The sequence below is a fragment of the Eucyclogobius newberryi genome, unplaced genomic scaffold (assembly GCF_026437365.1).
Source record: "Eucyclogobius newberryi isolate DKJ021-1_F unplaced genomic scaffold, fEucNew1.0.hap1 SCAF_88, whole genome shotgun sequence".
NCBI lineage: Eukaryota > Metazoa > Chordata > Actinopteri > Gobiiformes > Gobiidae > Eucyclogobius > Eucyclogobius newberryi.
Window position 1 is genome coordinate 229,986 of NW_027316530.1, and position 72,089 is coordinate 302,074.

A 72,089-nucleotide genomic window follows, 5' to 3' on the forward strand; every position below is an offset into this window, starting at 1 on the left:
TGGAGCCCTCACCGGGCCCCGAACTCGGCTGCCGGAGGCAGTGCAGTGCCTCATGGATAAAAGGCACCCAGCCGTCCAACTCGCGTGAGGCTGAGCAGGGATCATTCATGAATCAAACATGAAAATGGTACAAATCATGGTTCTATGTATACCAGACAAGGAGCTTGGTCTATTGGCACTCAAGACCCGCCATCGTAGGGCCCCGTTCTGGTTTTATCCAGCTTCGAAGGCTCCTGCGCACTGCGGGTTTGTTTACATTTTGCGGCTGTGGTTTGCTCCGGCTAACCTCACGCCGGACACGTTGGAAGCGAGGCCGAGACAGAGGTCCCACCAGGCGCGGGGCTTCAGTCTGACTGGCTTCCCCCGCGCCTGGCCCCTTGTCTCCGGAGATGGGACCGTCACTCACCCCCGCACTGAAGGACGCGCGGCTTGAAGGATGATGGCTGCGCTTAGCCCCTGTGCCAGGGGCTCTGAGCCAGTCCCCTTCAGCCTCAACGCGTCCGGTGGGAACACAGTCCGGGTCCATTGTCACTCACCCCTGCGCAGAAGGACGCGCGGCTTGGAGGATGATGGCTGCGCTTAGCCCCTGGCACAGGGGCTCTGCACCAGTCCCCTTCAGCCTCAACGCGTCCGGTGGAACAACAGTCCAGGCCCTCTGTCACTCACCCCCGCACTGAAGGACGCGCGGCTTGAAGGATGATGGCTGTGCTTAGCCCCTGTGCCAGGGGCTCTGAGCCAGTCCCCTTCAGCCTCAACGCGTCCGGTGGGAACACAGTCCGGGTCCACTGTCACTCACCCCTGCGCAGAAGGACGCGCGGCTTGGAGGATGATGGCTGCGCTTAGCCCCTGGCACAGGGGCTCTGCACCAGTCCCCTTCAGCCTCAACGCGTCCGGTGGAACAACAGTCCAGGCCCACTGTCACTCACCCCCGCACTGAAGGACGCGCGGCTTGGAGGATGATGGCTGCGCTTAGCCCCTGTGCCAGGGGCTCTGAGCCAGTCCCCTTCAGCCTCAACGCGTCCGGTGGGAACACAGTCCGGGTCCATTGTCACTCACCCCTGCGCAGAAGGACGCGCGGCTTGGAGGATGATGGCTGCGCTTAGCCCCTGGCACAGGGGCTCTGCACCAGTCCCCTTCAGCCTCAACGCGTCCGGTGGAACAACAGTCCAGGCCCTCTGTCACTCACCCCCGCACTGAAGGACGCGCGGCTTGAAGGATGATGGCTGTGCTTAGCCCCTGTGCCAGGGGCTCTGAGCCAGTCCCCTTCAGCCTCAACGCGTCCGGTGGGAACACAGTCCGGGTCCACTGTCACTCAACCCTGCGCAGAAGGACGCGCGGCTTGGAGGATGATGGCTGCGCTTAGCCCCTGGCACAGGGGCTCTGCACCAGTCCCCTTCAGCCTCAACGCGTCCGGTGGAACAACAGTCCAGGCCCACTGTCACTCACCCCCGCACTGAAGGACGCGCGGCTTGAAGGATGATGGCTGTGCTTAGCCCCTGTGCCAGGGGCTCTGCACCAGTCCCCTTCAGCCTCAACGCGTCCGGTGGAACAACAGTCCAGGCCCACTGTCACTCACCCCCGCACTGAAGGACGCGCGGCTTGGAGGATGATGGCTGCGCTTAGCCCCTGTTACAGGGGCTCTGCGCCAGTCTCCTTCAGCCTCAACGCGTCCGACGGAACCACAGTCCGAGCCTATTGTCACTCACCCCCGCGCAGCAGGAGGCGCGGCTTGAAGGATGATGGCTGCGCTTAGCCCCTGGGCCCAAGGGCTCTGCGCCAGTCCCCTTCAGCCTCAACGTGTCCGATGGCTCTGCGCGGGGCGGGGGGCAGGGCCGGCGCATATTTTTGGTCCGACTCCGGTCCCTTCCTCGTCTCTGAGTTTGTCAAATGCAGCGCCTGTCCAGGGCTCACTTTGCTATCAACTGGCTGGTCACCGCCATCGTAGGGCCCCTTTCTGGTTTCATCCAGCTTCGAAGGCTCCTGCGCACTGCGGGGTTGTTGGCATTTGTGGTCCTGATTTGCGCTGGCTCACCCTTACGCTGGACACAGCGCCAGATGATATATTTGGTCCGACTCCGGTCCCTTCCTCGTCTCTGAGTTTGTCAAATGCAGCGCCTGTCCAGGGCTCACTTTGCTATCAACTGGCTGGTCACCGCCATCGTAGGGCCCCGTTCTGGTTTCATCCAGCTTCGAAGGCTCCTGCGCACTGCGGGGTTGTTGGCATTTGTGGTCCAGAGCCCCGGCTCTAAATTAAACCTGTTACCCTAGTAGGCCGGCCTCCGGGTCCCCCTCTCTTCTTCGGTTATGGAGTACATTGGGCGCGGGGGCAGCCAGTGGAGGGCAAGGGCCCTGCCTCCAAGTGTGGTGTAGGGGACAGGGGAGCCAGGGCCTTGGGGTCCTGGTGCTTTTTATCTTTTAAAGTGGCTCAGAGTACCAAGGGCACGGACTTCCAGGGGGCTGCACCAAGGGTGTGTAGCTCGTGTTGGGGTGCTTAAGTGTGGGTACCCGGGGACGAAAGGTGGGCCGGGGCCGGCGCGAGCCTCTGTGGTGAGTCCCTTGGTACTCCAGTCGGAGTACCAAGGGCACGGACTTCCATGGTATAGTACCAAGGGCACGGACCTCCAGGGGGCTGAAACAAGGGTGTGTAGCCCGTGTGGGGGTGCTTAAGTGTGGGTCCCCGGGTTCGAAGGGAGGGCCTGGTCCCCGGTGGTCATCCCCGGAGTCCCAGAGCCTGCAACCCGGGGAAGAGTGGCCCGTCCCCAGACTGAGTTTGGGGGAATGCGGGGTGGCTCTGGAGGGGCTCCAGGGGTTCCAGGGGGTGCTCGGCGGAGGCCATGCCCAGCCAGAGTGGCCCTTCCCCGGGCAGAATCTGGGGAGAGTGGGGGGTGGCTCTGGAGGTGCTCCGGGGGCTCCAGGGGTTCCAGGGGGTGCTCAGTGGAGGCCATGCCCAGCCAGAGTGGCCCTTCCCCGGGCAGAATCTGGGGAGAGTGGGGGGTGGCTCTGGGGGTGCTCCGGGGGCTCCAGGGGTTCCAGGGGGTGCTCAGTGGGGGCCATGCCCAGCCAGAGTGTCCCTTCCCCGGGGTGAGTCTGGAGGAGTGGGGGGTGGCTCTGGAGGGGCTCCAGGGGTTCCAGGGGGTGCTCGGCGGAGGCCATGCCCAGCCAGAGTGGCCCTTCCCCGGGGTGAGTCTGGAGGAGTGGGGGGTGGCTCTGGAGGGGCTCCAGGGGTTCCAGGGGGTGCTCGGCGGAGGCCATGCCCAGCCAGAGTGGCCCTTTCCCGGGCATAGTCTGGGGAGAGTGGGGGGTGGCTCTGGAGGTGCTCCGGGGGCTCCAGGGGGTGCTCAGTGGAGGCCATGCCCAGCCAGAGTGTCCCTTCCCCGGGCAGAGTCTGGAGGAGTGGGGGGTGGCTCTGGAGGTGCTCCGGGGGCTCCAGGGGGTGCTCAGTGGAGGCCATGCCCAGCCAGAGTGGCCCTTCCCCGGGCAGAATCTGGGGAGAGTGGGGGGTGGCTCTGGAGGTGCTCCGGGGGCTCCAGGGGTTCCAGGGGGTGCTCAGTGGGGGCCATGCCCAGCCAGAGTTGCCCTTCCCCGGGGTGAGTCTGGAGGAGTGGGGGGTGGCTCTGGAGGGGCTCCAGGGGTTCCAGGGGGGTGCTCGGCGGAGGCCATGCCCAGCCAGAGTGGCCCTTCCCCGAGCATAGTCTGGGGAGAGTGGGGGGTGGCTCTGGAGGTGCTCCAGGGGTTCCAGGGGGTGCTCAGTGGGGGCCATGCCCAGCCAGAGTGGCCCTTCCCCGGGGTGAGTCTGGAGGAGTGGGGGGTGGCTCTGGAGGTGCTCCGGGGGCTCCAGGGGGTGCTCAGTGGAGGCCATGCCCAGCCAGAGTGGCCCTTCCCCGGGCAGAGTCTGGAGGAGTGGGGGGTGGCTCTGGAGGTGCTCCGGGGGCTCCAGGGGTTCCAGGGGGTGCTCAGTGGGGGCCATGCCCAGCCAGAGTGGCCCTTCCCCGGGCAAAGTCTGGAGGAGTGGGGGGTGGCTCTGGAGGGGTTCCAGGGGGTGCTCGGCGGAGGCCATGCCCAGCCAGAGTGGCCCTTCCCCGGGCATAGTCTGGGGAGAGTGGGGGGTGGCTCTGGAGGTGCTCCGGGGGCTCCAGGGGGTGCTCAGTGGAGGCCATGCCCAGCCAGAGTGGCCCTTCCCCGGGGTGAGTCTGGAGGAGTGGGGGCTGGCTCTGGAGGAGCTCCAGGGGTTCCAGGGGGTGCTCGGCGGAGGCCATGCCCAGCCAGAGTGGCCCTTCCCCGGGCATAGTCTGGGGAGAGTGGGGGGTGGCTCTGGAGGTGCTCCGGGGGCTCCAGGGGTTCCAGGGGGTGCTCAGTGGGGGCCATGCCCAGCCAGAGTGGCCCTTCCCCGGGCAAAGTCTGGCCGTGTGCGGGGTGGATGATCCCTGCTCCGCCTCACGCGAGTTCGAGACCGGCTGGGTGCCCTTTTATCCATGAGGCACTGCACTGCCTCCGGCAGCCGAGTTCGGGGCCCGGTGAGGGCTCCAGGCTCCAGGGGCTCCGACCCGGAGCCTCCGACCCGCAGAAGGTGCTCCCTGGCCGGGCAAAGTCTGGCCGTGTGCGGGGTGGATGATCCCTGCTCCGCCTCACGCGAGTTCGAGACCGGCTGGGTGCCCTTTTATCCATGAGGCACTGCACTGCCTCCGGCAGCCGAGTTCGGGGCCCGGTGAGGGCTCCAGGCTCCAGGGGCTCCGACCCGGAGCCTCCGACCCGCAGAAGGTGCTCCCTGGCCGGGCAAAGTCTGGCCGTGTGCGGGGTGGATGATCCCTGCTCCGCCTCACGCGAGTTCGAGACCGGCTGGGTGCCCTTTTATCCATGAGGCACTGCACTGCCTCCGGCAGCCGAGTTCGGGGCCCGGTGAGGGCTCCAGGCTCCAGGGGCTCCGACCCGGAGCCTCCGACCCGCAGAAGGTGCTCCCTGGCCGGGCAAAGTCTGGCCGTGTGCGGGGTGGATGATCCCTGCTCCGCCTCACGCGAGTTCGAGACCGGCTGGGTGCCCTTTTATCCATGAGGCACTGCACTGCCTCCGGCAGCCGAGTTCGGGGCCCGGTGAGGGCTCCAGGCTCCAGGGGCTCCGACCTGGAGCCTCCGACCCGCAGAAGGTGCTCCCTGGCCGGGCAAAGTCTGGCCGTGTGCGGGGTGGATGATCCCTGCTCCGCCTCACGCGAGTTCGAGACCGGCTGGGTGCCCTTTTATCCAAGAATCAACTGGAGTGTGTAGCTTCTACGGGCCTCCAGGGGCACTGCCGACCCAGAGCTGTGCCCCGGCTTCAGTTCTCTGTATCTCAGGAAGTTTTTTATTTATACATTTATTTCATCCATAATCTCTGGCGCCTAAAGGGTTATAATCCTGCTCCTGCAGTCATGGTGTTATAGCCGCAAGAAAGTGCAACACGCGTGGGTTGGAATCCCATCCTCGTCGTAGCACTAGGTTTTGCTTCCCACTTTGCACATATGCATAGCCTGGTGTGGGTACCTATCTCACTTCCCTCAATCTTGTGAGCCCAACCCTGCAGTCACAGCGTCATCCAGTTGCCAAACTTTACTCCGAGCGCTTCATCTGGTTGGAGACAAAAATATTTTGTGCAACGTTACCCAATCTGTCTTTCCTTAATTTGGTTTAATGTACAAGATTATATGCCGTATATTGCAAATTATACGTTATAGACGAGCTCTCTGCATCAAGAAAAAATAATCCGGGGCTGTATATCCATTCCATTTCAGTTCATTTCATTTCATCTCTTATCTTTTCTTATCTTTTCTTTTCAGCTCCTGTTATAGCCATGTCCGAGGGCATTCATTACTTTACAGTAGTATTTACAATAAATATACAGATATATACAGTCCAGGGAAGTATGTGTGGATGTGTGACTGTAAGGGCCTGCTTCAGCTCCAGTTTGCAGAACCTGCACGTTCTCCCTGGGGCAGGTGACTCCTCTCTCTTCCTCTTCTGTTGCTTCCTTTCCTCCACTCTCTGTCTTGTGGCCTCCAGCTCCCTCTGGAAGAACTCTGTGTCCACAAAGTGCTTAAAGGTGGTGTTTCTTCAGGGCTGCTGCTGCTGCTGCTGCTCAGGGCGTCCTGAGAAAGAGACGGTGATGGTCAGAGCTGTAGGAGGCGTGGCAGTTGTCATGGTGACGACAGGCAGAGTTGTGGTGCTGCCAGAGTGTCTGTGTTTGCTCCAGCTTTTTCGGCTGATGTTGAGTGAAGATGATGCATTTAATAATTTGATGTGATGATGATGTAATGATAAATATGTAGTTTTGTGGTCGGGTGTAGCGCGCTGTTGGCTGATTGGCTCAGGGGCAGTGGAGGGGGAGGCGGCCTGTTGTGACGACTGCGGCTGAAGCTTCACTGGAGGAGGAACTACAGAACAAAACAGATGAATGTTTTAGTGATAAGCAACACGTGAAATACAAGACATGACACACATTTAGAACCACTGCACTGGCTGTCAAACTACAGTCAGCATGAAGCATTCATCTGTTCACTCTGTGATGGTTTGACTGAGACAGACACACATGGAGCATGAAGCGTTCATCTGTTCACTCTGTGATGGTTTGACTGAGACAGACACACATGGAGCATGAAGCATTCATCTGTTCACTCTGTGATGGTTTGACTGAGACAGACACACATGGAGCATGAAGCATTCATCTGTTCACTCTGTGATGGTTTGACTGAGACAGACACACATGGAGCATGAAGCATTCATCTGTTCACTCTGTGATGGTTTGACTGAGACAGACACACATGGAGCATGAAGCATTCATCTGTTCACTCTGTGATGGTTTGACTGAGACAGACACACATGGAGCATGAAGCATTCATCTGTTCACTCTGTGATGGTTTGACTGAGACAGACACAGACACACATGGAGCTCACTCACTTTGGGTTGTCTCTTCTCCAGGAGCATCAGATGCAGAATGTGTGGGACGAGCTGCATCTGAAACAACTAAAACACCACAATATAGGTTTATGTTTGTTTAGATTATTCTATTAAAATGTCAGACCTGGAGCTGAAGTACTTCCAGACTCGGCCAGAACAAACCTCAGCTCCTGTGGAAGTGGCACTGGAGGCTTAAGGGGCAGCACATCTGCAGCAGCTGAAGAGAGGAAAGAAATGTATGATACGTTTGATCAACTTTGATCTTACAGTGAATAAGCAACAAGTAAAAGCTCTTACCGTCCTGTGGTTCCTCCAGAACAGTCTGTTTGGACTGTGCAGCTGCTGTAAGAGAAGAAGACGAATAATGAGTCATATTTAGCCGTTAGTAACAACGCACACTTACATTTGACCTGTTGTTTATATCATAAGTAAGTTTATATGGCTGTTTTATTTAGCAATGTTAGTGTGAATGAGCAGAAGAAGCTCTCACTCATTCATATTGAACACCAGATAATATGACTTACTCTCATCACAGATGCATGAATTCAGAGCAGGACCTGAACAGGGTCAGGAACAACTGAACTCATGCACAGGACAGAACGTGTCCCAAAGTGTCTTTCATGGCAGGACATCTGTGTGTGAACTTCTGTAAACCTGAGGATGATGGAGCTCAGCAGCGACTGGTGCAGACACGGCTGGAATAAAAGACAAACCTTTTTAACACATGGTACATCCAAAATGGAGCTAAAGCGTTACAGACACATTACACACATCCACGTGTTTGGACGGAGATGCTGAACATTGTCCTCTCCAGCGCGTCCTCTTCAGCCACTACTAAAGGAAAAGACATGAAATGAAACAGAAGTGACTGCTCCTCTACACGGTGTGACTCTGTGTGACTCCACACAAACCAAGAACACATGATTTATGTAGTTATACTCACCCAAGGGCTCACGAGGAGAGCTGGTGGGGACACGAGTGGGTGGGACAGAGGACGGGACAGAGGAGGACGGGACAGAGGAGGACAGGAGAGAGGAGGACAGGACAGAGGAGGACAGGATAGTGGAGGACAGGACAGAGGAAGACAGGACAGAGGATTACGGGGCAGAGGAGGACAGGGGAGAGGAGGACAGGACAGAGGAGGACAGGACAGAGGAAGACAGGACAGAGGAGGACAGGACAGAGGAGGACGGGACAGAGGAGGACAGGACAGAGGAGTACGGGGCAGAGGAGTACGGGGGAGAGGAGGACAGGAGAGAGGAGGACAGGACAGAGGAAAGGACAGAGGACAGGACAGGAGAGAGGAACAACATAATCAACATAATTGTTGAGTCATTCATATGCATTTTGGCTCTTGTTTACAGTCTGTTGCTAGGTAACAGTTGTGGAATGTCCTCCACATTAACATTAAGTGAAGGCATTTCCCCCATTGTGGGACAAACAAAGTCTCTCTTACTTGTGATGAATTGTTGATGCTACAACTACTTTTATGCACAATAAGAGACAACACAACACACAGATCACGTAATATTACACCTTAAATAAAACTGCACAACTGCAAACCTTTAAATGTAATAAAGTTTAACTTCACAGGGCTGAATATCACACAAAACTGACAGAAAAGTCGCGTTAGTTGTTCAACAGAGACATGGAAGTAGCAGTGATTTTACGTGACTAAAAACACAGTTTCAAAAGTGCAAAACACAAGACGAACTTTACCTGAAAACGTCCTCAAATGCCCGTTATAAATGCCACAAAATACGAGTGTTCTGGGGCAGTAAAATGTCCATAAGAAGGTGAAAACAGGAGCAGATCTAGTGCTGGGAGACCTGGGTTCGATTCCCAGACGGGGAGAGAAAGTGCGTTTTACCCAGCACGAAAGCGTTGCACTGACGCTGAGGACTTGTCCCACCAACGTACCTGCGCTACACTATCGCTTCTGTAGTGTAGCGGTTATCACGTTTGCCTCACACGCAAAAGGTCCCCGGCTCGAAACCGGGCAGAAGCACGCCCTCATGCGAAGACTTTACTTGTCGAGGATGGGTTTGAAAGTCGGTGTTGCGTTTGACCCCCCCCCAAAAAAAACAAAACAACTAGTCACATGTACTGTACTTCACAAAGGGGCCACTCAAATTCCAAAGGTGGCCTATTTTGCACAAGGGTTTACGTGGAATGGGCTACCTCCCAAGGGGGTTGGGTTTAGCTGAGCGTCCAGAGCAGAGCTGACCGTCCAGAGCAGAGCTGACCGTCCAGAGCAGAGCTGAGCGTCCAGAGCAGAGCTGAGCGTCCACTCTTCTTCTTCATTAACTCTTTTTGTTATTTGACTTCTCATTACAAAGCAAACATGCAGTCAATCCTTCTGCATTGGCAATGCTCCGCCCACGTGCCCCGCCCACGTGCCCCGCCCACGTGCCCCGCCCACGTGCCCCGCCCACGTGCCCCGCCCACATGTGTTGCAGGCTATGACGCAAATCTTCGTTGACAGAAATGCTGAAATTGAATATTTATTATAAAAATGTTTACATTGGAAAATGTTCAGAATGTTTGCGTCATGTTTGTCCTCCGACAGAAACCATATTAAAACAACAAATATATCCCCCCATCTGTTTCTGTTTTCAGAGAGGCACTAGAAGACTAACCCTAACCTCAAAGAGATGCATGCGGCTCCGGAGCCGCGGCTCGCCGATCCCGGCCCTAGGAGTATGATATTTGTAAAAACTCATGAGTCATGTTTAGCGGATTTCATCCTATTTTTTACTGGTGTTGTCACCATCTCCCTCTGCGCCAAATGTCATCATTCTATGATCAGATTTTTTTGGGCAATTTCCTATCGCTCAATGCATTTTTTGTACATTTGGGGCGACCGGGCCTTTCCTGTAGTCGGCCCCAAACTTTAGAACGCTCTTCCTCCACATAAAGACCCTTCAGCTGATGAAGACCCTTCAGCTGATGAAGAGCCTTCAGCTGATAAAGACCCTTCAGCTGATGAAGAGCCTTCAGCTGATAAAGACCCTTCAGCTGATGAAGAGCCTTCAGCTGATAAAGACCCTTCAGCTGATGAAGAGCCTTCAGCTGATAAAGACCCTTCAGCTGATAAAGAGCCTTCAGCTGATAAAGAGCCTTCAGCTGATAAAGAGCCTTCAGCTGATAAAGACCCTTCAGCTGATGAAGAGCCTTCAGCTGATAAAGACCCTTCAGCTGATAAAGAGCATTCAGCTGATAAAGACCCTTCAGCTGATAAAGAGCCTTCAGCTGATGAAGACCCTTCAGCTGATAAAGACCCTTCAGCTGATAAAGAGCCTTCAGCTGATAAAGACCCTTCAGCTGATAAAGACCCTTCAGCTGATAAAGAGCCTTCAGCTGATAAAGACCCTTCAGCTGATAAAGACCCTTCAGCTGATGAAGAGCCTTCAGCTGATAAAGACCCTTCAGCTGATAAAGACCCTTCAGCTGATAAAGAGCCTTCAGCTGATAAAGAGCCTTCAGCTGATAAAGACCCTTCAGCTGATAAAGACCCTTCAGCTGATAAAGAGCCTTCAGCTGATAAAGACCCTTCAGCTGATAAAGAGCCTTCAGCTGATAAAGACCCTTCAGCTGATAAAGACCCTTCAGCTCATAAAGACCCTTCAGCTCATAAAGAGCCTTCAGCTCATAAAGAGCCTTCAGCTGATAAAGACCCTTCAGCTGATAAAGAGCCTTCAGCTGATAAAGACCCTTCAGCTGATAAAGACCCTTCAGCTGATAAAGAGCCTTCAGCTGATGCTCTCAAGTCTGGTTTAAACATACACTTTTATTCACCAACATTTAACCCGGCATGAGAATTGTGTGGTCCTCTGACAGTCTTTTATTATTTATATATTTCATGTTGTTTTTAATTATTTTTTATTTGTTAGTTCATATTTATTGATTTATTATGTATGTATTTATTTGTTTTTTCACATATTTTGCCTGTGCTTGTTTTGTACTCTGTGCAGCACTTTGGAGACTTTGTGTTGGTAAAATGTGCTATACAAATTGGATTATATAGGAATGCAAATTTCCGTGTCTTTTCTTCAATATTTACTGGATGAAAAATAGGGCAGGTGCTCCTGAAGGGACCGGCTGCACCTGCAGGTCCAAGACCCTGCAAGGTGTGTCACAAGAAGACCGCTGCTGGCTGCAAGTCTTGTAACATTCCTTTGTGCTTTGTGCCGGCCCAAACTCTTACGGCCAGTGGCACAAAGACATGAGACTGGACTAAACCTTTTTCTATATATCATTTTTGTGAATAGTTTTACATTTTGCACAAGTTTTTGCCTGTTTTTTTTTCATGGTGACACTGATGTTTACATCATCGAGGAGCTAAAAATGTAATCAAACAGTTTGGCACAGTTGGCACATATTTGGATCACTTGTTCCGAATATACTTTTTGATACAAAAAGCACCAAAATGCCTGTTCCTACAGATCTGAAACTTGACACAGTTGTTGTCATGACAACAGCATGTGCAGTGAACAGCATAAACACACAATGAAGTATGTCCTGCTCAGGACCATTACACATGGACAATATTCAGGCGAGACTGAAAAAGGATGTTTTGTTCATGTTTGTGCTTCTGTAGTGTAAGTTCTGAAGTCCTGACAGTTTGACATCAAATCAAATCAAATCAATTTATTTTTGTAAGGCCCAAAATCACAACAACAGTTGCCTCTGAGGGCCACAGGGAGAAATGAATCAACAATGTCTGTGGTGGCGATGGAGTCAGACAATGTCTGTGGTGGCGAGGGACGATGTCCCAGGGTCCTCTGTCCTTAGACTCTCCTTCTCGGCCAGGAAAAACTACAAAAAAACCTCTTTGGGAAAAAAGCGTAGAAACCTGGAGGAGTTCCAGTGAAGGAGAGATCCGACTCTCACAGACGGACAGACGGACACAAGGAGACTGGAGCTGGAGCCACTCTTCAGGCAGAAGAGGGACCGACTGAGGCGAGCTGGACCCACTCTTCAGGCAGAAGAGGGACCGTCTGAGTCGAGCTGGACCCACTCTTCAGGCAGAAGAGGGACCGTCTGAGGCGAGCTGGACCCACTCTTCAGGCAGAAGAGGGACCGTCTGAGTCGAGCTGGACCCACTCTTCAGGCAGATGAGGGACCGACTGAGGCGAACTGGAGCCACTCTTCAGGCAGATGAGGGACCGTCTGAGTCGAGCTGGACCCACTCTTCAGGCAGATGAGGGACCGTCGGAGGCGAGCTGGACCCACTCTTCAGGCAGATGAGGGACCGTCCACACAGGGCAGGGACCACTTCACCAGGGGAGGGACATCTGGGTCCACAGGTCCTCAGGAGTGAGAGAAAGAAAAGAAGGCGGTGAACAGTTTGCAAGTGGAATCAAAAAATAAATATTGTTTGATAGCATAAGTAGTCAGAAGAAGAGGATAGTGCTCAAGCTGTCATACTTCCCCCAGCATAGTTACTCCTAGGGCAGCGTAGCTGAAGCTGTGGGTTTATGTTTCTGTTCCTAACTAGTCTGACCATAAGCGATTTCGAAGAGGAACGTTTTAAGCCTGGACTTAAATGAAGAGACTGTGTCAGCAGATTTAACATGGGTCGGGAGCTGATTCCATAACACAGGAGCTTGGTAGCTAAACGCTCTACCTCCTACAGTACTTTTAGAGACTCTTAGCACCACCAGAAGGCTCTACCTCCTACAGTACTTTTAGAGACTCTTGGCACCACCAGAAGGCCGGCATTCTGAGAGCGAAGAGCTCTGTTTGGATGATATGGTTCTATAGCATCTTTGAGGTAGGATGGGGCCATGTCATTTATGGCTTTGTAGGTCAAGAGTAGAATTTTGAATTTGATTCTGGACTCGACGGGGAGCCAGTGAAGAGACTTCAGCACTGGCGTAATGTGATCTCTTCTTTTTGTTCCTGTTAGTAATCTTGCTGCTGCATTTTGAACCAGTTGAAAGCTTTTTATGGAGCTTTTAGGACACGCTGCAAGCAGGAGTTACAGTAGTCTAATCTAGTCGTTACAAATGCATGGATAAGTTTTTCAGCATCACTTTTAGGCAGGATTCTTCTGATTTTGGCTCTTGTTGCGCAAATGGAAATAGGCTGTTTTACAAGCTTGATTTATATGAGCTTTAAATGAGAGCTCCTGGTCAAATAAGACTCCAAGGTTTCTTACAGTAGAACTGGAGGCTTCACTGACATTGTCCAGTGTGACTATCTGCTCAGATAGAGAGTCTCGTAGATGCTTAGGGCCAAGCACAATGACCTCGGTTTTTTCAGGGTTAAGAAGCAGGTAGTTTAGTGTCATCCAGGTTTTTATCTCCTTCACACAAGTACTAAGTCTGTCTACTTGATCGCTCTGATCAGGTTTCATTGATAAATACAGCTGAGTGTCGTCTGCATAGCAGTGGAAGTTAATGTCATGTGACCTGATAATGTTGCCTAATGGTAGCATATAAAGAGTAAACAGAATTGGACCGAGTACCGAACCCTGTGGCACACCGTAAATTACTTTAGAGCTTGGTGAGGAGCTCTGGTTTACATGAACAAATTGGAACCTATCAGATAGATAGGATTTAAACCAGCTGAGGGCTGTTCCTCCAACACCTACATCACATTCTAACCTCTGCAGTAGAATGTTGTGGTCAATGGTGTCAAACGCTGCGCTGAGGTCCAACAGAACCAGGATTGAGACCAGTCCATCGTCAGCGGCTAATAACAAATCATTTGTGACTTTAACTAGTGCAGTTTCAGTGCTGTGGTGGGCTCTGAACCCTGACTGGAAAACTTCAAATAAGTTATTGTCCTGCAGGTGGCGACAAAGCTGTTTTACTACAACTTTTTCAAGGATTTTAGAGACGAAGGGAAGATTTGAAATAGGTCTGTAGTTTACCAATAGGTCGGGATCTAGATTAGGCTTTTTCAGAAGAGGTTTAATGACTGCATGTTTGAAGGACTGTGGAACATAGCCACTTTCGAGTGAAGTATTTATTATATTAAGAATAGAGTCTATAATTAGGGGGAGAATGTCTTTGAGGAGCTTGGAATGGGGTCTAGGACACAAGTGGAGCTTTTAGAGGACATAATGGCTGAAGTTATCTCTGCTTGATCAACAGCTGTGAACCTTTCTAGGTTTACAGGTGGATTTATATGAGACGTTAGATTTACAGCTTGGGCTAGTTCAGGGCTAATAGCGGGGGTAATTTCATCTAATTTATCTCTGATTGTTTTTATTTTATTATTAAAAAATAGGAGGAAATCATCAGAGCTAAGTGTAGCTGGGATTGAGGGCTCTACTGCACTGTGACAGTTTGTTAGCCTAGCTACAGTGCTGAAAAGGAATTTAGTGTTACTTTTGTTGACTTCTATTAGATTTGAATAATATCTGGTTTGGGCCTTACGCAGAGCCTGCTTATAGGACAGCAGGCAACTTTTCCATGCTTTTAGGGATTCTTCGGTGTGAGAGCGACGAAATAATCCCTCTAACTTTCTAACTCTTTGTTTATGTGAACGCAGTTCTTGGTTGTACCAGGAGGAGGCGCTCTGGCCTAATGACCTTCTGTTTTAACGGCGCGACAACGTCAAGAGCAGACTTCAGAGAATTCATGGTCAAGTCGACACATAGATCACTTAAACTGGGACTAAAGCTGTTCTCAGCAGGATCACATGACATGATCACATGACATGATCACATGACATGATCACATGACATGATCACATGACGTGATCACATGACGTGATCACATGACGTGATCACATGACATGATCATATGACGTGATCACATGACGTGATCACATGACGTGATCACATGACATGTCACTGAATATTGGCTCTATTATTTCTTTGAATTTGGAGATAGATTTTTCAGATATTGTCCTTTTCATTATAACTTTATTTTGTGGGACTGGATGATCTTTAAGAATAAAAAATCTGCAGAAACTAGAAGCTTTCCCATGATGCATCACACTCACATGTGGGCTGTAAGATCTTCTTTTAATAAGCAATGACATTTGGGTCTGATCATTGTGCACAGGGCCAAAGAGGCAGATGGAAACAGGTTAAAGACACTAGAAAAAATATACACATCAAGCTTAAAAAACAGTCAATGAAAAAATATAGAGATAATGTAGAGTGTTTGCAGCCTTTTGACCCTCTACTTTTGTATTTAAGGTTATTGGAATATAAAGTAAAGTACAGACATAAAATAAAGGCGGCAAATAAACAGAAATACAAAACCAATTCAATCAATAAATATAAACTATAAAGCTATTTTTTATCACAAACAAAATGTCAAAGCAGCCAGTAAACAAGAGTACAAAGCCAATCCCCTTCATACATAAGAAGGTTAAAGCAATTTTTAAACAAAAATACCACAATTATGAACCATTCAAAATGAAACTCTTAACTCTTAAACAGCTTACAGGAAAATCATGAACAATTTAAACTTCACTTTTGTCATGTAACAGCTTTTAAAGAAAGCTGAAGATGGTCCACAATATGTTTGTTGTGTGTGTTTAAGAACCAGGACTTACCTTTTAAAAGGAAGACTTTATGACTAAAGCTAAATGTGCTGCTGTAGCTGATGCCTGTATCTCAGAGGCGTATTTACACGTGTGCAACAATAACTGCTCAACTGCTGAGCTAGTTTATGGATCTGCTCCACATGTAACTCCAAACGCCAGCTGAAAGTTCAGTCAATCATTTGCAATTGGACGACATTCCAGCCGAACTTGTATGTTTGAAACCATTGAACAGCATTTAGTGGCACTTAATATACATTTGATTCAAGTTGTAACCTTTCCAAAGGGGGGTCAGTGGAGGGGGCCCTCGACCTGTGTCCCCTCCCCAATTACACGGACCGTAAAGCTCTTGCCATGTAGCAATGTGGACGGTTGTTTGTTGTCAGTAAAACGTTCATATAAAGGACATTAGGAGTCTCAGTATGTGGAGACAGGGCGGCTAAGGGTACGGGAGCGGACGTTAACGTAGCGGCTAAGGGTACGGGAGCGGACGTTAATGTAGCGGCTAAGGGTACGGGAGCGGACGTTAATGTAGCGGCTAAGGGTACGGGAGCAGACGTTAACGTAGCGGCTAAAGGTACGGGAGCGGACGTTAACGTAGCGGCTAAGGGTACGGGAGCGGACGTTAATGTAGCGGCTAAGGGTACGGGAGCAGACGTTAACGTAGCGGCTAAAGGTACGGGAGCGGACGTTAACGTAGCGGCTAAGGGTACGGGAGCAGACGTTAACGTAGCGGCTAAGGGTACGGGAGCGGATGTTAACGTCGCGGCTAAGGGTACGGGAGCAGACGTTAACGTAGCAGCTAAGGGTACGGGAGCAGACGTTAACGTAGCGGCTAAGGGTACGGGAGCAGACGTTAACGTATCGGCTAAGGGTACGGGAGCAGACGTTAACGTAGCGGCTAAGGGTACGGGAGCAGACGTTAACGTAGCGGCTAAGGGTACGGGAGCAGACGTTAACGTAGCGGCTAAGGGTACGGGAGCGGACGTTAACGTAGCGGCTAAGGGTACGGGAGCAGACGTTAACGTAGCGGCTAAGGGTACGGGAGCAGACGTTAACGTAGCGGCTAAGGGTACGGGAGCGGACGTTATTCTAGCGGCTAAGGGTACGGGAGCGGACGTTAACGTAGCGGCTAAGGGTACGGGAGCGGACGTTAATGTAGCGGTTAAGGGTACGGGAGCGGACGTTAACGTAGCGGCTAAGGGTACGGGAGCAGACGTTAACGTAGCGGCTAAGGGTACGGGAGCGGACGTTAACGTAGCGGCTAAGGGTACGGGAGCAGACGTTAACGTAGCGGCTAAGGGTACGGGAGCAGACGTTAACGTAGCGGCTAAGGGTACGGGAGCGGACGTTAACGTAGCGGCTAAGGGTACGGGAGCGGACGTTAACGTAGCAGCTAAGGGTACGGGAGCAGACGTTAACGTATCGGCTAAGGGTACGGGAGCAGACGTTAACGTAGCGGCTAAGGGTACGGGAGCGGACGTTAACGTAGCGGCTAAGGGTACGGGAGCGGACGTTAACGTAGCGGCTAAGGGTACGGGAGCGGACGTTAACGTAGTGGCTAAGGGTACGGGAGCAGACGTTAACGTAGCGGCTAAGGGTACAGGATCGGACGTTAACGTAGCGGCTAAGGGTACAGGAGCGGACGGCGGACGTTAACGTAGCGGCTAAGGGTACGGGAGCGGACGTTAACGTAGCGGCTAAGGGTACGGGAGCGGACGTTAACGTAGCGGCTAAGGGTACGGGAGCAGACGTTCACGTAGCGGCTAAGGATACGGGAGCGGACGTTAACGTAGCGGCTAAGGGTACGGGAGCTGACGTTAACGCAGCGGCTAAGGGTACGGGAGCGGACGTTAACGCAGCGGCTAAGGGTACGGGAGCGGACGTTAACGTAGCGGCTAAGGGTACGGGAGCAGACGTTCACGTAGCGGCTAAGGGTACGGGAGCGGACGTTAACGTAGCGGCTAAGGGTACGGGAGCAGACGTTAACGTAGCGGCTAAGGGTACGGGAGCGGACGTTAACGTAGCGGCTAAGGGTACGGGAGCGGACGTTAACGTAGCGGCTAAGGGTACGGGAGCGGACGTTAACGTAGCGGCTAAGGGTACGGGAGCGGACGTTAACGTAGCGGCTAAGGGTACGGGAGCAGACGTTCACGTAGCGGCTAAGGATACGGGAGCGGACGTTAACGTAGCGGCTAAGGGTACGGGAGCAGACGTTAACGTAGCGGCTAAGGTTACTGGAGCAGACGTTACCGTAGCGGCTAAGGGTACGGGAGCAGACGTTAACGTAGCGGCTAAGGGTACGGGAGCAGACGTTAACGTAGCGGCTAAGGGTACGGGAGCAGACGTTAACGTAGCGGACATTATTGAAGTAATGGTAAATTGGGTGGAGCAGGATCCTGCAGAAGAATTAGATGATGAGCTTGTCCATGATCGACAGCGGCACTGCATGTACCAGGACACATTCTTCATGCCTGTTGATATAACTCAGGAGGCTCTTGATAACTTTTTTGAGGGTGTTTTAGATTTAGCTCCGGCTGAGGGTAACAGCCCGGTAAGTTTGTTAAAGGATAAAGAAGATGAAGCTAAATGCTTTTCAAAAGAGTTTCCCTTTGAAGGCGATACATTTCATACCCCTCGGAAAACACGTTTAACCTTGTGCCGATATTTCGTTAACAGACTATTGCATGTGGATGGCAGGTTTGCAGAAAATGTTAAGTTTTTCTTTGTGGCATTATACATGTTGGAAGTTGAGCAGGTTGTGTGCCCATAGCTTTGCGAAAAGCGACATTCCGGTCATGGTATTGCTGCTTTACAGGAATTACTACAGTTTGATAACGGTTATCGCTTTATGACACCTATAAGAGGAACGCCGCCCTTCTTGCAATCGGCACACTTTTTTTTTGTTGTATTCATTCGTCAGCTCGGTATTCCGTGGTGGTTTTGCTCCTTTAGTTCTGCAGATCTCCGGTGGCCAAGCCTCTTGAAAACACTCTTAAAGCAGGAAGGTTGGACCCGGAGGGTGCAGATTTGGACTGGGCTGAGAGATGTGACCTTTTGCATCGTCACCCTGTAACCGCGGCTTGCATGTTTGACTCCCGTTGGCACAGATTTTTACATAAAGTTATTATGTCACCAGCTCAACCATCAATAAAGTCATAGATTATTTCTATTGCATAGAATTCCAGCAGAGGGCAAGTCCACACTGTCACCGTCTCATTGGATAGACCAGGCTCTGAAACTTGGGGTAAACTCTGACCGGGAGGTCTTTACGTTTGTGGATAAATAAGTCCCCTGTAAACGGCCCTCAAACCCACATCTATTGGAAAAAGTTACTTTGGTGCAGCAGCAGTCCAAAAGTCACTCCAAACGTGTAGTAAAGGTAAAAAGGTGTGCTGTTTAAATTTCCCCTGCCCAATATTGATGCGTACGTTCATCAAACAGCTGAATCTGTCCCACTTGTTACAAGGGAACAAGCTGAAGTTATTATGGCTGCGCTTAAGAAGGGTTAGGGTTCTTGATGAACATAACCTGTCTCTTAGTGCTCAGGAATTGTTTGCGTCCTTTGGGTTATCACAGTGTGTACGGCGTTTTAGGCGGACACACACACAGTTTCAGACAGGGAACTCGACAAAGTCTGGATTAATAATTACAACGAGAAGTTATTCATTTGCTGGAATGCCAATATGGACATCCAGTTTGTTATAGATGCGTGGGCTTGTGTTGTGTACATTATTTCATATATTTATTGGTCTGGAAGTGAAATGTGTTTGCTCTTAAGTTGTGCACAAAATAGGCTTCTAAAGGTAATCTTAGAGCAAAATGTTAGTCATCTTCATAATCGAGATGGTCTGCGCAGGAAGCTGTCTATGGTGTACAGGGATTCATTCCAACAGGCGATAATATAGTTCACATGAGCAGAGCCATAAGGGAAATAGATGAGGAAGTAGATGAGGAAATAGATGAGGAAATAGATGAGGAAAGGCCGGACGATATTTGGATGAGAAACACTATTGATCGTTACTTGGGTAGACCACATAACGAGACCTTTAATGTGCATTGTGACATTCTTATCCGAGTATCGCTTACTCAGTCTGACAAATGTAAAAAAATCTATTATGTTACAAAATCATTTGGGTGCAATTATTAAGAGAACACGGACCAAGCCTGCAGTTTTTCATGATGCACGGTTTTATGAGACTAAAGTTAGAGTTATTTCATCAAAGTATCCTTCAGTTATTCCTGCCATATCGCATTGAGGCTGACCTTAAGCCGCCTCCGTATGATACGTTTGAGGAATTTTATAAAAACTGTGAAGTTCGTTTGAGTGACAGGTCCCTACATACAGTTAAATCGATTGTTGATTCAAATAGGCGTTGCTTTGAACTTGCGGCTGAGGACCTGGAGGAGGTCCAGGAGCAGATGGACGGTGATGACGTCTTAGAGGATGCAAGGAGGAGAACAGAGAGATGATGCAGGGAGTCAACTCTGAGCATGAGCAAGAGCCCATTCCCGACTTGGCCGTGAGCAATCAGCAAATTGGTCATGTGGAGAAAGCAAATGTCATGAGTCGTAAAGAGGGTCTTTCCCTTGTGAGAAAAATACAGCCATTTAAGCAAGAACCCTGACCTATTACACGTTTTTATTACAGGTGGAGCAGGCACTGGGAAAAGTCACCTGATTAGAGCGATTCAATATGAGGCGTCTCGGTTATTGGCTCCTACGTGCCAGAGTCCTGATAATGTCAGCGTTTTATTAACGGCTCCGACAGGGATAGCAGCATATAATTTACAGGCGGCTACTATCCATTCAACATTTAGTATCGGTACAAGTATTTCCCTCCCCTACACACCGCTGGGGGAGGAGAAGCTCAATACATTGCGTGCTAAATACGTTGATCTACAAATTGTAATATTGATGAAATATCTATGGTCGACAAAAAGATATTTACGTACATTCTCCATTTGTAAATTTGTCCATTATAGTTGTAAGGGATTTCTTTCAATTGTCACCAGTCATGGGTCATCCTCTGTACAAGGAAGAGGATTAGGAATAGATTCATTCAAAATTGCGGCACAATAGTGAGACAAAGCGATAAGACTCTTGCAGAGCTGCTAAACCGGCTCAAGAGGAACACACATGCTTGATGACGATCGAGCTTTATTACAAAGTCTTGAAACTAGTGAAGATCCTGACGTGTTGCACATTTTCACCAAAAAACAGTTTGTGTGAAATCATACTTTCAAAGTATTAAATCGAGTATGCGAGGAGACGATACCAGTCTGTGCGCGAGATTTTGGGTATGACAAAAAGACAGGGAAATTAAAACAACTGAAAGGACATCTCCGTAAGTCCAAACAAGCCAGTTTGGAGGAGACTTTAATCCTGGGGGTAAATGCAGGCGTTACGCTGTGTAAAAATGTAGATTTAGCCGACGGTCTAGTAAATGGGGTATGTGGCTTTGTTACACATATAGTTGAAAATCCACAGGAAAAGCTGTCTCCTTTAGCAATATATGTTAAATTTGACGACGATGGTGTAGGTGCGCAGAGAAGGAGGCAAACACGTACCGCTGCAGACCTGACTGGTTCTACCCGCATAGAACCAGAGGAGGAACAGGCCAATAAAAGAGGCGAAAAGCGGCGGCAGTTTCCTCTAAAACTCGCGTGGGCGTGTACAGTACATAAAGTACAAGGTGTAACCGTCGATAAAGCCATAGTGTCTCTTAAGAAAGTATCTACGGCGGGTCAGGCGTATGTGGCCCTTAGTCGTGTTAGGAGTTTAGAGGGTCTGATTATTCAAGACTTTAAAGAAGATGGCATTTATTGCAACAATGGCATCAGAGCGGCCTTGAGAGCATGCCTCCCTTCATGGTCCAAAGTTTGCCCTGGCACTTGGAGGCACATGTTCTGACTTTCTTTTTCATGAATGTCCATGGTTTGGCTCGACATGTGTCAGATTTGGCTTCATGCACACAGCATTGGCGGCCTAACTGTAATGCTGTGGTAGAGACATGGTTAACTGTAGATTCATCTTTTCAAACTAGTCACATTTATTTCTTTCTAAATGCATTTATCCTCCAGAGCAGTGGTCATCCAGCTCGGTTTAGGGGGGCCCATCCGTGATCTGACACCTTGCTGTACTTTCATGATCCCAAGAGCTAAGAAGGGCAGGGGTCTACACCCCTGGCAGGTTCAACCATGCCGGACAGGTGAAGGGGGAGAAGGCAGACTAAGATCAGATCATCAAACTATGACTAATTTAATGACATTTACAAAGAAACTGATTTTTCCAAAGAATCTGTTTTACTAATTACCCTTTTCCTCCTTTTTCAGGACACAAAGACAAGACCACTAGGTTAGGGTACCCTAACCCATCTACAACAGCCAACAACTGTCAATTGTAGTAGTTATAAGTACATGGAATACTTAATAATCAAATTAAGAAACATTGCCCATTTGTTTTGCTTTTCTTTCACCTTCCCAACAATGTATTCTTTTCAAAGTATCAATGTACTGATTTGTAATTTATATTACCACTTTGCATCAAGTAGTTAATAAAAGACTAGTATAAAGTTCTTTGTCTCCTTTTCTTTCAGTACCAAAGTAACTCCATACAAAGTTGACCCATTGTTACTGTTACAAATGTGTCTATACGACCTGTAAAACAGTTGAACTAAATATCTTATTAAACTGTGGTGCTTCACTACAAAATGACAAAAGGTGAAGTGATTCACAATATGAAAGCCTCACTTATCCTGATCTTACCAGATTGAAGTCAGACAGAGGAAAATGAGGTGCATACTAGCTTACTCCTCATTTTAATGTATTGGGTAAAAGTGGACTAAGCGAGCTACCTTCTGGCACGGCCTTATGGACCTGTCAGGCCCCTCGCCAGCTTGTGGCGCTCGGGCCAAATAATAAGAAACAGACAAAGAAAAATGGTAGCTAATGATAATCTCTCACATCGTGCTGTTTTTATTGCAGAATAGTTGTTGCATAGGAGAGTTGGATGACACAAAGTCAGTCCAGTGCGTTCTGCAGGGCCGACAGGAGCACTCAAGGTGTGGCAAGAGGCCGACAGGAGCACTCAAGGTGTGGCAAGAGGCCGACAGGAGCACTCAAGGTGTGGCAAGAGGCCGACAGGAGCACTCAAGGTGTGGCAAGAGGCCGACAGGAGCACTCAAGGTGTGGCAAGAGGCCGACAGGAGCACTCAAGGTGTGGCAAGAGGCCGACAGGAGCACTCAAGGTGTGGCAAGAGGCCGACAGGAGCACTCAAGGTGTGGCAAGAGGCCGACAGGAGCACTCAAGGTGTGGCAAGAGGCCGACAGGAGCACTCAAGGTGTGGCAAGAGGCCGACAGGAGCACTCAAGGTGTGGCAAGAGGCCGACAGGAGCACTCAAGGTGTGGCAAGAGGCCGACAGGAGCACTCAAGGTGTGGCAAGAGGCCGACAGGAGCACTCAAGGTGTGGCAAGAGGCCGACAGGAGCACTCAAGGTGTGGCAAGGCTATTGAGACGTGTTTTATTCATTGTAGTGATGGCTAGAATTTGCTTTTAAATGACAGTAATTCCAGTATTTCTGCCTGAAAGACATTTGACATTTGTGTTTGGATCATGGATCTTGTTTGTATTTATTGTTAATTTATTATTATTATTATTATTATTATTATTATTATGGAGTTATTATGGATTACCCTTTTTAGGGTTTTTGGTTGTTTTGAAGTGAAATGTTTCATTTTGTTGGAATCTAAAGCCTGATGATCAATGTTGACTTACAAACAAGTGTCTGTGGGATTATAACTCCAAATGGAATATATCAGTCATTAATAACTGTGCTAAACAGAAGATGTTAATGACAGTCCACTTGGACTCAGACATGCTGAGCGGCCCATTGTTGCTCTGACTCTATTTACCCTATTTGTCTTTCTTATGAGGGAAAATGTCATTTTCTTCACGCAACACAACTGGTTTAATGTCAGTGACTGTTTTTTCTTTTCTTTGAATCTAATCAAACATTCATGACCACATATTTCAACATCAGTATCACAATCAACTTATTCGATTCACCGCTGAGTTCCCTGAAAACAAGCAGTTACAACGTGGACAATAATGAGTTATATAATCAGACTAGACTTATTATTTTAGGCCTATATTTATCTCTTGTTTATTATTATATTAACTACACCAAGATGTCAATATGATTTTGCTCTTTATTCACGTCACAACATGTCATTGACACACACATTACAAGTGAACGTAATCACAGAAAGAAACATGCACATTCTTGCATCATTACATATGGCACAAGCCACAGCTCCAACAACGGCTCACTTGACTTCAGTAACAAAGGGAGGAAGGCTCGACGGCGGTGTGTCTGATGCCATGTTCTCCGTCCTGGGGTGAGCCATGCCCAAATGAACAAAAAACACACAGTAAGTAGTACCGGGAGGGGAACAAACTAAAGAACTGAAAAAACAAAATCAAAATGATCAAAAACAACCTTTAAACACCAAAAAACGATCTAAACCATGCAGCAAACCACTGCTCTCACACACCTGCTCTCACACACCACTGCTCTCACACACCTGCTCTCACACACCACTGCTCTCACACACCTGCTCTCACACACCTGCTCTCACACACCACTGCTCTCACACACCTGCTCTCACACACCACTGCTCTCACACACCACTGCTCTCACACACCTGCTCTCACACACCTGCTCTCACACACCACTGCTCTCACACACCTGCTCTCACACACCTGCTCTCACACACCACTGCTCTCACACACCTGCTCTCACACACCTGCTCTCACACACCACTGCTCTCACACACCTGCTCTCACACACCACTGCTCTCACACACCACTGCTCTCACACACCTGCTCTGTGACACCTGCTCTCACACACCTGCTCTCACACACCTGCTCTCACACACCTGCTCTCACACACCTGCTCTCACGCACCTGCTCTCACACACCTGCTCTCTGATATCTGCTCTCACACACCTGCTCTCACACACCTGCTCTGTGACACCTGCTCTCACGCACCTGCTCTCACGCACTTGCTCTCACACACCTGCTCTTACACACCTGCTCTGTGACACCTGCTCTCACGCACCTGCTCTCACACACCTGCTCTCACACACCACTGCTCTCACACACCTGCTCTCACACACCACTGCTCTCACACACCTGCTCTCACACACCTGCTCTCACACACCACTGCTCTCACACACCTGCTCTCACACACCTGCTCTCACACACCACTGCTCTCACACACCTGCTCTCACACACCTGCTCTCACACACCACTGCTCTCACACACCTGCTCTCACACACCTGCTCGCACACACCACTGCTCTCACACACCACTGCTCTCACACACCTGCTCTCACACACCTGCTCTCACTCACCACTGCTCTCACACACCACTGCTCTCACACACCTGCTCTCACACACCTGCTCTCTGACACCGGATCTCACACACCTGCTCTCTGACACCTGCTCTCACACACCTGCTCTCTGACACCTGCTCTCACACACCACTGCTCTCACACACCTGCTCTTACACACCTGCTCTGTGACACCTGCTCTCACACACCTGCTCTCACACACCTGCTCTCTGACACCGGCTCTCACACACCTGCTCTCTGACACCTGCTCTCACACACCTGCTCTCTGACACCTGCTCTCACACACCACTGCTCTCACACACCTGCTCTGTGACACCTGCTCTCACACACCTGCTCTCACACACCTGCTCTCACACACCTGCTCTCACGCACCTGCTCTCACACACCTGCTCTCTGATATCTGCTCTCACACACCTGCTCTCACACACCTGCTCTGTGACACCTGCTCTCACGCACCTGCTCTCACGCACTTGCTCTCACACACCTGCTCTTACACACCTGCTCTGTGACACCTGCTCTCACGCACCTGCTCTCACACACCTGCTCTCACACACCACTGCTCTCACACACCTGCTCTCACACACCACTGCTCTCACACACCTGCTCTCACACACCTGCTCTCACACACCACTGCTCTCACACACCTGCTCTCACACACCTGCTCTCACACACCACTGCTCTCACACACCTGCTCTCACACACCTGCTCTCACACACCACTGCTCTCACACACCTGCTCTCACACACCTGCTCTCACTCACCACTGCTCTCACACACCACTGCTCTCACACACCTGCTCTCACACACCTGCTCTCTGACACCGGATCTCACACACCTGCTCTCTGACACCTGCTCTCACACACCTGCTCTCTGACACCTGCTCTCACACACCACTGCTCTCACACACCTGCTCTTACACACCTGCTCTGTGACACCTGCTCTCACACACCTGCTCTCACACACCTGCTCTCTGACACCGGCTCTCACACACCTGCTCTCTGACACCTGCTCTCACACACCTGCTCTCTGACACCTGCTCTCACACACCACTGCTCTCACACACCTGCTCTGTGACACCTGCTCTCACACACCTGCTCTCACACACCTGCTCTCACACACCTGCTCTCACACACCTGCTCTCACGCACCTGCTCTCACACACCTGCTCTCTGATATCTGCTCTCACACACCTGCTCTCACACACCTGCTCTGTGACACCTGCTCTCACGCACCTGCTCTCACACACCTGCTCTCACACACCTGCTCTCACTCACCACTGCTCTCACACACCACTGCTCTCACACACCTGCTCTCACACACCTGCTCTCTGACACCGGATCTCACACACCTGCTCTCTGACACCTGCTCTCACACACCTGCTCTCTGACACCTGCTCTCACACACCACTGCTCTCACACACCTGCTCTTACACACCTGCTCTGTGACACCTGCTCTCACACACCTGCTCTCACACACCTGCTCTCTGACACCGGCTCTCACACACCTGCTCTCTGACACCTGCTCTCACACACCTGCTCTCTGACACCTGCTCTCACACACCACTGCTCTCACACACCTGCTCTGTGACACCTGCTCTCACACACCTGCTCTCACACACCTGCTCTCACACACCTGCTCTCACACACCTGCTCTCACACACCTGCTCTCACGCACCTGCTCTCACACACCTGCTCTCTGATATCTGCTCTCACACACCTGCTCTCACACACCTGCTCTGTGACACCTGCTCTCACGCACCTGCTCTCACGCACTTGCTCTCACACACCTGCTCTTACACACCTGCTCTGTGACACCTGCTCTCACGCACCTGCTCTCACACACCTGCTCTCACACACCACTGCTCTCACACACCTGCTCTTACACACCTGCTCTCACGCACCTGCTCTCACGCACTTGCTCTCATACACCTGCTCTCACGCAGGTGGCACCTGCTCTCACACACCACTGCTCTCAAGCACCTGCTCTCACGCACTTGCTCTCATACACCTGCTCTCACGCAGGTGGCACCTGCTCTCACACACCCCTGCTCTCACACACCTGCTCTCACACACCACTGCTCTCACGCACCTGCTCTCACGCACTTGCTCTCATACACCTGCTCTCACGCAGGTGGCACCTGCTCTCACACACCACTGCTCTCACGCACCTGCTCTCACGCACTTGCTCTCATACACCTGCTCTCACGCAGGTGGCACCTGCTCTCACACACCACTGCTCTCACGCACCTGCTCTCACGCACTTGCTCTCATACACCTGCTCTCACGCACCTGCTCTCACGCACTTGCTCTCACACACCTGCTCTGTGACACCTGCTCTCACGCACCTGCTCTCACGCACTTGCTCTCACACACCTGCTCTGTGACACCTGCTCTCACGCACCTGCTCTCACGCACTTGCTCTCACACACCTGCTCTTACACACCTGCTCTGTAACACCTGCTCTCACGCACCTGCTCTCACACACCACTGCTCTCACGCACCTGCTCTCACGCACTTGCTCTCATACACCTGCTCTCACGCAGGTGGCACCTGCTCTCATGCACCTGCTCTCACGCACCTGCTCTCACACACCTGCTCTCACACACCTTCACTGTGGGCGTGTTCAGGGTGTAATCTATGTTTACGTCATTGGACACTCAGGAGTGTTGTGGAAAAATATAATCTGGCCCTTTGCTTTTCAATTTTCAAATTCTATCTTAATTGGATTTATTTCTAACACGGTCAACAGCCGGACACGACTCCTCTTGGCCTGGACATGTACATGTCCGGACGTCCTGGAGTGACTAGGACGTCCCACGTTCTGTTTCAAACTAGGACAAAGCCAGCAAGACATGTGAATTGAATTAATGCAAATGTTCTGTACTGTCTCCTTCCTGAAACCACTGTTTCTTTTATGTCCCATTTGCTCCTTGGTTCCTTTGTACCTGAGAGACCAGTGACCGGGAACTTCTGTGTGTGGTCATGTGACCTTCTGTGATTTAAGGAAGTGGACAGACGTGGGACGGGAGGACTTGGGAAACACACATTTTGGGGAGCAGAAAAGAGACAGACGTGTGGACTCGGCCTTCCATGAGAATGAGTCCACACGAGTTTCTTTCTGGTTCAGCCACAAGTTTAAACAGTTTACTTTTGAAACGAGACAACTTGCTTCTTTGTCTTATCGAGAGATTTTTGCCACCACAGGAGGAACAGACAAGCTTTTCTTGTCAACTTGAATCTTTCAACCTAAAGAAAACCCTGCTCAAATGTAAGAGTCAATGTTTCAAGACACCTTTTGTGCTTTCTTTATCATTTGGCCATTTCCCCGCTTTTAGCCCGAATATTATTCTATTATTCCTATGTGTTTTGGCATAAAATACTCTGTTTCCATGAAATACATAGAAAATACCATATAGACACCACTTGTTTAGTCAAAATAAGTTTTTAGTTTTGCATAAAATACTCTTTTTTTCCTTTTATATTTAAACAGGTAAATCATTTCAAAAAATGCTGACAACACCTGGTATTTTTACATAAAATACAATGCAATGTTTTTCAGGTTTTATTTTAAATACTCTTTTTAAAAATATATATAAAACAGGTAAATTGTGTTGAAAATTGCTTTCAGCATCTGGTATTTTTAAATACTTTTTTTCCAAGCTTCAGAATATATTTTTTGGCCTAAAAAACTCTCTCAAAATGTACAAAAGTAGCAGGAGAGCAATGTTTTGCTTAGTTTTTGCTTAATATACTCTTTTTTTTTATTTTACACTCAATTGCTTCAAAAAATGCTTTCCGCACCTGGTATTTTTACGTACTTTTTACAAGTTTCAAAATATATATATTTTTTGCCTAAAATACTCTCTCTCTATATATATATTTTTACACTCAATTGTTTAAAAAATGCTTTCAGCACCTGGTATTTTTTACATACTTTTAACAAGCTTCAAAATATTTTTGGGGCATAAAATGCTCGCTCAAAATGTACAAAAGTAGCAGGACAACAAGTTTTTTGCTTAAAATACTCTATTTTTTCTTTTACACTCAATTGTTTCAAAAAATGCTTTCAGCATCTGGTATTTTTACATACTTTTTTAAATTTTCAAAATATTTCTTTTGCATAAAATACTCTCTCATATGTAAAAAAGTAGCAGGAGAGCAATGTTTTGTTTGTTTTTTGCTTAAAATACTCTTGTTTCGAAAAATGCGTTCATCTCTTTGTATTTTTGAATAAAATACTCTCTCAAATGTACAAAAGTAGCAGGACAACAAGGTTTAGTTTAGTTTTTTGCTTACAATACTCTTTTTCTTTTCTACTCAATTGTTTCAAAAAATGCTTTCAGCACCTGGTATTTTTTACATATGTAATAACCTGATGTTTTAATTATCAGGATATTTAATTTTGCATTTCATTATACAATGCATAGGGCATTTGTAATATTATTTTTTTAAATATGCATTTTGCATTGGGTTAAAATGTTCATTCATTGTGTTTCAACTTAACAGTTTTTTCAAGTTATATCTGCTTTTATTTTGGTTTTCTGCGCTCGTGTCTATCACGCACGAACGTGACGCAGAGCACGCGCAGAACAGGTGCACACAGAGAGACTCAGAGAAGCCACGAGGAGCATGTAGTGATGAGCTGCGCTGCGCTGCTGAGGACTGTAACTCGCTTAAAAATTATTAAACTTGCTTAGAGCTGTGTGTCAATCGACCTGGTCAACTTCCCCTTGCGCCGGAGGACCGTGGAGGTCTTGTGTGTGTTCAAGGTGGTGAGTTTTGTACTATTTTGCCATGGATGTAGCTGACGGAGCTAAGCTAATGCTAAGCTAGGCTAAAGCTAAAGAGGCTATCGCGTCTGTGCTGTTTATATCAGACCCAGTCGGGGGAGAGACGGCGTGACCACTGCAGATCTGCACTCACCTTCGTGAGGACGTCGAGGGAGTGGATTGCTGCGCCCATCTTTTCTCCTGGCTAGCTCGCCCATGGACTAAGACCAGTCGCTTTCATCAGTCGTAGTCTATCTCCATCCGAACCCTGCTCATAAATTGGAGTATCTAGCATTAAAGTGGGCAGTTGTCGACAAACTACATGATTACCTGTATGGCACAAAGTTTGAAGTCCGAACAGATAACAATCCATTGACCTATGTGTTGATGTCGGCCAAATTGGATGCAACAGGTCACCGTTGGCTTGCGGCTTTGTCTACATATGATTTTAGTCTCAAGTACAGATCAGGAGTTCAAAACATTGACGCTGACGCTTTGTCAAGGCGCCCACATCCTGAGCATAACCCTGAAAAACAATGGACAGACATCTCTGCAGATGGTGTCAGAGCAATGTGTCAAACATCAAATGCATCAAAGACAAATACTTTTCTTGTTTAAAACAATATATTAATAAGTACTACGGTGTGTCTTTTTGTACATTAACACTTCTGGGAAGCCTGATTTAAATCGTTTTCTACAGTGAGGATCATACTTCTAACCTAGATGGTTTTATACATTGGAATGTCTTTGAGTTTAAAGGGGTTCTATCGGAACGTGTTGTTACCTCTTTATTTTGAGCCGTTTGGTAAGAGGGTTACACATACTTTTAACAAGCTTCAAAATATTTTTCGGGCATAAAATACTCGCTCACTCGAAGGATTTACAAAAGAAGATAAATGCTCACAGCACCTGGTATTCCCAGGCGGTCTCCCATCCAAGTACTAACCAGGCCTGACCCTGCTTGGCTTCCGAGATCAGACGAGATCGGGCGTGTTTTTTTTAATCTTTTATTATCAAAAACATCTTAAAACAAGTATTTACATATATTTACATGAATGTACAGACAAACATGACACACAAGGGCAAGGGAATGGGATACACAAGGGCAGGGGGAGACGAGACAAAAGATTACAGAAAATCAAACACACAATCATTCTCCAAACATTCTTCAGTGATGGGGGTTGATGCCGTGGTTGGGGGGGGTGATGCCGGGGTCAGAAGAGGATGTCCAGGTTTCCAGAGGGTGTGAGGTGGATCAGGGTGTTGTGGGGGACGAGGTGGGTGATGAACCGGTGCTCTGCTGCCATGTGGAGGTGTCGGAGGTGTGCGGCCAAGAGTCCTTTGAAGATGGGCCAGGGTTCTGCTGTTTTATTGTCACGGAGATGGATGTTCCTGTTGAGATATAATGTGTACCGGGCTATGGAGAGGGTTAGTCGGGCGAGATGGGTGTTGGCTCCAGAGCGACTCTGTCCGGGACCAAAGAGGAGGAGCCAGGGCTCCTGGTCGTCCCCTCCTAGGGCCGCCGGCGGTGGGAGCCTCCAGGACAGCCTCCGAGCGAGGAGGTCCTGCAGTCGGGACCAGAACGGGCGGACGGCCGGGCAGGTGTACAGCATGTGCTCCAGGGTCTCGGGGGGTCCGTGGCACACGGGGCAGTCCGCAGCGTAGCTGTCGGGAAGAAATGCGTGCAGTGCTGCGGATGTAAAGACGATCCTGTGTCTAAATCTGAAGTCAAAATGACTTACGTTATGTCGGGTGTACCAATTAAAGATGTTGGCCCAGATGGTTGCAATGGTGCGTGCGGGGAATGTTAATGACCATTTGTGTTCCGAGGCGGGACGCCTGAGCACTCCCGGCAACAACAACTGATACAGGATGCGGGTGGGTAGGTCTGTGAAAATCCTAAACCTCCCCGTGCTAACAAATACATTAAAATTCAACTTACCTGTCGTGCTCCCCATTTGGCCCAAAGTGCTTCCCCAATGCCTGACCAGATTCCTGTTAAAAATACGTACCATACCACTAATATACTTTCTCCTAAACACTTTACCTGCTAACCTAAAACACTTCCCTATGTAATCTACACTAAAATTACCTTTCACGTCAAATACCTTACCTACATATTCCAGCCCAGCCTCCTCCATCGCCCCACTGATCATGCACTCGCGCAAAGCAAGTCAGGGTTATGACGGAGGGGCATGTGCGCGAGACCCTCACCGCTGTCTGGAACCGCCACAGTCAGGGGCCTGAAAGTCCTCCACGCCTCCAAGAGTTCCCTCTCGAAGGGGGGGAGGCCTTCCAGGACCGAAACAGGGGGCAACAAACACAAATTATAAACACCAAACTTACCTAGACTATTAACAAACTCACCTATATAATCCTTCCATGGAGCATCTACCTCAACGTCTAGAAATTTCCGAATTGTTTTCAGCCTGAAGGCCTTCTTCCTTAACTCTAAATCTGCTAACTTTAAACCTCCCTGATCGTACTCACCTATCATAACCTTATGTGCAATAAAGCCCCTCTCACGATTCCACAAAAAGTGGTTTATCACTAACCTTAATTTGTTAGCATAGACCCCCGGCAGGCCGTACACGGAGAGTGCATGGTTCAACATGGACATGCACAAAGAATTTACAACTAAGACTTTACCTTTTAATGTCAGATTACGACGTCTCCAAAAATTCAAGCGCGCTGTAATTTTCTCGCACAAAGGCGACCAAAGTGCAGTACGACACGCCTCCTCGTCTCTGCCCAGGGGGACGCCGAGGACCTTGTAGGAGTCCCCGGCCTCCCGGAGCTGGACAGGGAGAGGAACAGGCGTGACGCTGCCGCAAAATTTAACCGTGGTTTTATCGAAATTGATTTTGGCCCCTGAAGCGAGGCCGTAAACATTGAGCACGTGGAGAGAGGCGTTCAGGCTCTCCACGTCTCGGAGGATCAGATTCGTGTCATCTGCGTACTGAAAAATTTTGACTTCCCTACCCGCAGGCGTGGTCAGTCCCCTCACCGCCGCGTCCGCCCTCAACATGGCCGCCAAAGGCTCAGCGGCGATGCTGTAGAGGAGCGACGAGAGGGGACAGCCCTGCCTGACTGATCTTTTTAAGGGGAAAGAGTCAGTTAGAAACCCGTTGACTTTGACCTTACTGACCGCAAAGGAATAGATGAGCTGTAGCCAATTAACAAACCGTTCGCCGAAACCTAACTTACCTAATACAGTCCAGAGGAACGAATGCTCAACTCTGTCGAACGCCTTGTTAAAGTCTACACTAACGTGAATACCACCGGTCGCGTGCATCTGCCGAAGGAGATATCTCAGAGACAAAACTGTGTCTGAGATGTCCCTCCCGGGGACGCTGTAGGCCTGCGAGGGGTGTATGACGGATCCAATCACACGCTTTAACCTACCTGCTAATACCTTTGCTAAAATTTTGTAGTCTACGTTCAAAAGGCTAATGGGCCTGTAGTTGGCGAGGCTGCTCCTGTCGCCCTTCTTAAAAAGCAGAGTGACGACACTGATCGCAAAACCATCACCAACTCTACTCTCACTCTCAAAATCCTGATATAATAGGAGTAGGATCGGAGCTAACCTGGAAGCGAAACGCTTGAAAAACTCACAGGTTAGTCCGTCCTCTCCGGGGCTTTTTCCTGTATTTAAACTCTTGACTGCAGCCTCTATCTCCATGAGAGACAGAGGCGCGTCGCACAGCTCCCTATCCTCCCTGCTCAGTGTGCGCTCCAGAGCACCTACAGCCTGGTCTAAAGCCTGCTCTGCCACTCCGTCTGAACTAAAAAGCCTACTATAGAAATCCTGCGCTGTCTCTAAAACCTCACTTACCTCGGAAACAATCTTACCTGTCTTATCTATCAACTTATCTATGTGCATCTTTCCCTGTGTAGCCTTCTCACAGCCGAAGAAGAACGCTGTCGAGCGTTCTCCCTCGACTGTGTGTCTGGCTTTTGCCCTCAAAATTGCACCCTGACACCTACTTACCTCCAGCTGCTCCAGCTCAGCGCGCACCACCAGGTACTCTGGATCCACAGGGCCAGTGGTGGAAGCTGCGCCCTGGTCCAGGACCTGCAGGCGCTGGCGGAGAGCGGTCTCCCTCCTGGCCGACAGCCACGCCTTGTGTTTGCTGTAACGCACACAGAGTTTTTTAATGCGCGCTTTGGCTGTCGGCCACCAATCCACCACGCTGTCGATCAGCTCCAGCTCCATGTCAAAAGTGTCAAATAAAAAGTCCATCTTCCTACAAAAAAGTTTCATCACAGAGGATGGAGCTGTTTAGGACCCACAGTCCTCCATTCCTCGGTGATGAAACTAACCCAAAATAAATATCTAAAGTGGAGTGATCACTCAAGCCTGACCACTTGTAGGAAGCACCACTGACTCTCTGTGCCAGGTCTGAGGAGGCAAAACAGAGGTCAATGCGGGACTGCTTCAGGACGCCCTGGACGACCTGCCGCCTGGAGAAATCCTTCAGGAAAGGGTGGACGAACCGCCACACCTCCGTCAGGTTCCTGCTGGCGGCTTCTTCCAACAGGGCTGTCCTGGCAGTGCTGTTTTTAAAAGAGTTGTTAATGCCGATGTCTGTCTTGCAAAGTGTTGTATTAAAGTCACCGATTATGATTGTAGTGTCATTCGCAAAGCGAAATATTTTTTTGAAGAATTGCCTCCTCAGACCATCATCGTTCGGGGCGTAGATGTTAATTAGTCTGAACTTCACTGTGTCCGTGAAGTCCAGGACCAGGAAGGAGCCCTCTGGGTCGGCGTGTACCAGGGTGGGTTGGCCTAAGACACCAGGCCTCACCACCGTGGCCACACCGCGCGAGCACGCCGTGCCCAGGGCCCAAAAAACAGAGCCTAACCCCATGTTCCGCACTTACACTTGATTGTTTCAAAAAATACTTTCAGCATCTGGTATTTTTACATACTAACCCAAAACCCTAACCCTAACACTAAACACTAACCCTAAACACTAACCACTAACACTAAACACTAACCCTAAACACTAAACCTAACGATAAACACTAACCCTAACCCTAACCCTAACCCCCACTAAACACTAACCCTAAACCCTAACACTAACACTAACACTAACACTAAACACTAACACTAACACTAAACACTAACCCTAAACACTAACCTTAAACCCTAATCCTAACACTAAACACTAACCCTAAACACTAACACTAAACACTAACCCTAAACACTAAACACTAAACACTAACCACTAACACTAAACACTAACCCTAAACACTAACCACTAACACTAAACACTAACCCTAAACACTAAACCCTAAACACTAACCACTATAACACTATAACACCAACACTATAACACTATAACACTATAACACTATAACACTATCACACTAACCCTAACACTAACACTAACACTAACACTAACACTAACACTAACACTAACACTATAACACTATAACACTATAACACCAACACTATAACACTATAACACTATAACACTATAACACTATAACACTAACACTAACACTAACACTAACACTAACACTATAACACTATAACACTAACACTAACACTAACACTAACACTAACACTAACACTAACACTATAACACTATAACACTATAACACTATAACACTAACACTATAACACTATAACACTAACACTAACCCTAACACTAACACTAACACTATAACACTATAACACTATAACACTATAACACTAACACTAACACTAACACTAACACTAACCCTAACACTAACACTAACACTAACACTAACACTAACCCTAACACTAACACTAACTCTAACACTAACTCTAACACTAACACTAACACTAACATTATAACACTAACACTAACCCTAACCCTAACACTAACACTAACACTAACCCTAACACTAGCACTAACACTAGCACTAACACTAACACTAACACTAACCCTAACACTAACACTAACACTAACACTAGCACTAGCACAAGCACTAGCACTAAGACTAACACTAACACTAACACTATAACACTAACACTAACCCTAACCCTAACACTAACCCTAACCCTAACCCTAACACTAACACTAACCCTAACACTAACACTAACCCTAACACTAACACTAACATTAACACTAGCACTAACACTAACCCTAACACTAACACTAACACTATAATACTAACACTAACCCTAACACTAACACTAGCACTAGCACTAACCCTAACACTAACACTAACACTATAAAACTAACACTAACACTAACCCTAACACTAACACTAACCCTAACACTAACACTAACACTAACACTAACACTAACACTAACACTAACCCTAACCCTAACACTAACACTAACACTAACACTATAACACTAACCCTAACACTAACACTAACCCTAACCCTAACACTAACATTAACACTAACACTAACACTAACCCTAACACTAACACTAACCCTAACACTAAACACTAACACTAACCCTAACACTAACACTAACACTAACACCAACACTAACACTAACACTAACCCTAACACTAACACTAACACTAATACTATAACACTAACACTAACACTAACCCTAACACTAACACTAACACCAACACCAACCCTAACACTAACCCTAACACTAACACTAACACTATAACACTAACACTAACACTAACCCTAACACTAACACTAACACTAACCCTAACACTAACACTAACACTAACACTAACACTAACTCTAACTCTAACAATAACACTAACACTAACACTAACTCTAACTCTAACACTAACACTAACACTAACCCTAACACTAACCCTAACACTAACACTAACACTAACACTAACCCTAACACTAGCACTAACACTAGCACTAACACTAACACTAACCTTAACACTAACACTAACCCTAACCCTAACACTAACACTAGCATTAGCACAAGCACTAGCACTAAGACTAACACTAACACTAACACTATAACACTAACACTAACCCTAACCCTAACACTAACCCTAACACTAACCCTAACCCTAACCCTAACACTAACACTAACCCTAACACTAACACTAACACTAACACTAGCACTAACACTAACCCTAACACTAACACTAACACTAACACTAACACTATAACACTAACACTAACACTAACACTAACACTAACACTATAACACTAACACTATAACACTAACACTAACCCTAACACTAACACTAACACTATAACACTATAACACTAACACTAACCCTAACCCTATAACACTAACACTAACACTAACACTAACACTAACACACTAACACTAACACTAACACTATAACACTATAACACTATAACACTATAACACTATAACACTAACACTAACACTAACACTAACACTATAACACTATAGCACTATAACACTAACACTAACACTAACACCAACACTAACACTATAACACTATAACACTATAACACTAACACTAACACTAACACTATAACACTAACACTAACACTATAACACTAACACTAACACTTTAACACTAACACTAACACTAACACTATAACACTAACACTAACACTAACACTAACACTAACACTAACACTAACACTAACACTAACTCTAACTCTAACACTAACACTAACACTAACACTAACACTAACACTAACACTAACCCTAACACTAACCCTAACCCTAACACTAACACTAACACTAGCACTAACACTAACACTAACACTAACCTTAACACTAACACTAACACTAACCCTAACACTAACACTAACACTAACACTAACACTAGCACGAGCACGAGCACTAGCACTAACACTAACACTAACACTAACACTAACACTATAACACTAACCCTAACACTAACCCTAACCCTAACACTAGCACTAACACTAACACTAACACTAGCACTAACACTAACACTAACACTAACACTAACACTAACACTAACACTCACACTAACACTAGCACTAACCCTAACACTAACACAAACACTAACACTAACACTAACCCTAACACTAGCACTAACACTAGCACTAACACTAACACTAACACTAACCTTAACACTAACACTAACACTAACCCTAACCCTAACCCTAACACTAACACTAGCACTAGCACAAGCACTAGCACTAAGACTAACACTAACACTAACACTATAACACTATAACACTAACACTAACCCTAACCCTAACACTAACCCTAACACTAACCCTAACCCTAACCCTAACACTAACACTAACCCTAACCCTAACACTAACACTATAACACTAACACTAACACTAATACTATAACACTATAACAATTTAACACTAACACTATAACACTAACACTAACACTAACACTAATCCTAACACTAACACTAACACTAACTCTAACTCTAACACTAACACTAACACTAACACTAACACTAACACTAACCCTAACACTAACACTAACACTAACACTAACCCTAACCCTAACACTAACACTAACACTAACACTAACACTAACATTATAACACTAACACTAACCCTAACACTAACCCTAACACTAACACTAACACTAACACTAACCCTAACACTAGCACTAACACTAGCACTAACACTAACACTAACCCTAACACTAACCCTAACACTAACCCTAACCCTAACACTAACACTAACACTAACACTAACATTATAACACTAACACTAACCCTAACACTAACCCTAACCCTAACACTAACACTAACCCTAACACTAACACTAACCCTAACACTAACACTAACACTAACATTAACACTAGCACTAACACTAACCCTAACACTAACACTAACACTAACACTAACACTAACACTAACACTAACACTATAACACTAACACTAACACTAACACTAACACTAACACTAACACTATAACACTATAACACTATAACACTAACACTATAACACTATAACACTAACACTAACCCTAACACTAACACTAACACTATAACACTATAACCCTATAACACTAACACTAACACTAACACTAACACTAACACACTAACACTAACACTAACACTAACACTAACACTATAACACTATAACACTATAACACTAACACTAACACTAACACTATAACACTATAACACTATAACACTAACACTAACACTAACACTAACACCAACACTAACACTATAACACTATAACACTATAACACTAACACTAACACTATAACACTAACACTAACACTATAACACTAACACTAACACTAACACTAACACTTTAACACTAACACTAACACTAACACTAACACTAACACTAACACTATAACACTAACACTAACACTAACCCTAACACTAACACTAACACTAACTCTAACTCTAACACTAACACTAACACTAACACTAACACTAACACTAACACTAACACTAACACTAACACTAACCCTAACACTAACACTAACTCTAACACTAACACTAACACTAACACTAACATTATAACACTAACACTAACCCTAACACTAACCCTAACCCTAACACTAACACTAACCCTAACACTAGCACTAACACTAGCACTAACACTAACACTAACCCTAACACTAACACTAACACTAGCACTAGCACAAGCACTAGCACTAACCCTAACCCTAACACTAACACTAACACTAACATTAACACTAGCACTAACACTAACCCTAACACTAACACTATAATACTAACACTAACCCTAACACTAGCACTAGCACTAACCCTAACACTAACACTAACACTATAACACTAACACTAACACTAACCCTAACACTAACACTAACACTAACCCTAACACTAACACTAACACTAACACTAACCCTAACCCTAACACTAGCACTAGCACTAGCACTAACACTAACCCTAACACTAACACTAACACTAACCCTAACCCTAACCCTAACACTAACACTAACACTAACACTATAACACTAACCCTAACACTAACACTAACCCTAACCCTAACACTAACATTAACACTAACACTAACACTAACCCTAACACTAACACTAACCCTAACACTAAACACTAACACTAACCCTAACACTAACACTAACACTAACACCAACACTAACACTAACACTAACCCTAACACTAACACTAACACTATAACACTAACACTAACACTAACACTAACACTAACCCTAACACTAACCCTAACACTAACACCAACACCAACACCAACCCTAACACTAACCCTAACACTAACACTAACACTAACACTATAACACTAACACTAACACTAACCCTAACACTAACACTAACACTAACCCTAACACTAACACTAACACTAACCCTAACACTAACACTAACTCTAACTCTAACAATAACACTAACACTAACACTAACCCTAACCCTAACACTAACACTAACTCTAACTCTAACACTAACACTAACACTAACACTAACCCTAACACTAACCCTAACACTAACACTAACACTAACACTAACCCTAACACTAGCACTAACACTAGCACTAACACTAACACTAACCTTAACACTAACACTAACCCTAACCCTAACACTAACACTAGCATTAGCACAAGCACTAGCACTAAGACTAACACTAACACTAACACTATAACACTAACACTAACCCTAACCCTAACACTAACCCTAACACTAACCCTAACCCTAACCCTAACACTAACACTAACCCTAACCCTAACCCTAACACTAACACTAACACTAACATTAACACTAGCACTAACACTAACCCTAACACTAACACTAACACTAACACTAACACTAACACTAACACTATAACACTAACACTAACACTAACACTAACACTAACACTAACACTAACACTATAACACTAACACTATAACACTAACACTAACCCTAACACTAACACTAACACTAACACTATAACACTATAACACTAACACTAACCCTAACCCTATAACACTAACACTAACACTAACACTAACACTAACACACTAACACTAACACTAACACTATAACACTATAACACTATAACACTAAAACACTAACACTAACACTAACACTATAACACTATAACACTATAACACTAACACTAACACTAACACCAACACTAACACTATAACACTATAACACTATAACACTAACACTAACACTAACACTATAACACTAACACTAACACTATAACACTAACACTAACACTTTAACACTAACACTAACACTAACACTAACACTATAACACTAACACTAACACTAACACTAACACTAACACTAACCCTAACACTAACACTAACACTAACTCTAACTCTAACACTAACACTAACACTAACACTAACACTAACACTAACCCTAACACTAACCCTAACCCTAACACTAACACTAACACTAGCACTAACACTAACACTAACACTAACCTTAACACTAACACTAACACTAACCCTAACCCTAACCCTAACACTAACACTAACACTAACACTAGCACGAGCACGAGCACTAGCACTAACACTAACACTAACACTAACACTATAACACTAACCCTAACACTAACCCTAACCCTAACACTAGCACTAACACTAACACTAACACTAGCACTAACACTAACACTAACACTAACACTAACACTCACACTAACACTAGCACTAACCCTAACACTAACACAAACACTAACACTAACACTAACCCTAACACTAGCACTAACACTAACACTAGCACTAACACTAACACTAACACTAACCTTAACACTAACACTAACACTAACCCTAACCCTAACCCTAACACTAACACTAGCACTAGCACAAGCACTAGCACTAAGACTAACACTAACACTAACACTATAACACTATAACACTAACACTAACCCTAACCCTAACACTAACCCTAACACTAACCCTAACCCTAACCCTAACACTAACACTAACCCTAACCCTAACACTAACACTATAACACTAACACTAACACTAATACCATAACACTATAACAATTTAACACTAACACTATAACACTAACACTAACACTAACACTAACCCTAACACTAACACTAACACTAACACTAACTCTAACTCTAACACTAACACTAACACTAACACTAACACTAACCCTAACACTAACACTAACACTAACACTAACCCTAACCCTAACACTAACACTAACACTAACACTAACACTAACACTAACATTATAACACTAACACTAACCCTAACACTAACCCTAACCCTAACACTAACACTAACACTAACACTAACCCTAACACTAGCACTAACACTAGCACTAACACTAACACTAACCCTAACACTAACCCTAACACTAACCCTAACCCTAACCCTAACACTAACACTAGCCCTAACACTAACACTAACCCTAACACTAACACTAACACTAACATTAACACTAGCACTAACACTAACCCTAACACTAACACTAACACTAACACTAACACTAACACTATAACACTAACACTAACACTAACACTAACACTAACACTATAACACTATAACACTATAACACTAACACTATAACACTATAACACTAACACTAACCCTAACACTAACACTAACACTATAACACTATAACCCTATAACACTAACACTAACACTAACACTAACACACTAACACTAACACTAACACTAACACTATAACACTATAACACTATAACACTAACACTAACACTAACACTATAACACTATAACACTATAACACTAACACTAACACTAACACCAACACTAACACTATAACACTATAACACTATAACACTAACACTAACACTAACACTATAACACTAACACTAACACTATAACACTAACACTAACACTAACACTAACACTTTAACACTAACACTAACACTAACACTATAACACTAACACTAACACTAACACTAACCCTAACACTAACACTAACACTAACTCTAACTCTAACACTAACACTAACACTAACACTAACACTAACACTAACACTAACACTAACACTAACCCTAACACTAACACTAACTCTAACACTAACACTAACACTAACACTAACACTAACATTATAACACTAACACTAACCCTAACACTAAGCCTAACCCTAACACTAACACTAACCCTAACACTAGCACTAACACTAGCACTAACACTAACACTAACCCTAACACTAACACTAACACTAGCACTAGCACAAGCACTAGCACTAAGACTAACACTAACACTAACACTATAACACTAACACTAACCCTAACCCTAACACTAACCCTAACCCTAACCCTAACCCTAACACTAACACTAACACTAACACTAACATTAACACTAGCACTAACACTAACCCTAACACTAACACTAACACTATAACACTATAACACTATAACACTATAACACTAACACTAACACTAACACTAACACTAACACTAACACTAACACTAACACTATAACACTATAACACTATAACACTATAACACTAACACTATAACACTATAACACTAACACTAACACTAACACTAACACTAACACTATAACACTATAACACTATAACACTATAACACTAACACTATAACACTATAACCCTAACACTAACACTAACCCTAACACTAACACTAACACTATAACACTAACACTAACACTAACACTAACCCTAACACTAACACTAACACTAACACTAACACTAACCCTAACACTAACACTAACTCTAACACTAACACTAACACTAACATTATAACACTAACACTAACCCTAACCCTAACACTAACACTAACACTAACCCTAACACTAGCACTAACACTAGCACTAACACTAACACTAACACTAACCCTAACACTAACACTAACACTAGCACTAGCACAAGCACTAGCACTAAGACTAACACTAACACTAACACTATAACACTAACACTAACCCTAACCCTAACACTAACCCTAACCCTAACCCTAACACTAACACTAACCCTAACACTAACACTAACCCTAACACTAACACTAACACTAACATTAACACTAGCACTAACACTAACCCTAACACTAACACTATAATACTAACACTAACCCTAACACTAACACTAGCACTAGCACTACCCCTAACACTAACACTAACACTATAAAACTAACACTAACACTAACCCTAACACTAACACTAACCCTAACACTAACACTAACACTAACACTAACACTAACCCTAACCCTAACACTAACACTAACACTAACACTAACACTATAACACTAACCCTAACACTAACACTAACCCTAACCCTAACACTAACATTAACACTAACACTAACACTAACCCTAACACTAACACTAACCCTAACACTAAACACTAACACTAACCCTAACACTAACACTAACACTAACACCAACACTAACACTAACACTAATCCTAACACTAACACCAACACTAACACTAACACTAACCCTAACACTAACACTAACACTAACACTATAACACTAACACTAACACTAACCCTAACACTAACACTAACACCAACACCAACCCTAACACTAACCCTAACACTAACACTAACACTATAACACTAACACTAACACTAACCCTAACACTAACACTAACACTAACACTAACACTAACCCTAACACTAACACTAACACTAACCCTAACACTAACTCTAACTCTAACAATAACACTAACACTAACACTAACCCTAACACTAACACTAACTCTAACTCTAACACTAACACTAACACTAACACTAACCCTAACACTAACCCTAACACTAACACTAACACTAACACTAACCCTAACACTAGCACTAACACTAACACTAGCACTAACACTAACACTAACCTTAACACTAACACTAACCCTAACACTAACACTAGCATTAGCACAAGCACTAGCACTAAGACTAACACTAACACTAACACTATAACACTAACACTAACCCTAACCCTAACACTAACCCTAACACTAACCCTAACCCTAACCCTAACACTAACACTAACCCTAACCCTAACCCTAACACTAACACTAACACTAACATTAACACTAGCACTAACACTAACCCTAACACTAACACTATAACACTAACACTAACACTAATACCATAACACTATAACAATTTAACACTAACACTATAACACTAACACTAACACTAACACTAACCCTAACACTAACACTAACACTAACACTAACTCTAACTCTAACACTAACACTAATACTAACACTAACACTAACCCTAACACTAACACTAACACTAACACTAACCCTAACCCTAACACTAACACTAACACTAACACTAACACTAACATTATAACACTAACACTAACCCTAACACTAACCCTAACCCTAACACTAACACTAACACTAACCCTAACACTAGCACTAACACTAGCACTAACACTAACACTAACCCTAACACTAACCCTAACACTAACCCTAACCCTAACCCTAACACTAACACTAGCCCTAACACTAACACTAACCCTAACACTAACACTAACACTAACATTAACACTAGCACTAACACTAACCCTAACACTAACACTAACACTAACACTAACACTAACACTATAACACTAACACTAACACTAACACTAACACTAACACTAACACTATAACACTATAACACTATAACACTAACACTATAACACTATAACACTAACACTAACCCTAACACTAACACTAACACTATAACACTATAACCCTATAACACTAACACTAACACTAACACTAACACACTAACACTAACACTAACACTATAACACTATAACACTATAACACTATAACACTAACACTATAACACTATAACACTAACACTAACACTAACACTAACACTAACACTATAACACTATAACACTATAACACTATAACACTAACACTATAACACTATAACCCTAACACTAACACTAACCCTAACACTAACACTAACACTATAACACTAACACTAACACTAACACTAACCCTAACACTAACACTAACACTAACACTAACACTAACACTAACCCTAACACTAACACTAACTCTAACACTAACACTAACACTAACATTATAACACTAACACTAACCCTAACCCTAACACTAACACTAACACTAACACTAACCCTAACACTAGCACTAACACTAGCACTAACACTAACACTAACACTAACCCTAACACTAACACTAACACTAGCACTAGCACAAGCACTAGCACTAAGACTAACACTAACACTATAACACTAACACTAACCCTAACCCTAACACTAACCCTAACCCTAACCCTAACACTAACACTAACCCTAACACTAACACTAACCCTAACACTAACACTAACACTAACATTAACACTAGCACTAACACTAACCCTAACACTAACACTATAATACTAACACTAACCCTAACACTAACACTAGCACTAGCACTAACCCTAACACTAACACTAACACTATAAAACTAACACTAACACTAACCCTAACACTAACACTAACCCTAACACTAACACTAACACTAACACTAACACTAACCCTAACCCTAACACTAACACTAACACTAACACTATAACACTAACCCTAACACTAACACTAACCCTAACCCTAACACTAACATTAACACTAACACTAACACTAACCCTAACACTAACACTAACCCTAACACTAAACACTAACACTAACCCTAACACTAACACTAACACTAACACCAACACTAACACTAACACTAACCCTAACACTAACACCAACACTAACACTAACACTAACCCTAACACTAACACTAACACTAACACTATAACACTAACACTAACACTAACCCTAACACTAACACTAACACCAACACCAACCCTAACACTAACCCTAACACTAACACTAACACTATAACACTAACACTAACACTAACCCTAACACTAACACTAACACTAACACTAACACTAACACTAACACTAACCCTAACACTAACTCTAACTCTAACAATAACACTAACACTAACACTAACCCTAACACTAACACTAACTCTAACTCTAACACTAACACTAACACTAACACTAACCCTAACACTAACCCTAACACTAACACTAACACTAACACTAACACTAACCCTAACACTAGCACTAACACTAGCACTAACACTAACACTAACCTTAACACTAACACTAACCCTAACCCTAACACTAACACTAGCATTAGCACAAGCACTAGCACTAAGACTAACACTAACACTAACACTATAACACTAACACTAACCCTAACCCTAACACTAACCCTAACACTAACCCTAACCCTAACCCTAACACTAACACTAACCCTAACCCTAACCCTAACACTAACACTAACACTAACATTAACACTAGCACTAACACTAACCCTAACACTAACACTAACACTAACACTAACACTAACACTAACACTATAACACTAACACTAACACTAACACTAACACTAACACTAACACTAACACTATAACACTAACACTATAACACTAACACTAACCCTAACACTAACACTAACACTAACACTATAACACTATAACACTAACACTAACCCTAACCCTATAACACTAACACTAACACTAACACTAACACTAACACACTAACACTTACACTAACACTATAACACTATAACACTATAACACTAAAACACTAACACTAACACTAACACTATAACACTATAACACTATAACACTAACACTAACACTAACACCAACACTAACACTATAACACTATAACACTATAACACTAACACTAACACTAACACTATAACACTAACACTAACACTATAACACTAACACTAACACTTTAACACTAACACTAACACTAACACTAACACTATAACACTAACACTAACACTAACACTAACACTAACACTAACCCTAACACTAACACTAACACTAACTCTAACTCTAACACTAACACTAACACTAACACTAACACTAACACTAACACTAACCCTAACACTAACCCTAACCCTAACACTAACACTAACACTAGCACTAACACTAACACTAACACTAACCTTAACACTAACACTAACACTAACCCTAACCCTAACCCTAACACTAACACTAACACTAACACTAGCACGAGCACGAGCACTAGCACTAACACTAACACTAACACTAACACTATAACACTAACCCTAACACTAACCCTAACCCTAACACTAGCACTAACACTAACACTAACACTAGCACTAACACTAACACTAACACTAACACTAACACTCACACTAACACTAGCACTAACCCTAACACTAACACAAACACTAACACTAACACTAACCCTAACACTAGCACTAACACTAACACTAGCACTAACACTAACACTAACACTAACCTTAACACTAACACTAACACTAACCCTAACCCTAACCCTAACACTAACACTAGCACTAGCACAAGCACTAGCACTAAGACTAACACTAACACTAACACTATAACACTATAACACTAACACTAACCCTAACCCTAACACTAACCCTAACACTAACCCTAACCCTAACCCTAACACTAACACTAACCCTAACCCTAACACTAACACTATAACACTAACACTAACACTAATACCATAACACTATAACAATTTAACACTAACACTATAACACTAACACTAACACTAACACTAACCCTAACCCTAACACTAACACTAACACTAACACTAACTCTAACTCTAACACTAACACTAACACTAACACTAACACTAACCCTAACACTAACACTAACACTAACACTAACCCTAACCCTAACACTAACACTAACACTAACACTAACACTAACACTAACATTATAACACTAACACTAACCCTAACACTAACCCTAACCCTAACACTAACACTAACACTAACACTAACCCTAACACTAGCACTAACACTAGCACTAACACTAACACTAACCCTAACACTAACCCTAACACTAACCCTAACCCTAACCCTAACACTAACACTAGCCCTAACACTAACACTAACCCTAACACTAACACTAACACTAACATTAACACTAGCACTAACACTAACCCTAACACTAACACTAACACTAACACTAACACTATAACACTAACACTAACACTAACACTAACACTAACACTATAACACTATAACACTATAACACTAACACTATAACACTATAACACTAACACTAACCCTAACACTAACACTAACACTATAACACTATAACCCTATAACACTAACACTAACACTAACACTAACACTAACACACTAACACTAACACTAACACTAACACTATAACACTATAACACTATAACACTAACACTAACACTAACACTATAACACTATAACACTATAACACTAACACTAACACTAACACCAACACTAACACTATAACACTATAACACTATAACACTAACACTAACACTAACACTATAACACTAACACTAACACTATAACACTAACACTAACACTAACACTAACACTTTAACACTAACACTAACACTAACACTATAACACTAACACTAACACTAACACTAACCCTAACACTAACACTAACACTAACTCTAACTCTAACACTAACACTAACACTAACACTAACACTAACACTAACCCTAACACTAACACTAACTCTAACACTAACACTAACACTAACACTAACACTAACACTAACACTAACATTATAACACTAACACTAACCCTAACACTAACCCTAACCCTAACACTAACACTAACCCTAACACTAGCACTAACACTAGCACTAACACTAACACTAACCCTAACACTAACACTAACACTAGCACTAGCACAAGCACTAGCACTAAGACTAACACTAACACTAACACTATAACACTAACACTAACCCTAACCCTAACACTAACCCTAACCCTAACCCTAACCCTAACACTAACACTAACACTAACACTAACATTAACACTAGCACTAACACTAACCCTAACACTAACACTAACACTATAACACTATAACACTATAACACTATAACACTAACACTAACACTAACACTAACACTAACACTAACACTAACACTATAACACTATAACACTATAACACTATAACACTAACACTATAACACTATAACACTAACACTAACACTAACACTAACACTAACACTATAACACTATAACACTATAACACTATAACACTAACACTATAACACTATAACCCTAACACTAACACTAACCCTAACACTAACACTAACACTATAACACTAACACTAACACTAACACTAACCCTAACACTAACACTAACACTAACACTAACACTAACCCTAACACTAACACTAACTCTAACACTAACACTAACACTAACATTATAACACTAACACTAACCCTAACCCTAACACTAACACTAACACTAACCCTAACACTAGCACTAACACTAGCACTAACACTAACACTAACACTAACCCTAACACTAACACTAACACTAGCACTAGCACAAGCACTAGCACTAAGACTAACACTAACACTAACACTATAACACTAACACTAACCCTAACCCTAACACTAACCCTAACCCTAACCCTAACACTAACACTAACCCTAACACTAACACTAACCCTAACACTAACACTAACACTAACATTAACACTAGCACTAACACTAACCCTAACACTAACACTATAATACTAACACTAACCCTAACACTAACACTAGCACTAGCACTACCCCTAACACTAACACTAACACTATAAAACTAACACTAACACTAACCCTAACACTAACACTAACCCTAACACTAACACTAACACTAACACTAACACTAACCCTAACCCTAACACTAACACTAACACTAACACTAACACTATAACACTAACCCTAACACTAACACTAACCCTAACCCTAACACTAACATTAACACTAACACTAACACTAACCCTAACACTAACACTAACCCTAACACTAAACACTAACACTAACCCTAACACTAACACTAACACTAACACCAACACTAACACTAACACTAACCCTAACACTAACACCAACACTAACACTAACACTAACCCTAACACTAACACTAACACTAACACTATAACACTAACACTAACACTAACCCTAACACTAACACTAACACCAACACCAACCCTAACACTAACCCTAACACTAACACTAACACTATAACACTAACACTAACACTAACCCTAACACTAACACTAACACTAACACTAACCCTAACACTAACACTAACACTAACCCTAACACTAACTCTAACTCTAACAATAACACTAACACTAACACTAACCCTAACACTAACACTAACTCTAACTCTAACACTAACACTAACACTAACACTAACCCTAACACTAACCCTAACACTAACACTAACACTAACACTAACCCTAACACTAGCACTAACACTAGCACTAACACTAACACTAACCTTAACACTAACACTAACCCTAACACTAACACTAGCATTAGCACAAGCACTAGCACTAAGACTAACACTAACACTAACACTAACACTATAACACTAACACTAACCCTAACCCTAACCCTAACACTAACCCTAACCCTAACCCTAACACTAACACTAACCCTAACCCTAACCCTAACACTAACACTAACACTAACATTAACACTAGCACTAACACTAACCCTAACACTAACACTATAACACTAACACTAATACCATAACACTATAACAATTTAACACTAACACTATAACACTAACACTAACACTAACACTAACCCTAACACTAACACTAACACTAACACTAACTCTAACTCTAACACTAACACTAACACTAACACTAACACTAACCCTAACACTAACACTAACACTAACACTAACCCTAACCCTAACACTAACACTAACACTAACACTAACACTAACATTATAACACTAACACTAACCCTAACACTAACCCTAACCCTAACACTAACACTAACACTAACCCTAACACTAGCACTAACACTAGCACTAACACTAACACTAACCCTAACACTAACCCTAACACTAACCCTAACCCTAACCCTAACACTAACACTAGCCCTAACACTAACACTAACCCTAACACTAACACTAACACTAACATTAACACTAGCACTAACACTAACCCTAACACTAACACTAACACTAACACTAACACTAACACTATAACACTAACACTAACACTAACACTAACACTAACACTAACACTATAACACTATAACACTATAACACTAACACTATAACACTATAACACTAACACTAACCCTAACACTAACACTAACACTATAACACTATAACCCTATAACACTAACACTAACACTAACACTAACACACTAACACTAACACTAACACTAACACTATAACACTATAACACTATAACACTAACACTAACACTAACACTATAACACTATAACACTATAACACTAACACTAACACTAACACCAACACCAACACTATAACACTATAACACTATAACACTAACACTAACACTAACACTATAACACTAACACTATAACACTAACACTAACACTAACACTAACACTTTAACACTAACACTAACACTAACACTATAACACTAACACTAACACTAACACTAACCCTAACACTAACACTAACACTAACTCTAACTCTAACACTAACACTAACACTAACACTAACACTAACACTAACACTAACCCTAACACTAACACTAACTCTAACACTAACACTAACACTAACACTAACACTAACACTAACACTAACATTATAACACTAACACTAACCCTAACACTAACCCTAACCCTAACACTAACATTAACCCTAACACTAGCACTAACACTAGCACTAACACTAACACTAACACTAACACTAACACTAACACTAACACTAGCACTAGCACAAGCACTAGCACTAAGACTAACACTAACACTAACACTATAACACTAACACTAACCCTAACCCTAACACTAACCCTAACCCTAACCCTAACCCTAACACTAACACTAACACTAACACTAACATTAACACTAGCACTAACACTAACCCTAACACTAACACTATAATACTAACACTAACCCTAACACTAGCACTAGCACTAACCCTAACACTAACACTAACACTATAACACTAACACTAACACTAACCCTAACACTAACACTAACACTAACCCTAACACTAACACTAACACTAACCCTAACCCTAACACTAGCACTAGCACTAGCACTAACACTAACCCTAACACTAACACTAACACTAACCCTAACCCTAACACTAACACTAACACTATAACACTAACCCTAACACTAACACTAACCCTAACCCTAACACTAACATTAACACTAACACTAACACTAACCCTAACACTAACCCTAACACTAAACACTAACACTAACCCTAACACTAACACTAACACTAACACCAACACTAACACTAACACTAACCCTAACACTAACACTAACACTATAACACTAACACTAACACTAACACTAACACTAACACTAACCCTAACACTAACCCTAACACTAACACTAACACCAACACCAACCCTAACACTAACCCTAACACTAACACTAACACTATAACACTAACACTAACACTAACCCTAACACTAACACTAACACTAACCCTAACACTAACACTAACACTAACCCTAACACTAACACTAACTCTAACTCTAACAATAACACTAACACTAACACTAACCCTAACACTAACACTAACTCTAACTCTAACACTAACACTAACACTAACACTAACCCTAACACTAACACTAACCCTAACCCTAACCCTAACCCTAACACTAACACTAACACTAACACTAGCACGAGCACGAGCACTAGCACTAACACTAACACTAACACTATAACACTAACCCTAACACTAACCCTAACCCTAACACTAGCACTAACACTAACACTAACACTAACCCTAACACTAACACTAACACTAACACTAACACTAACCCTAACCCTAACACTAGCACTAACACTAACACTAACACTAGCACTAACACTAACACTAACACTAACACTAACACTCACACTAACACTAGCACTAACCCTAACACTAACACCAACACTAACCCTAACACTAACACTAACACTAACACTATAACACTAACACTAACACAAACACTAACCCTAACACTAACACTAACCCTAACACTAACACTAACACTAACTAACTCTAACAATAACACTAACACTAACCCTAACACTAACACTAACACTAACTCTAACACTAACACTAACACTAACACTAACCCTAACACTAACTCTAACACTAACACTAAATCTAACACTAACACTTACACTAACACTAACACTAACACTAACCCTAACACTAACCCTAACCCTAACACTAACACTAACACTAACCCTAACACTAACACTAACACTAACCTTAACACTAACACTAACACTAACCCTAACCCTAACCCTAACACTAACACTAACACTAGCACTAGCACGAGCACTAGCACTAACACTAACACTAACCCTAACACTAACACTAACACTAACACTAACCCTAACCCTAACCCTAACACTAGCACTAAACACTAACACTAACACTAGCACTAACACTAACACTAACACTAGCACTAACACTAACACTAACACTAACACTAACACTAACACTAACACTAACCCTAACCCTAACACTAGCACTAAACACTAACACTAACACTAGCACTAACACTAACACTAACACTAACACTAACACTAACACTAGCACTAGCACTAGCACAAGCACTAGCACTAAGACTAACACTAACACTAACACTATAACACTAACACTAACCCTAACCCTAACACTAACCCTAACCCTAACCCTAACACTAACACTAACACTAACACTAACATTAACACTAGCACTAACACTAACCCTAACACTAACACTATAATACTAACACTAACCCTAACACTAGCACTAGCACTAACCCTAACACTAACACTAACACTATAACACTAACACTAACACTAACCCTAACACTAACACTAACCCTAACACTAACACTAACACTAACCCTAACCCTAACACTAACACTAACACTAACACTATAACACTAACCCTAACACTAACACTAACCCTAACCCTAACACTAACATTAACACTAACACTAACACTAACACTAACACTAACACTAACACTAACACTAACCCTAACACTAACACTAACCCTAACACTAAACACTAACACTAACCCTAACACTAACACTAACACTAACACCAACACTAACACTAACACTAACCCTAACACTAACACTAACACTATAACACTAACACTAACACTAACACTAACCCTAACACTAACCCTAACACTAACACTAACACCAACACCAACCCTAACACTAACCCTAACACTAACACTAACACTATAACACTAACACTAACACTAACCCTAACACTAACACTAACCCTAACACTAACACTAACACTAACCCTAACACTAACACTAACTCTAACTCTAACAATAACACTAACACTAACACTAACCCTAACACTAACACTAACTCTAACTCTAACACTAACACTAACACTAACACTAACACTAACCCTAACACTAACACTAACCCTAACCCTAACCCTAACCCTAACACTAACACTAACACTAACACTAGCACGAGCACGAGCACTAGCACTAACACTAACACTAACACTAACACTATAACACTAACCCTAACACTAACCCTAACCCTAACACTAGCACTAACACTAACACTAACACTAACCCTAACACTAACACTAACACTAACACTAACCCTAACCCTAACCCTAACACTAGCACTAACACTAACACTAACACTAGCACTAACACTAACACTAACACTAACACTAACACTCACACTAAAACTAGCACTAACCCTAACACTAACACCAACACTAACCCTAACACTAACACTAACACTATAACACTAACACTAACACTAACCCTAACACTAACCCTAACACTAACCCTAACACTAACACTAACACTAACTCTAACACTAACACTAACACTAACACTAACCCTAACACTAACTCTAACACTAACACTAACTCTAACACTAACACTTACACTAACACTAACACTAACATTATAACACTAACACTAACCCTAACACTAACCCTAACCCTAACACTAACACTAACACTAACCCTAACACTAACCCTAACACTAACACTAACACTAACCTTAACACTAACACTAACACTAACCCTAACCCTAACACTAACACTAACACTAACACTAGCACTAGCACGAGCACTAGCACTAACACTAACACTAACCCTAACACTAACACTAACACTAACACTAACACTAACCCTAACCCTAACCCTAACCCTAACACTAGCACTAAACACTAACACTAACACTAGCACTAACACTAACACTAACACTAGCACTAACACTAACACTATAACACTAACACTAACACTAATACTATAACACTATAACACTTTAACACTAACACTATCACTAACACTAACATTATAACACTAACACTAACCCTAACACTAACCCTAACCCTAACACTAACACTAACACTAACACTAACACTAACACTATAACACTAACACTAACACTAACCCTAACACTAACACTAACCCTAACCCTAACACTAGCACTAGCACTAACACTAACACTGACACTAACACTAACACTAACACTAACACTAACACTAACACTAACACTAACCCTAACACTAACCCTAACCTTAACCCTAGCACTAACACTAACACTAACACTAACACTAACACTAACCCTAACACTAGCTCTAACACTAACACTAACACTAACACTAACATTATAACACTAACACTAACCCTAACACTAACCCTAACCCTAACACTAACACTAACACTAACACTAACACTAACACTAACCCTAACACTAACCCTAACACTAACACTAACACTAACCTTAACACTAACACTAACACTAACACTAACACTAACCCTAACACTAACACTAACACTAACACTAACACTAACACTAGCACTAGCACGAGCACTAGCACTAACACTAACACTAACACTAACACTAACACTAACACTAAAAATAACCCTAACCCTAACACTAGCACTAAACACTAACACTAACACTAGCACTAACACTAACACTAACACTAGCACTAACACTAACACTAACCCTAACACTAACACTAACCCTAACACTAACACTAACACTAACCCTAACCCTAACACTAACACTAACACTAACACTATAACACTAACACTAACACTAACACTAACTCTAACACTAACACTAACACTAACACTAACATTATAACACTAACACTAACACTAACCCTAACACTAACCCTAACACTAACACTAACCCTAACACTAGCACTAACACTAGCACTAACACTAACACTAACACTAACCCTAACACTAACACTAACACTATAATACTAACACTAACCCTAACACTAGCACTAGCACTAACCCTAACACTAACACTAACACTATAACACTAACACTAACACTAACCCTAACACTAACACTAACCCTAACACTAACACTAACACTATAACACTAACACTAACACTAACCCTAACACTAACACTAACCCTAACACTAACACTAACACTAACCCTAACACTAACACTAACTCTAACTCTAACAATAACACTAACACTAACACTAACCCTAACACTAACACTAACTCTAACTCTAACACTAACACTAACACTAACACTAACACTAACCCTAACACTAACACTAACCCTAACCCTAACCCTAACACTAACACTAACACTAACACTAGCACGAGCACGAGCACTAGCACTAACACTAACACTAACACTAACACTATAACACTAACCCTAACACTAACCCTAACCCTAACACTAGCACTAACACTAACACTAACACTAACCCTAACACTAACACTAACACTAACACTAACACTAACCCTAACCCTAACCCTAACACTAGCACTAACACTAACACTAACACTAGCACTAACACTAACACTAACACTAACACTAACACTAACACTAACACTAACACTAACACTCACACTAACACTAGCACTAACCCTAACACTAACACCAACACTAACCCTAACACTAACACTAACACTAACACTAACACTATAACACTAACACTAACACTAACACTAACCCTAACACTAACACTAACCCTAACACTAACACTAACACTAACACTAACTCTAACACTAACACTAACACTAACACTAACCCTAACACTAACTCTAACACTAACACTAACTCTAACACTAACACTTACACTAACACTAACACTAACATTATAACACTAACACTAACCCTAACACTAACCCTAACCCTAACACTAACACTAACACTAACCCTAACACTAACCCTAACACTAACACTAACACTAACCTTAACACTAACACTAACACTAACCCTAACCCTAACACTAACACTAACACTAACACTAGCACTAGCACGAGCACTAGCACTAATACTAACACTAACCCTAACACTAACACTAACCCTAACACTAACACTAACCCTAACCCTAACCCTAACACTAGCACTAAACACTAACACTAACACTAGCACTAACACTAACACTAACACTAGCACTAACACTAACACTAATACTATAACACTATAACACTTTAACACTAACACTATCACTAACACTAACATTATAACACTAACACTAACCCTAACACTAACCCTAACCCTAACACTAACACTAACACTAACACTATAACACTAACACTAACCCTAACACTAACACTAACCCTAACCCTAACACTAGCACTAGCACTAACACTAACACTGACACTAACACTAACACTAACACTAACACTAACACTAACACTAACACTAACACTAACCCTAACACTAACCCTAACCTTAACCCTAGCACTAACACTAACACTAACACTAACACTAACCCTAACACTAGCTCTAACACTAACACTAACACTAACACTAACATTATAACACTAACACTAACCCTAACACTAACCCTAACCCTAACACTAACACTAACACTAACACTAACACTAACCCTAACACTAACCCTAACACTAACACTAACACTAACCTTAACACTAACACTAACACTAACACTAACACTAACCCTAACACTAACACTAACACTAACACTAACACTAACACTAGCACTAGCACTAGCACGAGCACTAGCACTAACACTAACACTAACACTAACACTAACACTAAAAATAACCCTAACCCTAACACTAGCACTAAACACTAACACTAACACTAGCACTAACACTAACACTAACACTAGCACTAACACTAACACTAACCCTAACACTAACACTAACCCTAACCCTAACACTAACACTAACACTAACCCTAACCCTAACACTAACACTAACACTAACACTATAACACTAACACTAACACTAACACTAACACTAACACTATAACACTAACACTAACACTAACACTAACACTAACATTATAACACTAACACTAACACTAACCCTAACACTAACCCTAACACTAACACTAACCCTAACACTAGCACTAACACTAGCACTAACACTAACACTAACACTAACCCTAACACTAACACTAACACTATAATACTAACACTAACCCTAACACTAGCACTAGCACTAACCCTAACACTAACACTAACACTATAACACTAACACTAACACTAACCCTAACACTAACACTAACCCTAACACTAACACTAACACTAACACTAACCCTAACACTAGCACTAGCACTAACACTAACCCTAACACTAACACTAACACTAACCCTAACCCTAACACTAACACTAACACTAACACTAACACTATAACACTAACCCTAACACTAACACTAACCCTAACCCTAACACTAACATTAACACTAACACTAACACTAACCCTAACACTAACACTAACCCTAACACTAAACACTAACACTAACCCTAACACTAACACTAACACTAACACCAACACTAACACTAACACTAACCCTAACACTAACACTAACACTATAACACTAACACTAACACTAACCCTAACACTAACCCTAACACTAACACTAACACCAACACCAACCCTAACACTAACCCTAACACTAACACTAACACTATAACACTAACACTAACACTAACCCTAACACTAACACTAACACTAACCCTAACACTAACACTAACACTAACCCTAACACTAACACTAACTCTAACTCTAACAATAACACTAACACTAACACTAACCCTAACACTAACACTAACTCTAACTCTAACACTAACACTAACACTAACACTAACACTAACCCTAACACTAACACTAACCCTAACCCTAACCCTAACCCTAACACTAACACTAACACTAACACTAACACTAGCACGAGCACGAGCACTAGCACTAACACTAACACTAACACTAACACTATAACACTAACCCTAACACTAACCCTAACCCTAACACTAGCACTAACACTAACACTAACACTAACCCTAACACTAACACTAACACTAACACTAACACTAACCCTAACCCTAACACTAGCACTAACACTAACACTAACACTAGCACTAACACTAACACTAACACTAACACTAACACTCACACTAACACTAGCACTAACCCTAACACTAACACCAACACTAACCCTAACACTAACACTAACACTAACACTATAACACTAACACTAACACTAACACTAACCCTAACACTAACACTAACCCTAACACTAACACTAACACTAACACTAACACTAACTAACTCTAACAATAACACTAACACTAACCCTAACACTAACACTAACACTAACTCTAACACTAACACTAACACTAACACTAACCCTAACACTAACTCTAACACTAACACTAAATCTAACACTAACACTTACACTAACACTAACACTAACACTAACATTATAACACTAACACTAACCCTAACACTAACCCTAACCCTAACACTAACACTAACACTAACCCTAACACTAACACTAACACTAACCTTAACACTAACACTAACACTAACCCTAACCCTAACCCTAACACTAACACTAACACTAGCACTAGCTCGAGCACTAGCACTAACACTAACACTAACACTAACACTAACCCTAACACTAACACTAACACTAACACTAACACTAACCCTAACCCTAACCCTAACACTAGCACTAAACACTAACACTAACACTAGCACTAACACTAACACTAACACTAACACTAACACTAGCACTAACACTAACACTAACACTAACACTAACACTAACACTAACACTAACACTAACCCTAACCCTAACACTAGCACTAAACACTAACACTAACACTAGCACCAACACTAACACTAACACTAACCCTAACACTAACACTAACACTAGCACTAGCACAAGCACTAGCACTAAGACTAACACTAACACTAACACTATAACACTAACACTAACCCTAACCCTAACACTAACCCTAACCCTAACCCTAACACTAACACTAACACTAACATTAACACTAGCACTAACACTAACCCTAACACTAACACTATAATACTAACACTAACCCTAACACTAGCACTAGCACTAACCCTAACACTAACACTAACACTATAACACTAACACTAACACTAACCCTAACACTAACACTAACCCTAACACTAACACTAACACTAACCCTAACCCTAACACTAGCACTAGCACTAGCACTAACACTAACCCTAACACTAACACTAACACTAACCCTAACCCTAACACTAACACTAACACTAACACTATAACACTATAACACTAACCCTAACACTAACACTAACCCTAACCCTAACACTAACATTAACACTAACACTAACACTAACACTAACACTAACACTAACACTAACCCTAACACTAACACTAACCCTAACACTAAACACTAACACTAACCCTAACACTAACACTAACACTAACACCAACACTAACACTAACACTAACCCTAACACTAACACTAACACTATAACACTAACACTAACACTAACACTAACCCTAACACTAACCCTAACACTAACACTAACACCAACACCAACCCTAACACTAACCCTAACACTAACACTAACACTATAACACTAACACTAACACTAACCCTAACACTAACACTAACCCTAACACTAACACTAACACTAACCCTAACACTAACACTAACTCTAACTCTAACAATAACACTAACACTAACACTAACCCTAACACTAACACTAACTCTAACTCTAACACTAACCCTAACACTAACACTAACCCTAACCCTAACCCTAACCCTAACACTAACACTAACACTAACACTAGCACGAGCACGAGCACTAGCACTAACACTAACACTAACACTAACACTATAACACTAACCCTAACACTAACCCTAACCCTAACACTAGCACTAACACTAACACTAACACTAACCCTAACACTAACACTAACACTAACACTAACACTAACCCTAACCCTAACCCTAACACTAGCACTAACACTAACACTAACACTAGCACTAACACTAACACTAACACTAACACTAACACTCACACTAACACTAGCACTAACCCTAACACTAACAGCAACACTAACCCTAACACTAACACTAACACTAACACTATAACACTAACACTAACACTAACACTAACCCTAACACTAACACTAACCCTAACACTAACACTAACACTAACACTAACACTAACTAACTCTAACAATAACACTAACACTAACCCTAACACTAACACTAACACTAACTCTAACACTAACACTAACACTAACACTAACCCTAACACTAACTCTAACACTAACACTAACTCTAACACTAACACTTACACTAACACTAACACTAACATTATAACACTAACACTAACCCTAACACTAACCCTAACCCTAACACTAACACTAACACTAACCCTAACACTAACCCTAACACTAACACTAACACTAACCTTAACACTAACACTAACACTAACCCTAACCCTAACACTAACACTAACACTAACACTAGCACTAGCACGAGCACTAGCACTAACACTAACACTAACCCTAACACTAACACTAACACTAACACTAACACTAACCCTAACCCTAACCCTAACACTAGCACTAAACACTAACACTAACACTAGCACTAACACTAACACTAACACTAGCACTAACACTAACACTAACACTAACACTAACACTAACACTAACACTAACACTAACCCTAACACTAACACTAACCCTAACACTAACACTAACACTAACCCTAACCCTAACACTAGCACTAACACTAACACTAACACTAACACTAACACTAACACTAACACTAACACTAACACTAACACTAACACTATAACACTAACACTAATACTATAACACTATAACACTTTAACACTAACACTATCACTAACACTAACATTATAACACTAACACTAACCCTAACACTAACCCTAACCCTAACACTAACACTAACACTAACACTATAACACTAACACTAACACTAACCCTAACACTAACACTAACCCTAACCCTAACACTAGCACTAGCACTAACACTAACACTGACACTAACACTAACACTAACACTAACACTAACACTAACACTAACCCTAACACTAACCCTAACCTTAACCCTAGCACTAACACTAACACTAACACTAACACTAACCCTAACACTAGCTCTAACACTAACACTAACACTAACACTAACATTATAACACTAACACTAACCCTAACACTAACCCTAACCCTAACACTAACACTAACACTAACCCTAACACTAACCCTAACACTAACCCTAACACTAACACTAACACTAACACTAACCTTAACACTAACACTAACACTAACACTAACCCTAACACTAACACTAACACTAACACTAACACTAACACTAACACTAGCACTAGCACGAGCACTAGCACTAACACTAACACTAACCCTAACACTAACACTAACACTAACACTAAAAATAACCCTAACCCTAACACTAGCACTAAACACTAACACTAACACTAGCACTAACACTAACACTAACACTAGCACTAACACTAACACTAACCCTAACACTAACACTAACCCTAACACTAACACTAACACTAACCCTAACCCTAACACTAACACTAACACTAACACTAACACTATAACACTAACACTAACACTAACACTAACTCTAACACTAACACTAACACTAACACTAACATTATAACACTAACACTAACACTAACCCTAACACTAACCCTAACACTAACACTAACCCTAACACTAGCACTAACACTAGCACTAACACTAACACTAACACTAACCCTAACACTAACACTAACACTATAATACTAACACTAACCCTAACACTAGCACTAGCACTAACCCTAACACTAACACTAACACTATAACACTAACACTAACACTAACCCTAACACTAACACTAACCCTAACACTAACACTAACACTAACACTAACCCTAACACTAGCACTAGCACTAACACTAACCCTAACACTAACACTAACACTAACCCTAACCCTAACACTAACACTAACACTAACACTAACACTATAACACTAACCCTAACACTAACACTAACCCTAACCCTAACACTAACATTAACACTAACACTAACACTAACCCTAACACTAACACTAACCCTAACACTAAACACTAACACTAACCCTAACACTAACACTAACACTAACACCAACACTAACTCTAACACTAACACTAACACTAACATTATAACACTAACACTAACCCTAACCCTAACACTAACCCTAACCCTAACACTAACACTAACACTAACCCTAACACTAGCACTAACACTAGCACTAACACTAACACTAACACTAACACTAACCCTAACACTAACACTAACACTAGCACTAGCACAAGCACTAGCACTAAGACTAACACTAACACTAACACTATAACACTAACACTAACCCTAACCCTAACACTAACCCTAACCCTAACACTAACACTAACCCTAACACTAACCCTAACACTAACAGTAACACTAACATTAACACTAGCACTAACACTAACCCTAACACTAACACTAACACTATAATACTAACACTAACCCTAACACTAGCACTAGCACTAACCCTAACACTAACACTAACACTATAACACTAACACTAACACTAACCCTTACACTAACACTAACCCTAACACTAACACTAACACTAACCCTAACCCTAACACTAGCACTAGCACTAACACTAACCCTAACACTAACACTAACACTAACCCTAACCCTAACACTAACACTAACACTAACACTATAACACTAACCCTAACACTAACACTAACCCTAACCCTAACACTAACATTAACACTAACACTAACACTAACCCTAACACTAACACTAACCCTAACACTAAACACTAACACTAACACTAACACTAACACTAACCCTAACCCTAACACTAACACTAACACTAACACTAACACTATAACACTAACCCTAACACTAACACTAACCCTAACATTAACACTAACACTAACACTAACACTAACCCTAACACTAACACTAACACTAACCCTAACACTAAACACTAACCCTAACACTAACACTAACACCAACACTAACACTAACACTAACCCTAACACTAACTCTAACACTATAACACTAACACTAACACTAACCCTAACACTAACCCTAACACTAACACTAACACATACACCAACACCAACCCTAACACTAACCCTAACACTAACACTAACACTAACACTATAACACTAACACTAACACTAACCCTAACCCTAACACTAACACTAACACTAACACATACACCAACCCTAACACTAACCCTAACACTAACACTAACACTAACACTAACACTAACACTAACACTAACACTAACCCTAACACTAACACTAACACTAACCCTAACACTAACTCTAACTCTAACAATAACACTAACACTAACACTAACCCTAACACTAACACTAACTCTAACTCTAACACTAACACTAACACTAACACTAACCCTAACACTAACACTAACCCTAACCCTAACCCTAACCCTAACACTAACACTAACACTAACACTAGCACGAGCACGAGCACTAGCACTAACACTAACACTAACACTAACACTATAACACTAACCCTAACACTAACCCTAACCCTAACACTAGCACTAACACTAACACTAACACTAACCCTAACACTAACACTAACACTAACACTAACCCTAACCCTAACCCTAACACTAGCACTAACACTAACACTAACACTAGCACTAACACTAACACTAACACTAACACTAACACTAACACTAACACTCACACTAACACTAGCACTAACCCTAACACTAACACCAACACTAACCCTAACACTAACACTAACACTAACACTATAACACTAACACTAACACTAACACTAACACTAACACTAACCCTAACCCTAACACTAACCCTAACACTAACACTAACACTAACACTAACACTAACTAACTCTAACAATAACACTAACACTAACACTAACACTAACACTAACACTAACTCTAACTCTAACACTAACACTAACACTAACACTAACACTAACACTAACACTAACCCTAACACTAACTCTAACACTAACACTAACTCTAACACTAACACTTACACTAACACTAACACTAACATTATAACACTAACACTAACACTAACCCTAACACTAGCACTAACACTAGCACTAACACTAACACTAACACTAGCACTAGCACAAGCACTAGCACTAAGACTAACACTAACACTAACACTATAACACTAACACTAACCCTAACCCTAACACTAACCCTAACCCTAACCCTAACACTAACACTAACCCTAACACTAACCCTAACACTAACACTAACACTAACATTAACACTAGCACTAACACTAACCCTAACACTAACACTATAATACTAACACTAACCCTAACACTAGCACTAGCACTAACCCTAACACTAACACTAACACTATAACACTAACACTAACACTAACCCTTACACTAACACTAACCCTAACACTAACACTAACACTAACACTAACCCTAACCCTAACACTAGCACTAGCACTAACACTAACTCTAACACTAACACTAACACTAACCCTAACCCTAACACTAACACTAACACTAACACTATAACACTAACCCTAACACTAACACTAACCCTAACCCTAACACTAACATTAACACTAACACTAACACTAACACTAACCCTAACACTAACCCTAACACTAAACACTAACACTAACACTAACACTAACCCTAACACTAACACTAACACTAACACTAACACTAACACTATAACACTAACCCTAACACTAACACTAACCCTAACCCTAACATTAACACTAACACTAACACTAACACTAACCCTAACCCTAACACTAACACTAACCCTAACCCTAACCCTAACACTAACACTAACACTAACACTAGCACGAGCACGAGCACTAGCACTAACACTAACACTAACACTAACACTATAACACTAACCCTAACACTAACCCTAACCCTAACACTAGCACTAACACTAACACTAACACTAACCCTAACACTAACACTAACACTAACACTAACCCTAACCCTAACCCTAACACTAGCACTAACACTAACACTAACACTAGCACTAACACTAACACTAACACTAACACTAACACTAACACTCACACTAACACTAGCACTAACCCTAAGACTAACACCAACACTAACCCTAACACTAACACTAACACTAACACTATAACACTAACACTAACACTAACACTAACCCTAACCCTAACACTAACCCTAACACTAACACTAACACTAACACTAACACTAACACTAACACTAACACTAACACTAACTAACTCTAACAATAACACTAACACTAACACTAACACTAACACTAACCCTAACACTAGCACTAACACTAACACTAGCACTAACACTAACACTAAAACTAACACTAACACTAACACTAACCCTAACACTAACACTAACACTAGCACTAGAACAAGCACTAGCACTAGCACTAAGACTAACACTAACACTAACACTATAACACTAACACTAACCCTAACCCTAACACTAACCCTAACCCTAACCCTAACACTAACACTAACACTAACCCTAACACTAACCCTAACACTAACACTAACACTAACATTAACACTAGCACTAACACTAACCCTAACACTAACACTAACACTATAATACTAACACTAACCCTAACACTAGCACTAGCACTAACCCTAACACTAACACTAACACTATAACACTAACATTAACACTAACCCTTACACTAACACTAACCCTAACACTAACACTAACACTAACACTAACCCTAACCCTAACACTAGCACTAGCACTAACACTAACCCTAACACTAACACTAACACTAACCCTAACCCTAACCCTAACACTAACACTAACACTATAACACTAACCCTAACACTAACACTAACCCTAACCCTAACCCTAACACTAACATTAACACTAACACTAACACTAACCCTAACACTAACACTAACCCTAACACTAAACACTAACACTAACACTAACACTAACACTAACCCTAACCCTAACACTAACACTAACACTAACACTAACACTATAACACTAACCCTAACACTAACACTAACCCTAACCCTAACCCTAACACTAACACTAACACTAACACTAACACTAACCCTAACCCTAACACTAACACTAACCCTAACCCTAACCCTAACCCTAACACTAACACTAACACTAGCACGAGCACTAGCACTAACACTAACACTAACACTAACACTAACACTATAACACTAACCCTAACACTAACCCTAACCCTAACACTAGCACTAACACTAACACTAACACTAACACTAACACTAACACTAACACTAACACTAACCCTAACCCTAACCCTAACACTAGCACTAACACTAATACTAACACTAGCACTAACACTAACACTAACACTAACACTAACACTCACACTAACACTAGCACTAACCCTAACACTAACACCAACACTAACCCTAACACTAACACTAACACTAACACTAACACTATAACACTAACACTAACACTAACCCTAACCCTAACACTAACCCTAACACTAACACTAACACTAACACTAACACTAACTAACTCTAACAATAACACTAACACTAACACTAACACTAACACTAACTCTAACTCTAACACTAACACTAACACTAACACTAACACTAACCCTAACACTAACTCTAACACTAACACTAACTCTAACACTAACACTAACTCTAACACTAACACTAACACTAACCCTAACACTAGCACTAACACTAGCACTAACACTAACACTAACACTAACACTAACCCTAACACTAACACTAACACTAGCACTAGCACAAGCACTAGCACTAGCACTAAGACTAACACTAACACTAACACTAACACTATAACACTAACACTAACCCTAACCCTAACACTAACCCTAACCCTAACCCTAACCCTAACACTAACACTAACCCTAACACTAACCCTAACACTAACATTAACACTAGCACTAACACTAACCCTAACACTAACACTAACACTATAATACTAACACTAACCCTAACACTAGCACTAGCACTAACCCTAACACTAACACTAACACACTAACCCTTACACTAACACTAACCCTAACACTAACACTAACACTAACACTAACCCTAACCCTAACACTAGCACTAGCACTAACACTAACCCTAACACTAACACTAACACTAACCCTAACCCTAACCCTAACACTAACACTAACACTAACACTATAACACTAACCCTAACACTAACACTAACCCTAACCCTAACACTAACATTAACACTAACACTAACACTAACACTAACCCTAACACTAACACTAACACTAAACACTAACACTAACACTAACACTAACACTAACCCTAACCCTAACACTAACACTAACACTAACACTAACACTAACACTAACACTATAACACTAACCCTAACACTAACACTAACCCTAACACTAACACTAACACCAACACTAACACTAACACTAACCCTAACACTAACACTAACACTATAACACTAACACTAACACTAACCCTAACACTAACCCTAACACTAACACTAACACTAACACCAACACCAACACCAACCCTAACACTAACCCTAACACTAACACTAACACTAACACTATAACACTAACACTAACACTAACCCTAACACTAACACTAACCCTAACACTAACACTAACCCTAACACTAACACTAACTCTAACTCTAACAATAACACTAACACTAACACTAACACTAACCCTAACACTAACACTAACTCTAACTCTAACACTAACACTAACACTAACACTAACCCTAACACTAACACTAACCCTAACCCTAACCCTAACACTAACACTAACACTAGCACGAGCACGAGCACTAGCACTAACACTGACACTAACACTAACACTATAACACTAGCACTAACACTAACACTAACACTAGCACTAACACTAACCCTAACACTAACCCTAACCCTAACACTGGCACTAACACTAACACTAACACTAACCCTAACACTAACACTAACACTAACCCTAACCCTAACCCTAACACTAGCACTAACACTAACACTAACACTAGCACTAACACTAACACTAACACTAACACTAACACTAACACTCACACTAACACTAGCACTAACCCTAACACTAACACCAACACTAACCCTAACACTAACACTAACACTATAACACTAACACTAACCCTAACCCTAACACTAACCCTAACACTAACACTAACACTAACACTAACTAACTCTAACAATAACACTAACACTAACACTAACACTAACACTAACTCTAACTCTAACACTAACACTAACACTAACACTAACCCTAACACTAACTCTAACACTAACACTAACTCTAACACTAACACTTACACTAACACTAACACTAACATTATAACACTAACACTAACCCTAACACTAACACAAACCCTAACACTAACACTAACCCTAACACTAACCCTAACACTAACACTAACACTAACCTTAACACTAACACTAACCCTAACCCTAACCCTAACCCTAACCCTAACACTAACACTAACACTAGCACGAGCACTAGCACTAACACTAACACTAACCCTAACACTAACACTAACACTAACACTAACACTAACACTAACCCTAACCCTAACACTAGCACTAAACACTAACACTAACACTAGCACTAACACTAACACTAGCACTAACACTAACACTAACACTAACACTAACACTAACCCTAACACTAACACTAACCCTAACACTAACCCTAACACTAACCCTAACCCTAACACTAGCACTAACACTAACACTAACACTAACACTAACACTAACACTAACACTAAGACTAACACTAACACTATAACACTAACACTAACACTAACACTAATACTATAACACTATAACACTTTAACACTAACACTATCACTAACACTAACATTATAACACTAACACTAACCCTAACACTAACCCTAACCCTAACACTAAAACTAACACTAACACTAACACTATAACACTAACACTAACACTAACCCTAACACTAACACTAACCCTAACCCTAACACTAGCACTAGCACTAACACTAACACTGACACTAACACTAACACTAACACTAACACTAACACTAACCCTAACACTAACCCTAACCTTAACCCTAGCACTAACACTAACACTAACACTAACACTAACCCTAACACTAGCTCTAACACTAACACTAACACTAACACTAACATTATAACACTAACACTAACCCTAACACTAACCCTAACCCTAACACTAACACTAACACTAACACTAACACTAACCCTAACACTAACCCTAACACTAACACTAACACTAACCTTAACACTAACACTAACACTAACACTAACCCTAACACTAACACTAACACTAGCACTAGCACAAGCACTAGCACTAGCACTAAGACTAACACTAACACTAACACTAACACTATAACACTAACACTAACCCTAACCCTAACACTAACCCTAACCCTAACCCTAACACTAACGCTACACTAACACTAACACTAACCCTAACACTAACGACTAACACTAACACTAACACTAACACTAACACTAACATTAACACTAGCACTAACACTAACCCTAACACTAACACTAACACTATAATACTAACACTAACCCTAACACTAGCACTAGCACTAACCCTAACACTAACACTAACACTATAACACTAACATTAACACTAACCCTTACACTAACACTAACCCTAACACTAACACTAACACTAACACTAACCCTAACCCTAACACTAGCACTAGCACTAACACTAACCCTAACACTAACACTAACACTAACCCTAACCCTAACCCTAACACTAACACTAACACTATAACACTAACCCTAACACTAACACTAACCCTAACCCTAACCCTAACACTAACATTAACACTAACACTAACACTAACCCTAACACTAACACTAACCCTAACACTAAACACTAACACTAACACTAACACTAACACTAACCCTAACCCTAACACTAACACTAACACTAACACTATAACACTAACCCTAACACTAACACTAACCCTAACCCTAACACTAACACTAACACTAACACTAACACTAACACTAACCCTAACCCTAACACTAACACTAACCCTAACCCTAACCCTAACCCTAACACTAACACTAACACTAGCACGAGCACTAGCACTAACACTAACACTAACACTAACACTATAACACTAACCCTAACACTAACCCTAACCCTAACACTAGCACTAACACTAACACTAACACTAACACTAACACTAACACTAACACTAACCCTAACCCTAACCCTAACACTAGCACTAACACTAATACTAACACTAGCACTAACACTAACACTAACACTAACACTAACACTCACACTAACACTAGCACTAACCCTAACACTAACACCAACACTAACCCTAACACTAACACTAACACTAACACTATAACACTAACACTAACACTAACCCTAACCCTAACACTAACCCTAACACTAACACTAACACTAACACTAAC

At 42.8% G+C, this 72,089-nt stretch overlaps 1 non-coding gene and 3 pseudogenes across 1 annotated transcript; all 4 read left to right on the top strand.

Moving 5' to 3' along the window:
* The first annotated feature begins 8,859 nt into the window (after positions 1-8,859).
* On the top strand, positions 8,860-8,932 carry trnav-cac (transfer RNA valine (anticodon CAC)). Its single transcript has one exon. It is a non-coding gene; the product is annotated as a tRNA-Val (tRNA).
* An 8,861-nt stretch (positions 8,933-17,793) lies between these two features.
* Positions 17,794-19,028, top strand: LOC140353211 (uncharacterized; annotated as a pseudogene).
* A 317-nt stretch (positions 19,029-19,345) lies between these two features.
* LOC140353212 (uncharacterized) lies at positions 19,346-20,482 on the top strand (annotated as a pseudogene).
* A 96-nt stretch (positions 20,483-20,578) lies between these two features.
* LOC140353213 (uncharacterized) lies at positions 20,579-22,929 on the top strand (annotated as a pseudogene).
* The last annotated feature ends 49,160 nt before the right edge of the window (positions 22,930-72,089 follow it).